Below are 72,089 nucleotides of genomic sequence, written 5' to 3'. Positions count from 1 at the left end.
TTCCACGCACTACGTCCTACCGGGGAAACTCCCCCCCTGTCAGGTGATAAGAATGTCATTTGGCTCTCATGCATTAAAGGAGGCATGAGCTCGGCCCTGGGCTCCCTAGGCTGGCGGGGAGAGTGTAGCGCCCAGGATCACTTAGAAAATTGGCATCGGGTGAAAAAGGGTTACAAAATCGTGGGATAAAAAAAAAAGAAAAAAAAAGAGTGTGACTTTGTTGTCCTGACCTTTGCAGGAACTTGCTGAAGACCCTCCTGAAGGCGTAGCCTGCCCTGCGGACCCTGATGTTCTCCCTCAGGCCCAGGTACTCCACCTGGTGCTTTACCCGGGAGTCCTCCCAGTCGCGGGCGCGCTTGGTCTCGTTGGGCTTGATGCAGCGGATGTAGTGCGGGGTGCAGCGCATCAGGGTCTGCACCAGGTTGTTGGCTTGTTTCTGCACGCACGCGCACACACACACCACACATACAAAATGCACGCACCACACACACACACGACAAGCTTGTTAACCCATTAAAACCCGGGTCTTCAGATGCAGTTAACCTGATTAAGACGTGAGATACGATTCTACAAATGTCTTCTAAATCATAACAGTTTTATGAGACACTTATGTTGCTATAATATCAGTGGTGCTCAAACTTTTTCATGTCAAGGACCACGCAAAATTATATGTATTTTATTTGGCCACGGACCCCCATCTCAATATATTTTGTTCCAGGGACCCCCAGAAGCAAAGATTTGAGTAAAAGAAAATTTCTTAAAAAAATATATACTGTATATATTCAAAGATTTGTACAAATTTTGAGAGATGAGGGTCGGCGGCCAAATACATTTTGGGGGTCCTTGACATGAAAAAGTTTGAGAACCACTGATTATAGCAACATGAGTTTTTCAGAAAACTGTTAGGATTTAGAAGACATTTGTAGAATCCCCCAGAAGCAAAGATTTGAGTTTTTAAAAAATCGCTTTAAAAAATAATGATATATATTCAAAGATTTGCATACATTTTCACGATAAAAAAAAAAATCAGATCTACAAGCTCATAGCGCGGCACTTGTATATCTGCTATTTTTGAATAGCCAAAGTATAAAATAATGGTTTAAGAGGTTACACAGATGCGTTCCCGGTATTAATGGGTTAAAAAAAGTTGTAATGGGAATAACAACGTTTCGGTCTGTTATCAGGTTATCTTTTAGGAATACTTTGGCTATTCAAAAATAGCAGATATACAAGCTCATAGCGCGGCACGAAGTGACGCGCTATGAGCTTGTAGATCTGCTATTTTTTTGTAGAGCTTGTAGATCTGCTATTTTGGAAAAAATCGTTAAAATGTGTGCAAATCTTTGAATATCTAAAAACATTTAAAGCGAACATTTTTTACTCAAATCTTTGCTTTTGGTGGTCCCTGGAACAAAATATTTGAGATGGGGGTCCGAAGCCAAATACATATCATTTTGGGGGTCCTTGACATGAAAAAGTTTGGGAACCACTGACATAGAAACATACATTTTTCAGAAAACTGTTTTGGTTTGGATTTAGAAGACATTTTGTAGAATCGGCCTCAGGTCTTAATGGGTTACCCGCTATTTTGGGCAGGTCATTGTAGGTGACATTTTGATTGCCAAAAAAAGATCACGCTAAAATAGCAGATCTACAAGCTTGTAGACATGAAATGGTATTAATTTCCGCATCATCAAGTATTTCCTAGTGAAACAGGAGCTGTGCGCTTCTCAGCCAATCACAGCCATGTGGTCGCGGGGTTAACTTGGACCACATTTTGCAACCTCCAGAAATAAATATTTGTCAGAAAACGTTTCTGTTACCCAGATATGAGCACTCTTCCTGGGCATGGAAGCTACCATGGCATGTGAGGAAGAATTATACATTACACCATATCGTTATTATGGTTGTTTATATCTAAAAGTTATATTTTACAATCACTTATGTGACATATTTTGGTAGCCTGTAGGAGCCAAAGATGTCTCCGCTAGGCCTGATGGCTATTGTTTTCGTTACAGCCTATCTGTTATGGTTCAGCTTGTCCCTGCAGCAGCTAGCATAACTATGGTCTGAGCCCTGTGCTCCAGGCAGAACTACCATACCACGGAATTGTGTCAGACTACGTGTCTAACGTACTTCTCCCCATGATATCATGTCAATTAAAGCATAACCATCACCACCTAGAATATCGTCTCGACTCCTATTGCCTCATCAATTACCGATTGATCCAGAATTCCACAACACATGCCTGGAGGTCACCTCGCAGTAACAAGTATCAAACAAGGCGGTGCTGGATCCAGGTTTATGTTTCATATTCATATTTCTGGCCTAACATGTTTTCAGAAACATATTTTAGTGAAGCTACTGTTTAGCTTTAAAATGAGATAATTCATAACACTTTAGATTATAGATTACATATTGTAAGATTTAACTTTTCATAAAAATACAGCAATTTTTGGGGGCATTGTTAATGCTCTAGTGTAGAGTCTAAAAGCTTGAAATATATACAGTATCTCTCATTTCAGCTCATCTTTAAGTGGTTAATGCCTTGCTCTACATACATACAGTACAGGGACTGGAACCCCCAACCCTGGCAGCGTTAGTGCCTTGCTTAGTGTGTCCTCTGACCTTGATCTTACTGCTGGCGGTGGAGGGTCTGCCTCTCTTCTCAGCCTCCAGGTTCTCAGGAAACAGGTCTCTGATGAAGGGACTGTCGAAAGGAGACATTAGTTATGAACATAGTAGGGGAGCAACAGTCAAAAACACATAAAATTGCAGATCTATAAGCTCACAAGGCATCATAACACGCCAAATTGTGAGCTTGTAGATGGGTTATTTTCAGAACTTTTGCTTGACAGCGTTGAAACTAAGAAGTATAAAATAATAACAGTAAGTATTTAATCGGTCTAATCAATTTAGTTGATTATAAAAAATCTGTTTGTTTTTTTGCATCGATTCGTTAACACAAAGCCTATCCAACAATTTGATCAATCCAAAAAGTAATCGATAGACTAATCGCTAAGAAGATAGCCGATAGGTGCTGCTCTAGAACTAAGGAGTCCATTCCATGCCTCCATATTCCAGTTCAGTACTTACAACTCACTGCTCTGCATCAGCTCAATGATGTCATTGAAGAGCACGTCTCTGTTTTTTTCACAGAAGCCGCTGACATCATACGACACCTGACAAGACAGAGTTCAATAATGTTCATTAAGACTTTATCCAAATCACTTTGTCTCATGGAGAATTCATTTCTCCAACTCACTCACACACACACACACACACACACACACACTTGTAGATTGGATCATTTTAAAATGGATTAATTGACTACATATTTGAGCACCACCTCGTTTATAATCCTGTGGATCATACTGTACATTTTATTATGGGACATTCTGTCCACCACTCTAGGCACTTTATTAGAGCCACTTGAGGCTAAAATTATGAGCAGGGAGATGTGTTCTGGGGTGGAGTTTAACTCTATAAACGCCATTGACTCGAAAACGCGTCAATTACTACTTAATCCACCCACGCCATTGACGCGTTTGACGCGTTGGATTTGCGTTCATTGTTTAATCTCTGATCGCGCTATGCTGCTTAAAATTCAATGTTATTCTCGAGTTCCACTTACTTCACCCATATCTGCATCCGGTTCCATGACCTGGGTTCCGTTTCCGGTTTTTGATTATTTTCCCCCGGTCATTTTCGTCCAAAATAGGTAAACAAACGGTTTTTCACACGGTATAACGGACAAACGGACAGCTTCTCTTCTATAATCTATGGTCTGGGTGACGATCAGTCATCGCCGTCGTGTATCACATCGTAATTTTGACGATCAAAACAATCTGGGAGGACGTCACATCCGTTTTCATGTTTTTCCCTGTCTAATCGCTCAAGAAGGGTAACAGTGACACAAGGAGCTGATCAAGCTATCATGTGCTGCTCTCTAGTGGCGGATTTGTGCTGCGTCTTTAAAAAACAGTCTGATCAATTATTTTCATGAAAATTTTCAAAATATAAAAATAAAAAAAACACAAATTGCTGGCAATGGGGGAGTACTTTATGAAAATACTCTGGCAGTCAAAGTAAGGATCAACCTAACTCATTTATATTGTGAGGTCCGTAGCTTCTTTTAAAGGATCTTATAGGAACGCTAGTGTACCAGGGTGTGCAGGTGTAATCAAAATGACATGAAGCGCGTGCTCATGTGTGTGCGTGCTCATGTGTGTGCGTGCGTGCGTGCGTGCGTGCGTGCGTGCGTGCGTATACCTTCCCAGCATAGTGGTGGATGATGAATCCTTTGTTCCAGCTGTTGAAGTGTTCATGGGAGCTGATCTGACTCTGCAGCTTCTGTATCAGAGTCTGGTCTGCACCTTCCCCTTTAGCGTGCATGGTCGCACACACATCATCTAGTATACTCATCACACCTATGGGGTTCTGACACACACACACACACACACACACACACACACACACACACACACACACACACGTAATAACACAAGCAATAAAAAAATCACACCCTGTGTGAAGTGGGCGGTGTCTTCCTAGCTAACCACAATACTGAATGGAGTCAACCAATATATATGCTTTGATCTGAAAGAGCCACTTAGTGTCAGCATGTGTCTTGCTAGCTAATCACAATACTGAATGGAGTCGATCAATCATGTACAAAAGATAAATACATTTATCTTTTGTAAAACACACTTTATGATGGACAAAACCATAACTTAAAAAAAACAATATTTTGGTTTTTTTTAAGTTATGGTTGCTTATATAGGGCTATGCACATGTGTCATGTGACACTGGCCAATCACATAGGGCTATGCACATGTGTCATGTGACACTGGCCAATCACAGTCCTGAATAGATTGTGATTGGCCAATCACAGCGCAGGATAATTGTACAAACTTTTAGGGCCGGTTTCACTGCCCAAGATATTTGTACATTTTTCCAAATCTCACTTATAGGGGCGGTTTCACCGCCCAAAAATGGTGTGAGCAAAAAAGATCAGTATTCTATATAGTCCGTGAGCCAGGACCCCAAAAATGGGGTCATCATTACCATCTGGGGGGATTAATTCTCATAGTGATTTTTGGGTAGGTATACACCCCTAGAGCTAGGAAAAATGTGATAGCCTTGCATCGGTGGTAGCTATCTGTGTGTTATCACTCCTTTTATAACCACAAGCCAAAACACAGTTTTCAAAATCCGAATGAAGCATTCTACTTCAAACTGATGGTTCTCTCTTATTATTGACCCTCTCTCTCTCTGAAAAATGGTTGGGATAAAGCTCAGACTATATATTGTCCAGAAAGGTTGTTAAAATTTGCATATCTAGAATATTTTTCTATTACAGGCAGTGACAACATAGTGACTATATGTGACATAAGATGTACTTTGGTTTTAATGAAAGATGGAACACAAAGGGTTCCTTTGTAAATTACCTATAGATTTAAAACCATGTTTACATACATAGATTCTAAGGAAATGTATTATGAAATTCAATAAACAGAATATAGTGCAATGGGTAAGAAAATATCCAAAATGGCCACTAAACACACGCCTGGCAATTTTTTACTTTTAATCCGCTTGTCTTAGAATACCTCTGTTTAATACCTCTTTTATAGGGTTTTCATATGTAGAATCCATTCCTGATGTTATTTTTTTAATATCAGGTCAATCATGTCAAAGGTCAGGTCAAGGTTAAAATTGACCTCTGGGAGAACAACAAATGGAAACAACTTGATGAACATTCATGGTTCACTATTCATGATTTTGTTTTTGAAAAGTGTCATTAACATGTCACAAGAACTGGTATTCATAATAACATGAATGTAAAATGATATAATCTAATGTCAAATATGTATCTTTTGCAACTACATCTGTATTCTCCAACCCACATCCTGTTCTACCTCATCCTTACAAGTATCCTCCTTATTAACATCACTCCTCATGTCATCTGTAGCTTGAACATATCATCAGTAACCATCTTCACCAGAGCAGTTACAGTACATCAGTGATGTACTTCTCACTCTCTGTGCCCTAAATTGATATTGCACCATGTCACATAGCTCTGACGGTGGGGTCACCCTTAGCAATGACAGGAACAAGAATATCCTAGATCTCCTATCCAAATTTTGTGACATCAAACGACTTGTCAGGTGGGGCTTGGTGGTCTGCCACTTTCCACAACATCACTTGTAAATAAATGAGCCCACATGTGGTGCAACAGGTTGGTCGGTGTTGGAGGAAGGGCCATTGACTTGTGGCACCCACCTCACCCAGCACATCAGGGTAGCCTGGGAAGTTCCCTGCCAGCAAAGTGTAGTGTGCTCTGATCTTGCCTTTGTCATACATATAAGACTGTCCCATCCCAATGCTCCATCTATACTTTACACTGTAGGTCCACCTGATACACCCCAATACACAGCATACAACAGGACAAGAACATCAGTGTAATCACTGAGCATGTGTATCACACCCTTTCCAGAGATGGCTGCATCAGGGATATAGGAACTCATGGTGATGTATGCCTCATCATGACTAAATGCAGTATCTATCGTCAGCACTGAAGGTGTACAACATGCTCAACGGCTTCTGCTTAATGTTCTTACTCTTCATGATGACATCTCATGTGGGTAAAGGACATTACTATTCACAACAGCATGGGGGCAAATTAGCCAAGGATGGGATTGAAGAGATGATCTTTCTGTGTGTGAGGAATCCTACAGCCCAATATTTTATGACCAAGACACACCAGTGCTTCAACTCTCCCTCTGTTTCTGCACATTTTGGGGAAGGCTTCAGTCCACTCCACTCACATGCATCATGACAGCATCTTTCCTGATCGTTATGGCAGTCTGCTCCCCAGACTGGTCAGCAGAGACAGTGATCCAGAATCCATCATGGTGCCGACAGACAAGGTCTAGCTTAGCCTCTATGCTATGGCATGGAGCACATGCATCTTCAGCAGGCACTGGGTTAGATATCAAGCACACTGCACATGGCCAGCATGGAAGAAGTGCTTCAGTCATGTGCTTCATGAGAGAAATGGTGAAGTTAATGTCAATGTGTCTTCCTGCGCATTCAAACTGGTGGATGTGAAGTGTAGGAAGAAGTTGTCTACCCACTGTCAGCCAGTAGGATGGAGATGTGCAGTGTCCAGGTAGGCTACTGCTGTATCTGTTCAAATGTCTTTGGCCAAGTTGATAGAAACCACTTCAGAGTGCTGCTGATACACTCAGGACTGACCACTGAACTTGCCTGTCATGTTCTGCAACCACATGCATTTCCACTTCCAGTGCTGAACCTTGCATCAGTTTTGCAATGCAGCTGAAGAATGACTGTATAACATGCATCCCACCGGGATGCACAATTACATTATAGAGCTTATATACCTGCAAGGTGTCAACAAACGGCTCCATGTCAATTGTGAGGTGAATAGGGCCTGCTGTACATGTCAACCAGTGACCATATCTGCTGCCTGCTTGGACACCTGGTTGGACGATAAGGTGCGAGAGAGACCTTGACCTGACCTTTAGCACATAGGCCAAAGACTGACCAGCAAGTCAAAATATAACATTAGAAATAGATTCTACACCTATGAATGCCCCCCCCCCCCAGGTCCCCATATGAATCACGTTCACGAAGTTCAGATTCCCTCACACAACTGCAATATTTTGTTGTTTTTAACATAATTTAGTACAATGGAACATCACCATGGGATGGACACCATCTTTGATTTGGCAATAAAAAATTAACTGATGGTAATTTGACTGATTCAGCCATATTTCTTGAACCTAGTTCAAGAAATATAGACCTAGTTTTAGACACCAAAACCACCTTTCTAGGTTGAACAGTATCATAAAGCCATTTAAGCTCCTGGCAGTCATATTGGACGCCATCTTGAAAATGATGGCTTTACGAGAAATATAATTTCCTAGATTTTTTTGTATGTTCTTAAGCATGCCTAGACGTACCAGAACCAATTGAAAAACCTTTTGTATATTTTTTTGGGGGGGGTTAATAGTATGTTTTCATATATTGACCCATGTAATTTTCGCCTAGTGTTATAACATAAAATGCATGATAGCACCCATAAAGCTACCATTGGTGCAAGGCTATCACATATTTTCTAACTCTAGACATGCATACCTTGACAAAAATCACTATGAGCATTAATCCCCTCAGATGGTAATGACCAACCCCCCTGGCTCACGGACTAATATGAATTCACTTCAAAAGCTCAAGCTCTAGATCATACATGGGCAACTGGCGGCCCGGGGGCCACATGCGGCCCCCACCTTCACTTAATGCGGCCCACAGGTTAATATCAGAATACCAGGCCTGACCTCGACTAATTTTTTTATTTATTTTTTTAAGGGACAAACATTTTTATAGTTGTTTTTTGGCCAAGCCTACACCTGCAACCACACGTAACTTCCACTTTATTCTTCTTATTCCTCGTCTTTGTATTGGTATTGTTTCGCCTCAGTGCGGCTGCAGAGTTCATGTGCAACCTCTTCCAGAGAGAGATAGAGACACTAGAAACTCTGCTGGAGAAACAAAACAAACTGTGTAGACATGGCCCTTTGAAATAAAATTTATTTTGGCATAAAAAAATTAAAATGCATTAGTCGACTGCCAGTCGACTATTGGCAATTAGTCGCCAATTAGATTCGACTAAACAAATCCTTAGTCGGGGACAGGCCTACAGAATACTGATATATTATTGATTTCAGCTGTTACTATTCCGAACATGCAAACATGACCCTTTAATTACATAATAAATAAACATAAGTATAACTAAATACATTTGAAATTAAATAAAAATTTTACTTTTCAGGATTTCAATAAAAAAAATAGGACAACAAAAAAACAGGATTATACTAGCAAAAATAGCGTTTTGAGCTTGTAGATCGGCTATTTTTGCTACTTTTGTGTGATATAATGGCGAAGTACGGCATTAATTACAAAAAAAGTTAAAATACGGAGATAAAAGGTTTCTGCCCGACAGTATATGCAATGTGGCCCTCTGGAGTGAGTGTGGCAATATAGTGGCCCTCTCCATCATCAAAGTTGCATCACCCCTGCTCTAGATCTACCAATGAATCTCTGTTCTTCCTACTCTCACCTATGTCATGAAATGTGGGTCATGACCACATTAAGAACATTACTAATACAAGCAGCTGAAATGAGTTTTCTCAGGAGAGTGGTTGTCATCTCCCTTAGGGATAGTTTTCTCAGGAGAGTGGTTGTCATCTCCCTTAGGGATAGTTTTCTCAGGAGAGTGGTTGTCATCTCCCTTAGGGATCGGGGGAAAAGCTCAGTGATCCATGAGAGACTGAGTACAGCCACTGTTCCTTTGCGTAGAAAAGGAGCCAGTTGAGCTGGTACACGGGCATCCAGTATGGATGCCTCTGATTGCCGCCCTATAGGGAGGTTTTACAGGTATGTCCGGCTGGGAGGAGACCAAGGACCAGATGGGAGATTATATCTCCATGCTGGACTTATCTTATATCCTAAAGCAGTGGTTCTCAACCTTTTCAGGCCACGAACCCCCAAAATAATCATATTTGAACTAGGGGCGGATATCACTAGGTACCTGACAATTCGATTCCGATTCAGAGGGCTACGATTCGATTATATTACGATTATTGCGATTATTGCAATTCGCGATGCATTGCGATTAATTTACTTCCATTATCTTTTATTGATAATAAAAACTACTGGAGGAGATGTGTCACTGTCAACTGGAGGGTTACATTTGCCAACATCAACAATTGCAGTCCTTTTTCGTAAAATAATACTGACTTATAACAAAGGCTTCTCAATATTCTGATAACCAACCAAAATCTGGCTGCTGCTTTGTGCAATTAGCATTATGATGACAAAAATATACATGATGATACTAATAATAAAATTAAAATAATAATATATAAAAACATTTGACATTTGTGAATCGATTCATAATCGTCCATGTTAGAATTGTGATTAATCTAAGAATCGATTTTAATTTCCACCCCTAATTAGAACTGGGGACCCCCAACCCTGATAAGCACAAGAAGGTAGGAGTTGAGGCATTACATTTCGTTTGACTCGGTTCCACAGAAAAATTTTGTGAAAATAGCAGATTTACAACCTCAGAACGCCTCGCAATGCATGGTTGGGATTTGTACTAAATTAGACTAATCAGAGTGTCTTCTCCCCTTCTCTAATTAAAAGCGAGGTGCGCGTGAGCTTACGCTAGGCGCATTGCTATTTAAATAACTCATTGGAGGAGATGCGCACAATTTCCTGCTGTGGGAAAGTTAGTGACCATTAAGCAGCATTAATGTAATATATAATGATTTAAGGGGACGGGGGAAACTGGCATTTTGGGCATGCAAAGAATCACACCTTATCCTCCAGCAATGTTTGCTGGAGGATGTCCAAGACATATGTCAAAGATATAGATATATCAACCTAACAACTTAGCGCTTTTCAATAGCAGGGAAATACACTAGACTTTAGACCAGGTTAGAGTGATTGGTCAAAGCAATAGTCACGTTTTGACTATTATTTAAGAGTGTAAGATAGCATTGAATCTATTCCATGAAGTTTGGTTTGTAATTAGTGACACCTGGTGACCAAAATATGTTACTGCAGCTATGTTGAACGAATGAATGAGCCAGAAGAACTCATCTTGTTGCGATGCGTTCTGAGCTTGTAGATCTGCAAATTTTGGTGAAGAGATCTGGGGCCCTATCTCGCGCCGCCATACCGCTTATGAAGGCTGGAGGAGCCACGAATCAAACCAGGAACCTTCTGATTCCCAGAAGGAAGCTCTACCTGCTGCCCTACTGCCACTGTAATTGGCTGATTTATTCTAACGAGGGACAAGGAACTGACCAACCAGAAGCACTCACCAATTTGGACTCGATGAGGTCACACACCACCTTGTTATTGAAATAGTCGATGGTCGTCCATTTGATTCCTTCACTTACGTACTCCTCCTACTCACACAACACACACACACACACACACACACACACACACACACACACACACACACACACACACACACACACACACACACACACACACACACACACACACACACACACACACACACACACACACACACACACACACACACACACACACACACATTACAACGTACATTCAAACACTTTAACCATACGAACACTAGCATCACTATTCTGGGACGACCATTTGGCAAAAATAAGCTGATCCACAAGGATCAGCTATTTCCGTCAAATACATTTGGTGTAGAGGGAAAATAGGCGCGGGCCTACCACACGTATTGAACTAAGTATAGTGTTCAATAACACATACACACAAAATAAATCACATTAATCCCCACACAGCAGATGATGGTTACCTGTTCTGCTTTCAGCGTCAGTTCAATGAAGATCTGCTGCAGTTTCTCGTTGACAAAGTTGATGCAGAACTGTTCAAAACCGTTTTTCTGCCAGACAGACAGACAGACAGTTAGTCATGCAGTTCTGTTCAGTCCAGGCCTTGCTTGCTGAACAAATGAATTAGAATGAATGTTCTCTAGTTGTGGGTAGAATTCTTCTGAGCTCTGTAGCTTTGTTCGAAAATATATGTATTTCTTTAATATGTGGTTGAGAAAGCTTGGAAGTGTAAAAATATTTTGTATTGTCACACGATTTTTTAATAATAAATAAATGAATCACCTGGAAAATCTCAAAGCCGTAGATGTCCAACACGCCAATGTTAAACTCCTCCTGATCCTTCTGTATGGCCTTGTTGACAGCCTGAGACACACACACACACACAGACACACACACACACACAGACAGACACACAATCTTAATAGTACCGGTAGTCATACTTCATGTAGCACTCTAGATCAGTGATTCTCAAGAACCCCCAGTTTGGCCACGGATCCCCCAAAACTCTTTATTTCTACAATACAACCCGAAGGGGTGACACAGAACAACCCAAACAAATAACCAAATAAAAACAGGTACCTACACAACAACACAGGCAATACAAAAGGAACAAAAGGAAACGAAAAAAATAAAAATTATAATAATAAAGAAAAAGGGTGGGAGGGAGGCTATATCCATAACAATTGTCCATTTGGTTCTTGACTATCAATCATTTAGCTGGGGACCCACTGGGATCCTCCCACCCAGGACACCTGTTGGGGGACCCTGGACCCCACTTTGAGAACCCACTTCATTAGACCACGGAACCCTACACTGTAAAATACTCAGTGATAATTTGACTCTGAGAGTGTACAAAGTGGGTCCATTTGGTTCCATTTGTACACTCTCAGAGTTACAGACTTGTAAGGGTCCATTTGGTTCCTTACTATCAATCATTTAGCTGGGGACTCCCTGGAACCCCTTCAAGGACCCCTGAGGGTCCCCGGAAACCCCCGCGCTGAGAACCTGAGTATACCAGGCGGACGTGAGAACTTACGTCCACCAGGAAGTCGAACAGGCGCGAGTAGAGCGCCTTGGACAGGGCGTCTCTGGTGAAACACGCCTGCTCCGTGTTCAGGGTCACCGAGATGACCTCCGTCTTGCCGCCCCACTTGCTGTCCATCACCCTGCTGGTCAGCTTGGAGCACAGACCCTCCTGACTGATGCCCAGCAGATAGGCTGGAAACGCCAGGACTGAGGAGAGGAGAGGAGAGGAGAGGAGAGGAGAGGAGAGGAGAGGAGAGGAGAGGAGAGGAGAGGAGAGGAGAGGAGAGGAGAGGAGAGGAGAGGAGAGGAGAGGAGAGGAGAGGAGAGGTAAATCCTTTGTGTGCTTGCACAGTACAGTATAGTATACTGCTTTTCAAAGAGCTGGAGAGACATGGACACTCCCTGTTACTGAACAAACATTCTATATTAATGAGTACTATCAGAATAGAGAATATGGAGCTATTTAACACTTATTTTAACCAAAAATATCACTTACTCTACCTTTAACTCTCTCAGTGCCAAGCCCCGAGTTATCCCGAGTTTTTTCTGAATGCCCTCAGTTTTTTTTTTTTTTTTTTTATGTTCAGAACCCAAGATATCATTATCTGAAGATTTGCAGCTCCATCCACTCTTTGTTTAACTTATAACTGAAAAAGGCTGTATCTCGCTTCCTAAGCACTTTATTTTTACTTTGAAAAAAAAAAAAATTGCTGGCAGCTTAGAGAACATATTTTTTTATAACATTGGCACTGAGAGAGTTAATTAAAAATACGAAAGGGTGAGTAAGGGACGTTTTGCCAGTAAACTATAATGCTGCTGCTATTGCTACTTGTGTCATAGTTTGTTATATGTCGTTTTTCATGTTGTGACTGTTCTGTGTTTTTTTTAGAGGACCACCTTTATTGTGTTTTTATCCTCTGTGATATTGTGTATGTCTATGGAAGTGCTCTTTCCTTTTATCACCAAATAAATTCATTCATTCACATGTTATTCATATGGGTGTGTGTGTGTGTGAGTGAGTGTGAGTGTGAGTGTGAGTGTGAGTGTGCGTGTGCGTGTGCGTGTGCGTGTGTGTGTGTGTGTCTCTCTCCTTACAGTCTTCACACTCTACAACAGCGTAGTTGTTCTCCTCTCTGAACGCGATGTTTCCCAGATGAAGAACTGAGGCAACAATCTGTAGAACTGTGTCCTGTTCGTCTCCTGTCAACCCCACTACAGACATGGCCTCCTGTGGACAACAACACACACACAAACATACACACACAATGTATTGTCACTGTCGGGTAAAAACCTTGTACCTCCATATTTCTTTGTGTTGAAACATGTTTTTTTTGTAAATTGATGCCCTCAGCCCTACAAGACTGTCGCACAAAAGTAGTGAAAATAGCAGATCAACAAGCACTATTAATTTTTTAAATAGTAATAAAAAAAAAGAAAGGTTTTTGGAGTTTTCCACCCAACAGCAACGATATACAGTACATGTACAGTATATGTACAGATACTCTAGATACGTATAGTTCTATTAGATTAGAGAGGTCATTTCCACAGTTCATTTTATACACTATTTTTCATCTGAAAAATGTATGATTTCATTTGGGAGGTTTTCGTATAAAATAGAAATGCAATAACTTGATAATTGCTTTGGCTTGTGACAGCCAAAAACTAAAATAAATGAATATGCAAGAGGAATCACTTCTCTGACTCTTTGTCTCCAATGATGTAATTGAATGATATAACAGTGTTTTTTTCTTTATAAATTATTTTTGGAAAAATAGGTTGTTGTGGGTCGAGCTTTCTTTTTATAACAGTAGGGGGCACCACAACATAGAGCAGAAACTGAAACATTACATCCAAAACAAACCATCTGAGACTTGATGTTAAAGAGATAGTTCACCCCCAAAATGATCTATCGATTAGTCACCCCATGTAGACTTGAATTCATGGATATTCTTTAGTTTTTGTCACATTCTCTAAGCCAATAATTTGATGACCGGCAGCGGTTCCAGTAGGAGACACAAAGAGTCTCCTTTTGTGTCTCCTACTGGAACCGCTGCCTACCGGTCCGCTGGTCATCAAATTATTGGCGACAAAAACAAAAAAATATCCATGAATTCAAGTCTCCACGGGGCGACTAATCGATAGAAAAAAAGTCCTTTTGGGGGTGAACTATCCCTTAAATGTTTGAACAGAGCATACATTTGACAGACAGACAGACAGACAGACAGACAGACAGACAGACAGACAGACAGACAGACAGACAGACAGACAGACAGACAGACAGACAGACAGACAGACAGACAGACAGACAGACAGACTGAAAGACAGACCATGGTATCGGCGAACTCCTTCTTGTCGTCCAGGTCCTCTACGGTGTAGGTTCCAGACTGGTTGAGGTACAGGTAGTAATCGGCCGTGGTGATGCCCAGGTTCTCCCTCTGCTCGCCACTCGCTCCCTCCAACAGCTACACACACAACACATAGGACAGACACACTATAGCAGTGGTTCCCGAACCTTTTAGCTCGAGACCCAAAAGATACATTATATGTCTCCCTGGGACCCAATACTAGTGAAAATAGCTGATCTACAAGCTCTGATGCGCTTGTCGATCAGCTATTTTCACTACTTTTTTTTCTTTCTAATCTATGGGATTTCTTAGATTTTTGTATTAATTTATTCATGAAATTTGTTTGAAAAATGTTTCAATTTGTTTTTAATTTATGAAACAAATATGCATTATTTGGGGACATTTTTGAAAATCTTTTGAAATAATAATGAAAAAGAAAATGTGGGAAGTGAAAAATAAAGGGACATTTACTCTGATGGGCCCGCAACCCACAAATGGGTGCCGACCCAGTGTTTGAGAGACACTGCGCTATAGTAGTACTAGTAGTAGTAGTAGTACTTGCAGTAAATGATGAGGTTATGGAACATTAAGGCTGTAGTACTAGAAGTAATAGTAGTAGTACTCAGTTTGTACTGAGTTTTCGTAGGCCTATTTTGAGTGTATTATTTACTTTAAAAGGTAGGGCAACAGATAACAGGACAACTTCAGATATTTACATAGTAGACCATATCCATATCAAAACAATAACGAGTGGAGGATGTAGCTAAATGTGGGGAGCATGCGCTGGAAGCATTCTACTGTTAACTTAACAGTGAAATTAAAAGGTATATTAATGATATAAATATACTTGTATTTGTTTATATGGAGCCTGTGTGAGTTTACCAGGGTGGAATTCTCCCACTCCTGCAGTGTTCATTTAGTTGACTAAGATCCTAAGACTAAAACTACAAATGTTTTGATATTTAGTCGACTAAGGCTAGACTAAGACAATTCAGATGAGAAAATAGGACTAAAACTAAATAGTGTCTTATTCAAAAGGCTAAGACTAAAGGTCTTTACAGACGGGGAGCGGTGGACGCGGACGTTACCGCTCGGATCAGCGGGGATCGCGTCGCAATCATTGTCATTTTGTCCTCCTGCGCGGCGCGGGGAAAAGAAAAGCTCAGCACAATCCAGCTCACAAACAAGCACGAGAGCGAAGATTTCATGGGACCGCGCCCGCTCGCCTCACCGCCCCACAGCTTCTCCTCGTGTCCCAAATAATCGCCCGCCTCTAATTGAAAATGAATTACATAGGCGCGCTTCCCGTCTGAAATGACCTTAAGACTAAATCAGAATTTGCTGTCAAAATGAACACTGCACTCCTGACACCACAACATGATTTCCAAAATGTATACAAGATATTTAATGTTTAAGGTTCTGTGTTCCATATTACAGCAGTAGTAGTAGTAATAGTACCTGGTAGTAGATATGGAAGTTTCTCTCTCCTTGGTTCTGACAAACTACTCTGGTTTTCTCCAGCAGGAAGTTGGAGATCTTTCCTCCGTCTGGTTCTCCTCCTCGGCTGAACTGGATGTCAAAATACTTCCCCTGTGACACACACAGTACATCCGAATCAGCACCACTGCCCTACCACATTGTTTTTGTGTAGTGTTGTTGTTTAGTAGGAATAAACCCAGAAGCACCCGGGACTAAGTGGACTAAGAAAGGGGAGGAGCCAAACCGAGTTCCTGTTTCTACACAAAAAAAGGTATCCTGGGATCAATACCATTTTCGGGTTTCTGATCCGGTCGGAGCGGAAATAACATTACGTCATCAGTTGGCCGGCGCTGTGCACCTTCAAAATGATTCCCCTGGTTTAAAACTGCTTTAGTTTGGTATAATCGTTTCGTTTGGTATAATAATCATTGTATGTCCAATACATTTTCTATTCTAACTCATAGCGCTACTAGCAAGACTAAACTAATTGATTCGCATTATGTGGGGAACAAAAACAATGTGACGCCAACCGGAACCAACCACCGGAACCCCGATTCCTTCTTTCTAAATAACGCGGCTAGTTTTAGAACGAATACCAGGCTTTCCTCCACGGTGGAAAGGCTGGTGACGTGATGGACAGGTGTAAAACAACAGGTGAAATTAGTTTTTTTGTGCAAGCTCCATCGTTTTTGTTATTTCCATAAAAAGATAAAAGAGGGGGGCAGAGAGAGAGATATATAATAAATAATTAAAAAGTTATAATAAAAAACAAACAATTTATCTACAGAATTATTTACACATAGTATATCTCTCCGGTACCTGAGGTGAGACATAAAGTGCGTGAGCATAGCAGAAGGTATACTGAACATGATATGGATGTTAAGGTGCAATAATAATAACAATCAGCACGTGGTACATTTTAAGGTGCAGGATTAAGGTGCAGAGAGTTTGACCACATAGTCCACATAAGGTCACTGTCACTGGTACAATCCACAGGTAGGTCCACGAGGAAGAGCGATCGATCGATTGATTGATCGATCGATCGATCGATCGCTCGCTCGATTAGTCAATCAATCAATCAATCAATCAATCAATCAATCAATCGTGTAGCAGTCAGTAGTGTCCAATGTGAACGCACCTTGAGAACTGCTTTGATAAACAGAACAAACGTGTAGCACTGCTTGTTAAATTCTTTATTTTGTATTTAGATCAATCTGAGCCATTTATTTTAGTTATTTGTCTGTACTATCTATTAGGAATTTGACGTGTTAACTGCGTTCACACCGTCCCATCCCCCAGGTAACACTGGTACTTACAAAACGACTGGAGTTGTTGTTGCGAACCGTCTTGGCGTTTCCAAACGCCTCCAGCAGAGGGTTTGACTGGAGAATGATGTCTTTAACATGCTGGACAGACAGACAGACAGACAGACAGACAGACAGACAGACAGACAGACAGACAGTAAAACGATCAGATCCTAGAAGATCAATTGACAGTAGAAACACAATGTGGAGGACTGAAGAAACCAGAATTGTAAGAAGATGTAGTAATAATAATAATAATGGGCATTAACTCATTCAATGCCAGACTTATTTCTGGTTGTGTTGTCCCAGTGCCAGAGCCAAAAATTCATTGTAAAAAAAAAGTGCTTAGGAGCCGAGATACAGCCTTTTTCAGTAAGAAGTTAAACAAGAAGTGAATGGAGCAGCAAATTTACAAATAATGATATCTTGGGTTCTGAACATTATTATTATTATTTATTTTTTTCATGACGTCTTAGACGTCCCGTGGCGCTCAGGGCTTAACAATGGCGATAAAACGTGACGTCTTAGACGTCATGTGGCACTGAATGAGTTAAGCGCTCAGGTCCTGGACCTGGTGAGACGAAGGAGGAGCCCGGCCAGGAGGCCACCCACAGAGCCTAGTCCCTCCACGTGCCAGAGCCTCTCCTCTCCCCCAGTCCCGGCAAAGTAGTTCCGGAGAAGAGGACTGAGTGGCCCTGTCATTCCCTAAGAGGTCTGACCGTGGGTAGCTACTGGGACATAAGTCGGGGGCTTGATCCACCCCGGCTGGGTCACCTGGGCGAGGGTGTATGTTGTTGCGAGACCCCGAAACACTCGATGACCCCAGGCTACAACACTGATGATACGTCCCAGGTGCATCCATGTGATGTTTTCTTTATAATATAATAATAATACTTTAGTTCCCTTTGGTTGTTTTGCAGCATTTGTCACAGTACATTTGGACATGATATGTGAAATGTGTCCTCTCCATAAGACCTGGAACGCATCTGTGTCACTTTAGATTTCTTTGGCTATTCAAAAATAGCAGATATACAAGCTCATAGCGCGGCACCGAGTGCCGCGCTATGAGCTTGTATATATGCTATTTTCTGCTATTTTTTTGTTAGGATTTAGAAAACATTTTAAAGAATCGCCTCAGGTCTTAATGGGTTAACTCATCCTATTAGGAGCAGTGGGTGTTGTTAATACAGCACCCAGGGAGCAGTCAGGGGGTTAATTGTCTTGCTCAGGGACACTTTGACATAATAGACCAGGGCCAGGGGGGCCAACCGGCGACATTCTGATTACCGGACGGCCTCTCTACCAGTGGTGGAAGAAGTACTCACATATTTTACTTAAGTAAAAGTAGCAATACCACAATATAAAAATAAGCTGTTACAAGTAAAAGGCATGTTCAAAATGTTACTTGAGTAAAAGAAGAAAATTATTGGCATCAGAATATACTTAAAGTACCGAAAGTAAAAGTAATAAAATGATTGAAAATAGCAGATCTACAAGCTCACAACCGTCGCGATGCGATGCGTTGTGAGCTTGTAGATCGGCTATTTTCAAATAGCCTATGTATAAAATAGGGCTGAAGTGGTTAATGTATGCTTCATAGTATAATAATTATACCTGCAAAGTAACTAGTAGCTAAAGTTTTTAAATAATTGTAGTGGAGTAAAAGTACAATATTTGCCTCTGAGATGTAGTGGAGTAGAAGTACAAGTATTGAAAATTGGAAATACTCCAGTAAAGTAAAAATACCTCAAAATTACAGTACAGTACAGTACTTGAGTAAATGTTAGTTACTTTACACCACTGCTCTCTACCCATTCAGCTACAGCCGACACATACTGTAAGAAGAGGAGGAGGAGGACGACGACGGAAGAGATGAGAAATAGAAGAGTAGAGGGAGAATAGGAGTAGCAACAGACTGTTAAAGGTACACATTTCTAGACAGAAACATATAAAGGAGGTGAATACGAGCGTAGAAAGGTTGAGCAGGTGTAAAGGAACAGTTGAGGAGGTTTAGAGGTTGTATTAGAGGAGGTGTACTGTAGACTCACCTGGACTTTGCTTCCTCCTCCAGATACTTTAGAAATGTAACTCATGATGTATTTGGCTGCAACCGTTTTACCTGCACCACTCTCCCCACTACGCGCGTGCACACACACACACACACACACACAGTTTGTTTACAGACTGTCACAACTGGTTACCTGAATTTATAATTGATTAATAATTCATTGGATAAATACAAAATAAAATAAAACAAATCCACGTTCCCACCTGATAATGACACACTGGTTCTCACAGTCGATCATCATGTTACGGTACATGTTGTCAGCCAGGGCGTATATATGAGGAGGATTCTCATACTGGGCCTGAGGAGAGGAGAGGAGAGGAGAGGAGAGGAGAGGAGAGGAGAGGAGAGGAGAGGAGAGGAGAGGAGAGGAGAGGAGAGGAGAGGTGGAAAAAGTACTCACATTTTGTACTTAAGTAAAAGTATCAATACAGTATTGAAAATTGGAAATACTCCACTCAAGTACAGTACAGTACCCAAATGTAACAAAAAAAAGTGTGTATGTGTGTGTGTGTGTGTGCGTGTACAGTACTTACAGCTCCCTGGTACAGCTCTATCTCTCTGTCAGAGAAGTACGGCAGCTGTTTAAACGGGTTTACTGAGATCAGAACCGACCCAATGTATGTCTGAGGTCAGAGGTCAAGGAACACAAAAGGTGCCAACATACAGTACCAACATAATCAGGTAGAAATATAATCACAACTGTCACTGATTACAGGAATTTTCAATCTTCAACTATTTACTAAGGCTGTCACGAGTATGACATTTCTGTTTGGCTTTTAGGCTTCCTAAACAAAACCTTCCACAGGGCAGATATGACAAATAACTTACAAACAAAATGACTGACATGTTTGATCATTTTAGACCTGTTCTAAAAACACCTTCTAAATCCTGACCTAAGTTTTCTGAAAAACTTCAAATATTTATTCAAAGATTACAACAAATGTATGTTGCTATATACTGTACATACATAGCAACAGGAACCCCAAAAGGGGTTCCCGTCCAGAAAGGTATAGTTACAAATAGGGGTTCCCGCCCAAAATGGGTTAATATATACTATCTTATAAATTGTGGAAATAGCAGATCTACAAGCTCACAACGTCTTGCGTTGTAAGCTTGTAGATCAGCTATTTCCACTATTTTTGTATTTAAATGCACGAACATTTTTCAACATGGAAACAATTATGCAAAAATAATTGTGATTATCTCAAATAATTGCGATTAGGCGATTATGTGATAATTGTGACAGGCCTACTAGTTTGTTGACCAGGCTTCATGTCATTTATTCCTATCTTGTGCTTTGTAAGTCGTTCTGAATAAGAGCATCTGCTAAATGTCTACCGTGTCAATAGCTTCAACTACAAGCTAGCGGTGTCATCAGCAGTGTTTTGATTTAGTTTTAGTCATAGTCTTTTGAATACAATTCCATTTAGTTTTAGTCATATTTTAGTCATCTGAAAAGTTTTAGTTTTTGTCTAGTTTTAGACGACTAAATATCATAAGATTATAGTCGACTAAATCTACAGTTGATTTAGTCGACTAAACTGTATTTAGGCAGGCCTTGATGGCGTCGTAATGGCTGATTTTACACTTGGTTGCATGCTGAAAATAGCCGATCTACAAGCTCACAACACGTCGCAGCGCGGCGTGTTGTGAGCTTGTAGATCGGCTATTTTCAGAGCGCAACACCCGAGCGCAACCAAACATAAAATGACTTGTCTTTTAGTTCTACTGGATCTCTTTCTCCACTAACATTTTAGTCTAGTTTTTATTTGTTAACGAAATTGTCAATAATATTTAGTCTTAGTTTTAATCATCGTAGCTTTTTTTAATCTAATGGTCGTCAGTGAAAAAAAGGTAATCGACGAACATTTTTCGTCATAGTTTTAATCGACACAATAGACACTGGTGACTGGTGTCATCAGTAGCTCACATCAAAAGGGTTCAATGTATCATTGCATCAGAATACCACTAAACTGTTGTGGTTCTTTGGTGACCATGGACGACGTTGCACATGCCTTTATGGTCTGTGGTCTGGAATGGCACCGATGCAGTGACCAGAGATGTTTACTAGACATTACAAATCACTGTGGGGAAATGTATGCTCAAATGTTATCTTAGAAAGAAGCACTATACCATAAGAATGGTCTATGCCAGGGGTCTTCAACAGGGGGTCCGGGACCCCTAGGGGGTCCTCAAGAGTTACTACAGGGGGGCCACCAAATCTTTGTGTGATAGGATCATGTTCTTTACATTAACCACTTGAACCCTAGCATCCCTATTCTGAGTGGAACAGCCAAAAATAGCAGATCTACATGCTTGTAGATCGGCTATTTTTGGCCAAGAGGTTTGGTGTAGAGAGGGGAAAAAGAGCAGACTAAGTATTGATGGTTTAAGTGGTTAAATGTCTGAAAATACACATTAATCCAACATACACTGAGGATAGTGCTGTCAAAGTCTATGAAACTCTCTACGGAATCTCTACGAAACATTTTTTATCTGCAACGCAATGTTATACAATACGTAGTGGGGGGGTCCCTGCTTTATCTCTCTCTCGGCTAAGGGGTCCTTGGCCTGAAAACGTTGAAGACCCCTGGTCTATGTATTATGAGAGGGGGGCCTCTGGCTCTGGACATTCCTTTGTATTGGCGGCTGGGGATGTGTTTTATCCCTGATTCTGGTTATAACCAGAAGCAGGGATAAAACAATGCATGTATTTAATTCAGTCTATAGACTTCCACAATTTATAAGATAGTATATATTAACCCATTTTTTTTCTCACTACGGTGAGATGACATGAGCTACTTTAAGGATACAAAGATGTAGTCGTCCATGTATCTCCTCTTCAGGTTGTCTGTGATGGACTCCTCATTGATCTTAGACAGCAGGACCATGTCGTCCACGCCTCCCACCTTGGCATTCTGAGTCTGCCAATGGTATTTCTCCTTACTCCCCTGAGAGAGACACACACACACACACACACACACACACACACACACACACACACACACACACACACACACACACACACACACACACACACACACACACACACACACACACACACACACACACACACACACACACACACACACACACACACACACACACACACACACTAACCATTTATTTATGTCCACATAAAGGAGAATACATACAGGGACACAAATATTATAGGTGCAGTAGGGTTACATTGACAAAATCATGGCATAAGTTTTCCTGATACAATAAACATGTCGCTCAGTACTCTAGGGGTATAAGTAACAGCGTCTCTGCCATATATGGCGGCTGTCAATTATAGCAGAGATAGCACAATACTTTGCCAGCCTTTTTTGCCTCCTTTTTGGGCATCCCAAGTTGTTGAGGCCCTCTAACAACCAGTCTGTGGGTATGTCCCAGGCTGCCAAATATGAAAACAAATGGTCTGCACCTATAGCCCAGCTCTGAGATGGTATGTAGGAGTGGTTGGTATGTAATGACCTTGGTCATAAAGGCCTCCTCTAGGCTAAGGTCAAAGGTGCATGCCATCTCTAAAACAGACACTTCCCTGGACTCTTCATCAACCACAACAACATCTGGTGTATTAGCTGTCAAAGATGTAAATATGTCTGGGTTATCACAGAGATGGAACATGTATGAAATGACACGGGAATGTTTGTACATTCTCACTGTAGATGCATGATATTTTGATATGTCCTTCGCTATGAGTTCCACTATTCTATTGTGACGTGCTATGTAGATCCCTTTGTATGCATAGCAGCCATTCAAGATGTGCGACAGTGTTTCAGTGATCTGTTCTGTGGTGTGGTGCAAGCACACACACACACACACACACATCACAGATGGTGGTCATCGCTGTTTCAAACCACAAATCAAATTAAAAATTGCCACATAAAACCTTACATTGAGATGACCTCTTCCAACTACAAAAGCAGTTTATTAGTCACATGATTTGTATTCAACTGTCAGTGTGTAAGCAGCTCCATTCAGACCACCGATGTGTCAGTATCACATCATGGGGTCCTCCAGCAAGGCATGCTTAATCTATGGAAAAAGGGCGCTTATTCCCTATCGATTCATTATTCTATGTTATGTATGGTCTATAAGTACTCAACCCATTAAGACCTGAGGTCGATTCTACAAATGCCCTCTAAATCACTAGTTCTCAACTTCTCACACTTTCAAGATTTTTCAAAAATGTTGAAAAACAAGCTCTGTGAGCTTGCATGTGTGCTATTTTTGAATAGCCAACGCAAAAATCTTAAAATGACACAAATGCTTTCCCGGTTTCAATGGAAGAGTTAAGTCTAAGTAGGCTAATAGCCTATTAGACACACAGCATTGCAGTCTCTAGACCACTAGCCTCGGAAACCAGACCACTGGTTGTCAACGTGTGGTCAGGGTACAACCATGGGGTCCTTGAAGGAGCTCCCAGGGGTCCCCATATAATATTGATAGTTAGGAACCAAATGGAACCAACCGTACACATCCATTCGGTTACATTTATTCCAGAGTTCTCAAGTTAATTTAACACTGAGGATTTTACATTCAAGATTGGGCTCCCAGAGATTAAAAAAAAAAAAGTATAAAATGGGGGTCCATGGCCTGATGCATATCAAACTGGGGGTCCTTGAAATTAAAAAGGTTGAGCGTCACTGGTGTAGACAATGCCATACATGCTACAATGACTTCTATCACTATCATATACATGATATACTGTTTATAACCTAGTTCAGTGGTTCTCAACCAGTGGTCCGGGGACCACCAGTGGTCCTTGGGGGGGGTACCAGGGGGTCCCCAGAGAAATTAGTTAACATAGCGTCACAATAATTTTTAACCACTTAGCTTTGGCTATTCAAAAATAGCAGATCTACAAGCTCATAGTGCGGCACCGAGTGCCGCGCTATAAGCTTGTAGATCTGCTATTTTTAGAAAAATCTTGTGTGCATATCTTTGAATATATGTGTTTTTTAAAGCGAACATTTGTAACTTAAATTTTGCTTCTGGGGGGTCCCTGGCACAAAACATTTTCAGATGGGGGTCCGTGGCCAAATATAAAGTATATCAATTTAGTGGTCCTTGGCATGAAAAAGGTTGAAAACCACTGACCTAGTTAAATGTCAGGAAGGGAGGCTCGGGCTATGAAGGTACAGTATGACACAATTGACACTGCCCAAGTGCCCAAGCCTAAGCAGTACTGTACTGTACAGTACAGTATAGCCTATAACAGAACTAATTACATTAGAATAAAATAGACAACACCACTCTGAGGGCCATTTTCGACAGTAGTTCAGATGCGGTTTCATGATAACTGTAGTATTCTTGTCCTGAAGGGATCTGAATTCCCAGCATTCCTGTTTCTCCTGGGAGCACAGAGAGGATCAGCTCTGTCCCGACACGTTCACACGTCTACCTACCTCTGGGGATCCTGAGTCCTGACCCTCCCTACCAGCTTAACACTAAACACTGGTCCTCTGGGACCTTCAGCTTAACACTAAACACGGGTCCTCTTTCTTGGACCTTCAGCAGTCCTGATAGGATATGATTCATGAAACCAGCAGCACTAGAGGTTCTGGTAGGATATAAACCAGCAGTACTAGAGGTCCTGGTAGGATATAAACCAGCAGTACTAGAGGTTCTGGTAGGATATAAAACAGCAGTACTAGAGGTCCTGGTAGGATATAAACCAGCAGTACTAGAGGTCCTGGTAGGATAGAAAACCAGCAGTACTAGAGGTCCTGGTAGGATAGAAACCCAGCAGTACTAGAGGTCCTGGTAGGATATAAACCAGCAGTACTAGAGGTCCTGGTAGGATATAAACCAGCTGTACTAGTCTAGAGGTCATGGTGCTATAGAAAACCGGCAGTACTAGAATTCCTGGCAGTCTAATTCTATATAAACAGTGTTAAACAGGGTTATGTTGTAGCCTACAATGTACATACACTACAGAGTAGAGACTCACTGCTAAAGTTTACCAGTGCACTTGTGTTTATAGCAGCTGAACACTTGATAAACAATCAATTTAAAGCAAATGGAGCTAAAACTGTAGTAATCAATAGTCAATCAAACGATTCCCTATTGATGGATGTACTATTAAACTGCATATAAGCAGTTTTCTCTTGATGACAGCTCTCTGGTGGTTATAAAGGAAAAATCTGACAGGAATACAAACTGTCTGTCATACTGCTGACACAAAACACTGACAGGTTCGGGTGAGAACTGAACTTGCAATCAGTGGTGGAAAAAGTACTCAAATGTTTTACTTAAGTAAAAGTATCAATACTGCATATATAGAAATACTATAGTATTAAAAAAAAAGTCCAGAATTCAAAATGTACTTGAGTAAAAGTACGAAAGTATTGGCATCAAAATGTACTTAAAGTACCTAAAGTAAAAGTACTCATGATGCAGAATGTCCCATTTCAAGCAGATCTACAAGCTCACAATGCGTGAGCTTGTAGATCTGCTATTTTCAAATGGCCGAAATGTATATAGGGCTGAAAGGGTTTTGTAATAATAATACAAATCTACAAAGTAACTAACTAGTAACTAAAGTTTTCAAATAATTGTAGTGGAGTAAAAGTACAATATTTGCCTCTGAGATGTAGTGGAGATGTAGAAGTAAAAATACTGAAAATTGGAAATACTCCAGTAAAGTAAAAAATCCTCAAAAGTGTACTTAAGTACAGTGCTTGAGTAAATGTACTTAGTTACTTTACACCACTGCTTGCAATTCATAATAAAGCTATAATTCTAACTTAAGAAATGCGTGCATTGCAGCTTTGTATCCCTCGACAACAGACGCATGTAAAACAGGATTAAAAAGGTGAATTAAACCCAGTGGTGGAAAGTAACTAAGTACATGTACTCTGTATTCATGTGCTATACTTAAGTACCATGTTGATGTATTTTTTTTACTTTACTGGAGTATTTCCAATTTTAAATACTTTTACTTCTACTCCACTACATCTCAGAGGCAAATATTGTACTTTTACTCCACTACAATTATTTGAAAACTTTCGTTACTAGTTACTTTGTAGATTGTGGTCATTATTACAAAACATACAGTAACCACTTCAGCCCTATATACATTTCGGCCATTTGAAAAAAGATTTGGATACATTTTTTAAAACTTGTGAAATAGTACATTTTTAATTCTGCACTTTTACTTGTAACAGAGCATTTCTACATTGCAGTATTGATACTTTTACTCAAACATGCGAGCACTTTTTCCACCACTTATTCTGACAGGAATACAAACTGTCATACAGAGTGCTGACACAAGACATTGACAGGTCTGTGAACTGAAGCCATTCATAATAATAAAGGTATATTTCTAAATTAAGAAAAGTTTGCAGGGCCGAAATGTGAGCATTTGCAGCTTTGTATCCCACCGTGGGATTACAAAGCTGCATCTGTCGTGGGACTCACGACAGATGCAAGTAAAACAGGATCCAAAAAGGTGAATTTAAACAAAGTGTTCAAAGTGTTGATCTCACCATTATGTCTGCTGTGCTGTTACTTCCTGCTCTGTTGTGTTGAGAAACCTTCCTTCAGGTACAGAGAGAATAAAGGAGTGTCCTTATTGTCCTTATACTTCACTTCTGATCTGTCACAACATGGTGAAACTCTCACTATAAAACAACACTATAACCCTGTTTGTGTAGCACAGATCACAGCTGCTGTCCCCAAGATGTCACCGGATCCAGATTATGTGTCAGATTTGTCAATCTTCCAGATGTGGACTGTGTTTTTGTGTGTCTGGAGGTTTGGTTTGGACGGGAATCCCTGTTGTAACATGTGTGGACAGGTAGGGAAACACCTTCCTTCACTCGCAACCCAGCTGGAATCATGGGTAGTGTAGTCCTAGCCATGGTTCACATGACGCTCGTCTGTCACAAGCGTCATGGAACCACTTGTTCTTGGTTTGCGATGTCTTTACATTTACAACTGCTACATCTACATAAACGTTTAGATTTCAAATATAAAGTTCTAAATTCACGGCTACGGATGTAAAAAATCGAAACGCCCGCGTTTAAGTATCCGTATCTTCCGTATTGTTCAATAAAAAGTATTTTTATTCGATTGCCAGCCATTTTCTTCGATTTTTTCCCCGATGCTTTCTACTACGCGATCCTATTGGTTGGGAGGTGTATTCCACTCTGATACATCAAAATATATGAAAAATGGCCGTCAATCGGATTAAAATGCTTTTTATTGAACAATATGGAATATATGGGTACTTAAACCCATGCGCCTCAACGTGTTACATCTGTGGCTTAGGGGTCAGCACTTTATATTTGAAATCTGAACGTTTATGTAGATGTAAGAGTTGTAAATATAAAAGATTCGCAAACCAGGAACAAGTGGTTCATGTCATGTTTCAGGGCTAAGTAGTCCCGGAATCTACATCCCATGGCCTGGAGGGATGACATGGCCGCGCAAAACTATGCTCTTTTTATTCAGATAGATAGACAGTGCATGGTGGAAAAAGTGCTACATTTTTTTTTTACTTAAACATTGAAATAAATAAGTAAAGTAAAAGTCTGGAATTCAAAATTTACTTGAATTAAAAAGTACAAAAATATTAGTATAAAAATGTACTTAAAGTACCAAAAGTAGAAAGTACTCATTATGCAGAATGTCCCATTTCAAATGTTTTCAAATGTATACAAATATTTTGAAAATAGCAGATCTACAATCTATTTTCAAATGGTCGAAATGTAGGGCTTAAGTGGTTAATGTATGTTGTATGTATGTACAAAGTAATGTATGTACAAAGTAACTAATAACTAAAGTTTTCAAATAATTATAGCGGAGTAAAAGTATAATATTTGTCTCTGAGATGTATAGATAGATAGATTAGATAGATAGATGGATAGATAGATAGATAGATAGATAGATAGATAGATAGATAGATAGATAGATAGATAGATAGATAGATAGATAGATAGATAGATAGAGCTGTATTCATTATTATATATATATATATATGTATATATATATATGTATATATATATATGTATATATTATATATACATATATATATATATATATATTGTATTCATTATTTATTTATCCTTTATTTGCATTGTGATGTATATCATTTTGAGAATAATTAAGAATTACGATTATTTAATAGGCCTGACAACCGACTAGCCAATCCACGGCACGACCATCCCTCCAGGCTATGGGGTCTGCACTATGGACAGATACTTTCTGTACATGTCCAGTTTGTACTGTAGGAGACTTTTCTCCTTCACCAGAATCATGTTCTGAATAAGCACAGAGGTCCTTTAAGTTTAATCCACTATTTGTTGAGTGAAAATCTGTTACTCTGCAATTTTATGTTTGCAGTAGATTAAAATAGACATTTATTGAAGTGATTAAACTACAGTATCTGTCATTTGTCGTTTTCTTTAGTTTTACATTGTAGAATAACAACGAAGACATCAAAACTATGACATTATAATGTAGTAAACAAAACAACCGATTTGTTTAACCCTGTTTTATGACAAATAGTAGACCAGACCCACAAGCTCACAATGCATCACATTACATCCTGATGTGTTTGGTAGATCTGCCATCTTTACTATATATATATTTTTTTTAAATCTTGTTATAAGCCTACAATGACATGCCCAAAACTAAATTAATGGCAGATGTTGCACACTCCTCCTGGTAATCTGTCAACCAGCTTCATGAGGTTCAGTTGGAATTATTTTCAGTTGACAGAAAAACATGCAACTCGGTCTGATGAGTCCGACTTTGAGATGGTGGGTTCCATAGTTATAATATATCGGTGGGTTCCAGCCGATGCAGAGAAGTTGAATGGATGATCTCTGCATGTGTGGCTCCAACTGTGGACCCTGGAGGAGGAGGTGTGATGCGGTGCAAGTGAACATTATTCGTGTTTCAACAGGAGGACAATGACCCTAGTCTGTGACTGTAGCTGTGGGTGGGTTTCATTGGTCATTGGTACTTAATATAACTTATAAGAAAGCTAAAGGATTTACTCAGGATAACCGTATAAGGTTAGATCTGTCTCGGTCGCTTTTTCGTTCGACTTTTTTTATTTTCTCCCAAATTAGTCATTATTTCAATAGGCTCTATGCAAAGCAGCCATATTGGAAAGAAATTGGGCCTCTTCTTACTTCCTTCACAGGTGTTACCAATGATACTAATGAAGGCTCTGTTCCATTCTGGTCAGGGTGCTGATATCGTGCATGTTGGCTCACTAGAAACACTCCATTTTGGTCCCCAAATGGCCCCTTATGGTGGGTATGTAACTCTGAGTGTGTACACTCTCAGAGTTATGGGGGTCCTTGAAAATAAGACAACCACTATGCCACACTAAATGGAACAGAGCCTTCATTAGTATCATTGGTAACACCTGTGAAGGAAGTAAGGAAGGGGCCCAATTCATTCCCAATATGGCTGCTGTGCATAGAGCCTATTCCAGTCTCAATATACTACATCAAGGCTGCTCCTTTTCACCTGACAGTGAGGGGTTTCACCATCAGGATGTAAGGCATGCAGAGGTACACACTATCCTTTAGTACATTGGTTCTCAAAGTGGGGTCCGGGGACCCCCAGGGGTCCCCAGCTAAATAGATAGTTAGGAACCAAATGGACCCTAATGGGTCTGTAACTCCGAGTGTACATATCATGATACAGGTGATGGTATTTCTGCTGGGCATTACTGCCTGACGCACCTCCAACAGTGCCTTTTGAGCAGATGTGCTGTGACACCTCACTGAACACCTCTATGGGCCTAAACGGGTCATCAGCTGGGGACCACCAGTGATCAACGATCAAACATTTGTACACTCTAAGAGTTAAATTAACATTGATTTTACAATATAAATTGGTGTCCCAGAGATATAAATGCCATTAAATGGGGGTCCGTAGCCTAATGCATATCAAACTGGGGGTCCTTGAAATTTAAATGGTCGAGAATCACTGCCAGAGCCGAGAATCATTGCTAGAGCCGTAAAAATCTTCTCTTATGGGGTCCCTGGCATATCTTTTCAAATGTGGGTCCGCAGGCTAATAAGTGTCAACTTAGGAGTCCGACATGAAAAAGTTTGAGAACCACTGCTTTAGTAGTTCCGCAACCAACAGGTGGCCTGACCAACATCTAGGAGTACTGGAGTAGCTAGTGTAGTGCAGCTCAGAGAGACCTCACCGCACAGCAACCCACCTATGAACGCACCAATTGTGTTAAAGGGATAGTTCACCCAAAAAAAACATTTTTTTTCTATTGATTAGTCACCCCATGGAGACTTGAATTCATGGATATTTTTTTTTGTTTTTGTCGCATTCCTAAGCCAATAATTTGATGACCAGCAGCGGTTCCGGTGGGAGAGACAAAGGAGACTTTTTGTGAACTAACTTTAATCGGAACCTTTGCCTGGTCAAACTGGATTCCCCGTGGAGGATTCGAAGCCTGTTGCTGCGAGCTGCATTCACACAGACAGGCAGTTGTATCTGCTACAGAAAGTTTGTATATGCTACAAAATCTACAAAGCTACAATCCAAGATGAGCTGGCTTCAACTGCATCTACAAAACGACGAAGCGTTGCTTACCATGTCCACCTTATCTCTCTTGACACAATTATTGCTTTGTAATAGGGGGGAAATAGATTAAAATAAAATATTGTTTTAACCCAAGACTTGTTGGACGCATGCTTGACGTCAACGAATGTGTTGATCAACACTTCAACAGACTTGGCAACAAATATACTTTGTCGCTTTGTATCTTTTGTGTGTGAACGCAGCATCAGTCTCAGTGATGAGTATGGGTGTTTCACACACCTTTTATATAAAACATAAAGGATGGACTTTTTAAATCCAATGTGGGTAAATAATCGTTTCAGACAGCTGATGAAGCACTAGCTAATGTGATAGAAGAACAAGTCAAATTAAGACAAGAACATTTAATTTATTGTATAAAGGAACATTTACAGAGTTAGGGAGGTAAGAATACTGACAACATCACCATGAAATGATGAAACCCAGCCCATCACTTCTGGGTGGCTATAGTAACAGACTAATAGATTAACTCAAACATTTGGTATTTATATAAATTAACAGAAACTAAACTGTTAGTAGTGACAGTATTGCAAAAGCTTACAGACAATCTCTCTCTCTGTCTGTGTGTGTGTGTGTGTGTGTGTGTGTGTGTGTGTGTGTGTGTGTGTGTGTGTGTGTGTGTGTGTGTGTGTGTGTGTGTGTGTGTGTGTGTGTGTGTGTGTGTGTGTGTGTGTGTGTGTGTGGGGTTCAGTCAGGTTTCAGACCATGTTGGCTTTTCCACTGAACTGGAATCAGTTTCCAACTGATGAAATCACTGGGACAAAAAAGTGTGCCTGTTCAATATATCTCTGCAGAACTATGCATTCAGTAGATCTCTATGACCCTGTTCAGTCGATCTCTACACATGACTGTGTAGAGTAGATCTCTGTAGAACAGTGTTCAGTAGATCTCTGTAGAACAGTGTTCAGTAGATCTCTATAGAACAGTGTTCAGTAGATCTCTATAGAACAGTGTTCAGTAGATCTCTATAGAACAGTGTTCAGTAGATCTCTATAGAACAGTGTTCAGTAGATCTCTCTAGAACACTGTTCAGTAGATCTCTGTAGAACAGTGTTCAGTAGATCTCTATAGAACAGTGTTCAGTAGATCTCTGTAGAACAGTGTTCAGTAGATCTCTAGAACAGTGTGTTCAGTAGATCTCTACAGAACATTGTGTTCAGTAGATCTCTATAGAACACAAGTGTTCAATAGCTCTATATAGAGCACAATGTTCAGTAGATCTCTACATGACTGTGTTCAGTAGATCTATATAGAGCACAATGTTCAGTAGATATCTACATGACTGTGTTCAGTAGATCCATATAGAGCACGGTGTTCAGTAGATCTCTACATGACTGTGTTCAGTAGATCTATATAGATCAGTGTTCAGTAGATCTCTACATGACTGTGTTCAGTAGATCTCTACATGACTGTGTTCAGTAGATCTATATAGATCAGTGTTCAGTAGATCTCTACATGACTGTGTTCAGTAGATCTCTACATGACTGTGTTCAGTAGATCTCTACATGACTGTGTTCAGTAGATCTATATAGAGCACTGTGTTCAGTAGATCTCTACATGACTGTGTTCAGTAGATCTCTACAAGACTGTGTTCAGTAGATCTCTACATGACTGTGTTCAGTAGATCTACATAGAGCACTGTGTTCAGTAATGAGTAGAGTTTGTCTTTACAGCAGACTGGTAACCAGTGTGGATGACACTGGTTACCAGTGTAAACCTGGGGGCGTGGCTTCATCACCTCCTGTTTAAACCAGGGCTGAACATTGCAATCATGGCTGTTAATCACATTCATTTATTTATTTCATAATACTGTTTTGGTCATTGTGCTTCTCTGTGTTATATCTTTGGTCAAATGGTATGTCATTTTATTGTAGGGCTGCAACAACCGATTATTCTATCCATTACTTTTACACATTACTTGAAGTGTTTAAATATATATATAAAAAAAATTCATATACGAATCCATTAACAATATAAGCCCTAATTTACACAATGTCGGACAACAATATTGTGCAAAAATAGTCAAAACAGCCCATCTACGAGCTTGTAGATGGGCTGTTTCCATGAATATGAAAATGATTTACATGTTTATTTATCGATTATCGATTTTAATAATCAATGAAGTCGATTAGTTCCATTAACTGTTGCACCCCTTTTTTATTGTTCCTCTGTGAGCATGACGGATGCAGAGATGAGTCGTACAATGTTCTAGTTATTATATAAAGGCCACAATCCATACGTTTCATGACCTCTCCCGATGCGAGAGGTCATTTGCAATTGTTAACACCAGAGATTCCAACCCTCTTTATTCATTTGATTAAAGCCGGCTGCAGATTATTAAACCTGCGCTGTGAGCTTGTAGATCATGTGTTTTTGGCGTAGAGGCAAAAAAAAAAAGGGGGATCAAGTGTTAGACCTCTGGTCAAGCATATCGGGTTTAAGTGGTTACATCATTAAAAAGCGGTTTATCCGCACTCACAAAATAACTTTCACAGCTTCTTTTGACCCATTAAGACCGGGAACGCATTTTTGTGTAATTTTTTGATTTCTTTCGCTATTCAAAAATAGCAGATCTACAAGCTCATAGCGCAGCACCGAGTGCCGCGCTATGAGCTTGTATATCTGCTATTTTTGAAGATTTGTGCAAATCTTTGAATATATATATATATATTTTTTTTAAATTACTCGCTTCTGGGGGTCCCTGGAACAACATATTTTGAAATGGGGGTCCGTGGCCAAATACATATAATTTTGGGGGTCCTTGAAATGGAAACAGTTTGAGAACCACTGATATAGCAACAATAGTTTTTCAGACATTTGTTAAGACATTTGAAATGTTAGCTGTAAAAAACAGATATTCAAAGATTTGCACAAATGTTCACGATAAAAAATAATAATAGCAGATCTACAAGCTCATAGCACGGCACTAAAATGACACAGATTGCGTACCCAGGCTTAATGGGTTAATACGTCACAGCAGCAATCAGAAATAGACGTGTTTGGCGCTGATGTAAGGAGATATACTGTACCATAAAGATTGGTTAAAATTACGTTTTTCATTAAAACATGTTCCAAATGCTAGTGTGATGGAGAAAAGACCAGGGTAATATGCAGCGGCTGACCAAATCAAGATGCTTGAAGCAAACTGCCAAGTTTCATAAAAAAATCACAATTTATTCATTCTGATGAATTGTGCAGCCCCAGTTTAAATGAACTGCTCCGTAACGTGAGAGGGTCATGGGGTCACTGACCCCTGTACCTGCTCACATCAGAAAAAATGAGTGATGGGTCAAAAAGGTCAAATCAGGACATTTCCTGTTCTGGTCTGATCCAACTGGCCCCCTGATTGGTTAAGAAGACAGCCCCTGGGGTCAACGAGCGAGTGTTTGAATCAATGACAACACATATAGAAAAGAAAAAAAAAAATCACACAATTCTAAACAAAAAGACAAAGAGAAAAAGTGGAATCAGTCAACCAATCAGCTGTGAGACTGGCAGAGGGGGCGGGGTTAATGGTCAGTCTGTGCGGGTAGAAGAAGGGGGAGGAGTATGGAGGGGTGGGGCCAAAAGCTCTGGGGGAGTGGTCTTGGTACGGCCAATGCCGACAGGTCTTACAAACAAACAAACGCACGCATACAATCTCACACACACACACACACACACACACACACGCACAAAGGCGCACACGCACACACAAACACACACACACACACACACGCAGACAGTATAGTTTCACATGATTCCGTTGGTGAGGTACTGGAAGCCGTCGTATAGTTTAGTTGTGATGGAGCGCATGGATCCGTCCACCAGCTGGTCCACCAGCAGCTGGAGCTGCTCCTCCGTCAGGCTCATGTGGAAGCGCTCCTTCAGGCCCCGCATGGTGCTGCTGCCGTGGAAACAGGGAAGCTGGGAGCCTGACCAAACACGTTCAAACACAAAGTACACACGTTATTAATGGGGCTACGCAATCAAACAAACCCATGAATCAACATTCATATGATTACATTTATTGTTCCTTTTTTTGTTTCTATGAATTCATGTTTATTTTGTATTCCTGAACCGTATACTTGTATCTTATCATGCATTGTATGCCATTACCTTTTCAATAAAGCCTCGTTTCCAGTGTCTCTACCCAATCCAGTACAATGCGATTCACCATATTCACACGGCGGCCATTTTGCTATTAAGACCTGAGGCGATTCTAGAAATGTCTTCTAAATCCTATTATTATTATTTTCTTTTCACAAATTTTCAAAAATAGCAGATCTACATCTTCTACAAGCTCATAGCGCGGCACTCGGTGCCGCGGTATGAGCTTGTATATCTGCTATTTTTGAATAGCCATAGAAATCTTAAAGTGACACAGATGCGTTCCAGGTCTTAATAGTTAAAGCAGGGGTGGGCCACTTTGATGATGGGGAGAGGGCCACTATATTTCCACACTCACTCCAGAGGGCCACATTGCTTCGTTCATTAATGCCGTACTTCGCCATTGTATGTCACACAACAGTAGCAAAAATAGCCGATCTACGTGCTCAAGACGCGTTTTGAGCTTGTAGATCTGCTATTTTTGCTGTTTTTGAATTGGAATCCAGATTTCTTTTGTGCTATTTTTTAACTCATTGACTGCCAGGGTTTATTCCTAATGTACTCACCCCTGTGCCAGCGATTTGCTTCATTCAAATAAATTGTCTGAGTGCGGTTTTAAACACATACGACAAATCTGCCAGTAGAGAGCAGCAAATAGACACCTTGATCAGCTCGCTGACTCGCTCGCCCCCCCCCCCCCCCCCCCAACAGAGTCAAACAGTCAAATACGTCAAACCGGATGTGACGCGTTCTCAGATTCTCCGATCGGCCAAAAGTACGATGTGATACACGACGGCGATGACTGTTCGTCACCCAGACTATAGATTATAGAAGTGGAGCGCTCGGTTTTTTATACCGTGTGAAAAAACGTGTTTTTCCCTATTCTGGCCGAAAATGACTGGGAAAAAAAAAGAAAACCGGAAACGGAATCTGCGTCATAAAACCGGATGGGTATGTGATAAATACAGTGTATATTTGTAGGTTAACAGTATATACGGTACATACATGTAATTGTTAGTGTTATAACTGGCGATGTGACTATTCTCAGGTTTGAATGGATGCATTGGTAGGCAGGTTTCTGAACTGTCTACTCTACAGCCCACCTCTGAGATAGAGCCAGAGGACAGAAATGGTATCATGAGCATTAGAGAGAAAGTTGGACCAATTATATGAAGATAAGGTTGAACATGCTCCTTTAACCTCTTAAACCCTATACTTCTAGTATAGTTGACGGGAGTCCTCCAGGACTCTATACTAGGCCCCGTTCTGTTTCTCGCATCATATTTGCGGGTTGGGAAGAAGGCATTATTTCATTAACTTAACACATTGAGTTCTGACCACTACGCCATCCAGCTGCTACCTGCCTACAAACAGAGGCTAAAAAGGGAGCCGGTCATTGAGAAGGAAATCCGAATCTGGTCTGAGGACACAGACGCTATGCTACAATCCTGCTTCTACCAGACTGACTGGGGGATGTTTAAGAACGCCGCTGGGAATAACATCAACGAACTCTCAGACTCAGTCACTGGCTTTATCAGTAAGTGCATAGATGACATAGTCCCAAAAAAGACAGTTCGGATCTATCCCAATCAGAAACCATGGATGGACAGCGGAGTACGTGCACATCTGCATGAACGGGATGCTGGTTTCAAATCTGGCGACGTGAAAACGCGCAACACGACGCGCGCGGCCCTAAACAGCGCCATCAGGAAGGCGAAAAAGGCCTACACAAAAAAGATGCAAGACAAACTCAGCAATGGCGACATCAGGAGCACATGGCAGGCGGTACACACCTTGACAGACTGCAAAACAAGAACCAGAAGCGAGGTGAACCCGCCTGCCTCCCTCCCCAACGAACTGAACACTTTCTACGGCCGGTTTGAGATCAGCCCCAACCGCGGCAGCCAAGCGGGGCCATCAGCAGCACCAGCAGAGGAAAACCCTCTAACCATCTCGGAGAGAGAAGTGCGTACAGCCTTCGCACGGGTCAACATCCACAAGGCAGCCGGACCTGATGGGATTCCAGGCCGGGTCCTTAAGGCATGTGCAGACCAGCTGGCGGGTGTCTTCGCTGACATCTTTAACCTCTCCCTCTCCCAGGCTGTGGTCCTGCAGGGTTCAAAATGTCAACCATTGTGCCCATTCCCAAAAAGGCCAAAGTGACATGCCTGAACGACTGGAGACCTGTCGCTCTCACCCCGATCGTCAGCAAGTGCTTCGAGAAACTGGTGAGGGAATACATCAGCTCCACGCTACCTGCCTCGCTGGATCCGTGGCAGTATGCATACCGCAAAAACAGATCCACCGACGACGCTATTGCCATGGCTCTCCACACCGTCCTCTCGCACATGGACAACAAGCTGCTGAAGGACAAATATGTACGTATGCTGTTCGTGGACTACAGCTCAGCATTCAACACCATTGTCCCAGCAATACTTGACAAAAAGCTCAGAGACCTAGGGCTACACCCAAGCATGTGCGACTGGATACAGGACTTCTTGTCCAACCGACATCAGGTGGTGAGAATGGGCAGCATCACATCCGACCCCCTGACCCTCAACACCGGAGCACCCCAGCGATGCGTGCTGAGCCCTCTCCTCTACTCCCTGTACACGTATGACTGCACAGCCACACATGTCTCCAACACCATCATAAAGTACGCGGACGACACGACAGTGATAGGCCGAATCGTCAACAACGACGAGTCTGACTATAGAGAGGAGATCAACTCACTGGCACGCTGGTGCAGGGAGAACAACCTCTCTCTTAACGTCGACAAGACCAAAGAACTGATCGTGGACTTCAGGAGGCCGCGGAGAGACCATGTGAGACCATATCACTGTTTAACGTAAACCGTTCTAACTACAACAATGGAGGTCCGTTTGACACGTGGTTTTCACTGGTAGAAACAGGGAGATCTGGGCGATGTTTACAAACAGTGCAGAGCTCAATCTTAAGGATTTTAACAAGGTCTATGGCGACGTGAAAAAAACAAAAAAACAACAATAAAACGTTGGCACTGGTGAGTACATTATGAGATTAACCTCTGGCATGGAATGTGTTAATGGGTTAAACCATAAATACCCGCTCACCAAGAGAGCACACGCGGTAGTCCTTTTTTTCTCTTTCCAAAAATTGTATGTTCTGGTTTGGATGTAGCTGAAAATTGCTATACTGTAGCGCACCACATAATAATGCTATTTGCCATCTTGTGATATATGTGAATAACGTTTCGGTCGTATAGACCTTCCCTCAGGCATCATCAATGTCACTGTAAGTGCTAATATACAGAGACAAATACCCCCAAAGGAGAGAGGACCAAATGATCATTCATTATTATTACTGTTACCTTGTTGCATAATCTCTACTATCCCAATGACTTTGTCCATGTGTTTTCTAGCTGCTATGAGTCCTTGCAGCATCAACATCTTATAGTAGTTAAACATGTCTCCATCCTGTCCCCCCATCACCTGCAACACAACACAAGAGAATATGGTCTTAAACATGTCCCCCATCACCTGCAACACAACATGGTCTTAAACATGTCCCCATCACCTGCAACACAACACAACACAATATGGTGTCATAGTAGTTAAACATGTCTAAATCCTGTCCCACATTACATGAAAAACACAACACACAACATGGTCTTACAAATAATAATAATAATAATAATATATTATGTCAAGACAGACTCACGTCAACAAACTCGGCTGTCAATTTGAAGGCCGACGTCTCAAACCCGAGGTTCCGAGGAGAACTGGACAGAATGAAGCCAAAGTCTATATGGATGATGTGTCCCTCGGCGTCCAATAGGATGTTCCCATTGTGCCTGACACACAGAGGGGGCGGGGCATAGAGACAGACAGACAGACAGACAGATCAATGTGACATACTTTGAAATGCAGTTCATGACTTTTAAAGGGATAGTTCACCCAAAAACTTACTTGGACTAGGACTAGCACATTCAACCTCGTGTTACAACTAGCAGTATTACCAAACAGACAGATAGATCAGACAGACAGGTACCTGTCTTTGACCTGCAGCAGGTAGCAGATCAGACTGTAACCCGCACAGCTTTGGACAAAGTTCCTCTGAGCACACAGGAAGTTCTCTGTGGTGTGAGTGCCGTGCTCCTGCAGGAAGTAATCTAACATAGACATCTGACTCTGTTTCTTCACCTGCAAGACACAAACCACACCGTTAAGAGTGTGTGTGTGTGTGTGTGTGTGTGTGTGTGTGTGTGTGTGTGTGTGTGTGTGTGTGTGTGTGTGTGTGTGTGTGCGTGCGTGCGTGCGTGCGTGCGTGCGTGCGTGCGTGCGTGCGTGCGTGCGTGCGTGCGTGCGTGCGTGCGTTCAGTCACCTGGTGTATAGAAACAGCGTTGACTACAGGTTCTATCATTCCACTGTCTGATGACAACACCAGGATCTTATAAGGTTTAATCCACAGAGGAAGTCTCTCCTGCTGCCAGATGCTCTGAGAACAAACACACACATTTAGCATTTAGTCATATTCACATGGATTCTGTCGTATAAACACTGTAGTTGATTGTATTCCATATTTTGTGAAACAGCACATGTAAAGACATCAAAACCATCAGTCTAGGAGGACTGGTAAAGCAGGTTAATTATTAGAATAGTATTGTCTCAGAGGAGGACTCTGGACAGTTCAGAAACCTGCCTAGCAGTGACGTCATTGGTAGGAAGGTTTAGTGATTTCAAACAATTTCAAACCTTTGATTTCATTTTTATTGATGCAAGAACAATGGCATCTGTTTCATTGCGCTAACTTTTCTGGAAGAGAAAGGCTGTAGTTTCTATTAACACAAATTCAATCCTACCTACAGTATTGCATACATACATATTATTGTACTGGGTCTAAAAGTGATGTCCGGGTTGCTTGAGGGGGTTCCAAATGGACCCTTACAGGTGTATAACTCTGAGAGTGTACAAATGGAACCATTTGGTTCCATGTGTACACTCTCGGTGTACAAATAGTAGCTATGGTGGCCCTTGAAATGAATAAGAAAACCACTGACAGACAGTGTGGTAAAACCAGTTCCGGAAACGGTTCCAAACGTGATGCAACCGATTCCGGTTCCTCAATGTTGAATCCGGTTCCTCCGATTCCTCCGGTTCTGGATCCCAAACCCTCGTAGTACAGTACGTACTAGTTGTATATTAAGTGTATATCAGTAGTACAGTACGTACTAGTTGTATATTAAGTGTATATCAGTAGTGTGAGGCTAGGGCTGTACCTGTAGCTGTTGTAGGACCTGATAGGCCAGCAGTTCCTGTCTGAGGTCATCTCCACATTTAACAATAACAGAGAGCAGTCTCCAGGTTGGCATGTGACCGTACGGAGAACCTTCTCTGATACGCCTGGAAACACACACAAATACAACTATTACAATGCTGCTCTACCGCACAATACTATACAATACTACACACTTCTACAAACAAGTAAGACACGCGAACATGCAAAAAAAATAATAATAATAATGAAAAAAAGATATAAAAAAAACTCTGCGTTAAAAGGAGCATCTTAGAAAAATACAAATTCACAAAAAAAAAACTTTGAATGTTTTTGAACAATTCAACAAAGTGTTTGAAGTGCCTGTTTCACCCACTTCCGGGGGGCGGAGCCAAAATCCGAGCCCGAAGTATTTGTCCGTAGACCCCCACTTAGGGGGGGTTGAAAAAGTTTCGGAGCGATTCGGGCACTTTTCATTTAACATGGGGTTTCAATGGGGAGTTTTTAGGAGCCTTCTCCGAGGCGTGGCTTCCAGGGGAAGGGGCGGGCTTAAACGCAACCTTGACAGGTGTGTTCAGTTTTGAAAGACCTTTCATTTGATGTATGGTACGTCTAAATTACGTACGAGATTTACTTATCTCAGAGGGGCTGCACACAGGCAGTGCACAGAATACTGCACACAGATACACAGACCCACAACCTGAGCACGGTTTCATAGTAAGCTCCACTTGCGCGGAGGCAAGCTCACAAGCTCATGGCGCGGCACTCGGTGCCACGCCATGAGCTTGTATATCTACTATTTTTGAATAGCCAAAGAAATCTTAAGTGACACAGATGCGTTCCAGGTCTTAATGGGTTAAACCCATTTTTCAGTAATTTTTTTTCATAGTTACTGCACTTTGGCTTTGTACTTTTCATGTGAAGGACCCCCAAAATTATACATATTTGGCTGCGGACCCCCATCTCATATTTTGTGACAGTGACCTCCAGAAGCAAAGATTTGTTGGCTTTAAAACATATCTACAAGCTCATAGTGCGGCACTCGCGCTATGAGCTTGTTGCGAACGCAGCGCAAGGAGGCGCGCCGAAGGCGCGCCGAAGGCGCGCCTCCGCGCAAGTGGAGCTTACTATGAAACCGTGCTCGGGTTGTGTCTCTGTGTGCACTGCCTGTGTGCAGCTCCTCTGAGATAAGTAAATGTCCAATTTAGACGTACCATACATCAAATGAAAGGTCTTTGAAAACTGAACACACCTGTCAAGGTTGCGTTTAAGCCCGCCCCTTCCCCCGGAAGCCACGCCCCGGAGAAGGCTCCTAAAAACTCCCCATTGAAACCCCATGTTAAATGAAAAGTGCCCGAATCGCTCCGAAACTTTTTCTACCCCCCCTAAGTGGGGGTCTACGAACAAATACTTCGGGCTCGGATTTTGGCTCCGCCCCCCGGAAGTGGGTGAAACAGGCACTTCAAACACTTTGTTGAATTGTTCAAAAACATTCAAAGTTTTTTTTTTGTCAATTTGTATTTTTCTAAGATGCTCCTTTTAACGCAGATTTTTATTGTATTTTAAAAAAAAATAATTATTGGTTACTTTTTTTTAAATATTTTTTTTTCATATTTATTTTACTTTTTTTGCGTTCGCTTCCCGCGTTCGCGCGTCTTACTTGTATATCTGATATTTTTTAATAGCCAAAGTATAACATAATGGTTAAAGTGGTAAAAATGATTGTGACGCTAATTTAGTAACCAATTGGCATCCTTAGCCTTGAATTATACTTGGTTGCGTGCCATGTCAGGCACCGAAAATAGCAGAGCTTGTAGATTTACTATTTTAGGTGGGCTTTTAAGTATAAATCACCCTTAACCACATGTTGTCACCTCATTTTCTCCTCCCAGGGCTCTTTGAGGGCCACAGCTGACGGGTCCTCGGGGTCTCTCTTAAAGGACGTAGGGGGATGTGCCAACTGTTCTGATAGACGCCGCCTGAAACACAGACACACACACACACACACACACACACACACACACACACACACACACACACACACACACACACACACACACACACACACACACACACACACACACACACACACACACACACACACACACACACACACACACACACACATACATGGTTAACACACATACAGTACGTGTACCCACACAATTTGATAGTTGAGAGGCTGAATCTGATTCTACTAGTCTTTATATTTGGTTACTGCCAAGATTGACTTCCTTGGTTTGCGAGATTAGCCCCGAACACACACATGGACACCTCTTATAGACGCTCCCTAAGAGCCATGGCGTAAAAAATAAAGGACAAATTGTGAAAAATATTCAGGGACTGACTTCCTTGATCTAATGTCAATGTGCAAAAGCAATGTGGTGCTGATCTGTGTAGTTGTTTCTGAGATAAGCCGTGGACAGACAGACAGACACAAACATTTGGGTTACATTATACTTAATACATTACAGCCAGACCAACACTCTTCTGGATGGCTTGCCAATAGCTCTCTTAATACCAAAAGAAAAACAAAAGGATTATTACTCACAATATTTCTTATTTTTCGGGGGTCCAAAAAAGGACAGCAGATTGAGCTGCCTGTTCATGTTGTCATGATATTTTATAGTTAATATTTAAAAAGGTACGTATCAATATATGGACGTTGTAGGGTGGCAGTGGAGATTAAGGGCTTGTTGTGATGCCACCCACTGACCAGCTGCCGACAGTGGTGGAAAAAGTACTTAAGTAAAAGTATCAATACTGCAATGCAGAAGTACTCTGTTACAAGTAAAAGTCCGGAATAACACATTTACTTGAGTAAAAGTACAAAAGTATTGGTATCAAAATGTACTTAAAGTACCAAAAGTAAAAGTACTAAAATGTTTGAAAATAGCCGATCCACAAGCTCACAACGCGACGCGTTGTGAGCTTGTAGATCTGCTATTTTCAAATAGCCTAGGTATAAAATAGGTCTAAAGTGGTTAATGTATGTTTTATAATGTAATCATTTATCTCTGCAAAGTAACTAGTTACTAAAGTTTTCAAATAATTGTAGTGGAGTAAAAGTACAATATTTGCCTCTGAGATGTAGTGGAGTAGAAGTAAAAGTATAGACAATTGGATATACTCCAGTTAATAAGTAAAAGTACCTCAACATTTTACTTAAGTATAGTACTTGAGTAAATGTACTTAGTTTCCACTGGCTGCCAACCAGTTCAGTTCAACTGATGTTTTTAAGTCGAGGTTTGTGAAGTGAGCTTGTTTAGCCAGTAGATGGTGCTGATGCCCTATTCAACTACCCTAGCCCTTGGCTTAAAGGGATATTTCACTTTCAAAAAAACTTTGGGTCATTTTATTGTCTACTCAGGCTTTTGTGAGCCCCCCAGACTGTTTTTAAGTTGCTTGATTTAGTATTTAGATATTTGATATTCATTTTGTCAGACACGCCCCCTTCCTATAAAAACCCATTATAACATGTTAGATTCATCAAAAATACCCGTCCTTGGTTCTGGTGACTCACCCTGCCCTCCTAATACGCGAGGGGGCCGTGTTTTTCTATTACTTTTTTCTTTTCTTTTTTTTTTTTCTTCTTTTTTTGTATAGATTTTTTTTAAATTTCCCAAATTTTTTTTTAAAATATTGTGTGTGTATATATAGTATATATGTGTATAATATAATATGTATATGTATAATACATATTATACATATACATATATAATACATAATAGTGACCCCCGGGGGGGGGGTGTTAACACATTTGAGAACCAACTTTTAAAAAAAAAGTGGAGGGGACATGTTGTCCGTTCCTTCCGTCCCACCCAGACATTTTGCACCCTAACTTTGCACCTGTACGATAATAACTCAATATTTTATATCATTTATATTATGATAAATAGGGGCGGAAATCGCTAGGTACCTGACGATTCCGATTCAGAGGGCTACGATTCGATTATATTCCGAATATTGCGATTATTTTATTGCGATTTGCGATGCATTGTGAATCTTGCGATTAATTTACTTCCATTATCTTTTATTGATAATAAAAACAAATGGAAGAGATGTGTCACTGTCAACTGGAAGGTTATATTTGCCAACATCAACAATTGCAGAAAACCAACAAGAAAATATTTTGTAAAATAATACAGATAATACAAAGGCTTCTCAATATTCTGATGACCAACCAAAATCTGGCTGCTGCTCTATGCAATTAGCGATATGATGAAAAAATTAATAAATCATTTAAAAATAATAATAGATTTTTTACATTTGTGAATCGATTCATAATTGTCCATTTCAGCATCGCGATTAATCTAATCAATGTTATTTTCTTGTAGCTTGTAGATCTGCTATTTTCAAATAGCCTAGGTATAAAATAGGTCTAAAGTGGTTAATGTATGTTTTATAATGTAATCATTTATCTCTGCAAAGTAACTAGTTACTAAAGTTTTCAAATAATTGTAGTGGAGTAAAAGTACAATATTTGCCTCTGAGATGTAGTGGAGTAGAAGTAAAAGTATAGACAATTGGATATACTCCAGTTAATAAGTAAAAGTACCTCAACATTTTACTTAAGTATAGTACTTGAGTAAATGTACTTAGTTTCCACTGGCTGCCAACCAGTTCAGTTCAACTGATGTTTTTAAGTCGAGGTTTGTGAAGTGAGCTTGTTTAGCCAGTAGATGGTGCTGATGCCCTATTCAACTACCCTAGCCCTTGGCTTAAAGGGATATTTCACTTTCAAAAAAACTTTGGGTCATTTTATTGTCTACTCAGGCTTTTGTGAGCCCCCCAGACTGTTTTTAAGTTGCTTGATTTAGTATTTAGATATTTGATATTCATTTTGTCAGACACGCCCCCTTCCTATAAAAACCCATTATAACATGTTAGATTCATCAAAAATACCCGTCCTTGGTTCTGGTGACTCACCCTGCCCTCCTAATACGCGAGGGGGCCGTGTTTTTCTATTACTTTTTTCTTTTCTTTTTTTTTTTTCTTCTTTTTTTGTATAGATTTTTTTTAAATTTCCCAAATTTTTTTTTTAAATATTGTGTGTGTATATATAGTATATATGTGTATAATATAATATGTATATGTATAATACATATTATACATATACATATATAATACATAATAGTGACCCCCGGGGGGGGGGTGTTAACACATTTGAGAACCAACTTTTAAAAAAAAAGTGGAGGGGACATGTTGTCCGTTCCTTCCGTCCCACCCAGACATTTTGCACCCTAACTTTGCACCTGTACGATAATAACTCAATATTTTATATCATTTATATTATGATAAATAGGGGCGGAAATCGCTAGGTACCTGACGATTCCGATTCAGAGGGCTACGATTCGATTATATTCCGAATATTGCGATTATTTTATTGCGATTTGCGATGCATTGTGAATCTTGCGATTAATTTACTTCCATTATCTTTTATTGATAATAAAAACAAATGGAAGAGATGTGTCACTGTCAACTGGAAGGTTATATTTGCCAACATCAACAATTGCAGAAAACCAACAAGAAAATATTTTGTAAAATAATACAGATAATACAAAGGCTTCTCAATATTCTGATGACCAACCAAAATCTGGCTGCTGCTCTATGCAATTAGCGATATGATGAAAAAATTAATAAATCATTTAAAAATAATAATAGATTTTTTACATTTGTGAATCGATTCATAATTGTCCATTTCAGCATCGCGATTAATCTAATCAATGTTATTTTCCACCCTAATGATAAATGTCTTGTTGAAATGAATGAACGATATAGAAACAAATTGGGCGATTTGAACTGAAGACCTGATGTTAGCCAGTTAACACATTGACTGCCAGAGTTTATTCATAATGTACTCACCCCTGTGCCATTAATTTTTTTGTTTTGTAATTTTTTTGTTTTGTAATTTTTCATTCAAACACATTCTCTGATTGTGTTGTCAAGCACCTACGATTGTTCCACCAGTAGAGAGCAGCACATCCAAACATTGATCACCTCGCTTGCCCCCTCCCAAACAGGCCCACGTCATATCCAGTCATTCAAAGGATGTGACGTTTTCGACAATTCCCGGCCCGCTGATCGGCCTAAAAACGATGTGATACACTACGACGATGACTGTTAGTCACCCGGACCAAAGAAAATAGAAGTTGAGCTGTCCGTTTGTCTTTTATACCGTGTGAAAAACCGTGTTTTTCCTTATTCTGGCCGAAAATCACTGGAGAAAAACAACGTGACCCGGAAATGATTTTTTTTTTTACATCCGGCTCCGGGTGAGTGTGACGTAAGTGGAAAACGAAAGTGTTGATGAGAAATAAACACAGCCGTGCGATCACAGATTAAACAATGAAAATTCAAAAGAACGCATCAATGCGATCCTGGCACTCAAGCGATGGATTTGAAAGAACGCATCGATGCGATCTTGGCACTGTATGTGTTAAGGTGTGTGTGCGCGTGTGTGTGTGTGAGAACAACACGTACCTGATATCTCCTGCTGCGATGAAGATAGGCTCTTTGTTTTCCAGACTGGTGATGCTGTCCACTGAAAACTGGCTGATGTTATCACAGCTATTAGTGTGAAGCTCTGTGAGCTATGGACACACACACACACACACACACACACACACACACACACGGTTAGATAGTAGGATTCGCTTTATGTATGTAGTGGTGCAGCAGTTGATCAAATGAATCTATTTAATCAATCGATAAAAAATTTATAAAAAAAATGATAAAAAATTGATAAAAAATCGATAAAAAATCGATAAAAAATCGATAAAAAATCGATAAGAAATCGATAAGAAATCGATAAATACATGGTTCCCACACATTTTTAACAATGAATTTTCAAAACTTTCCAGGCCTATAGCAGCCAATCATACAGTGCTATAATGAGGCTCTTCCGCATGTGTGCTATCAATGCCCAAAGACTGACTCGAGCAAAGGAATCAAGTGTTAGCTTGTAGTCAGATCTACAAGCTAACACTTGACTCCGCTTTTTTTGGTCCAAATATTTTTTAAATAGCGTAAATAGCGATCAATAAGCTGACAATGCATCAATAAGCTGACAATGCATCACATTGCGACGTGTTGTGAGCTTGTACATCTGCTATTTTCACTATTTTTGGGGGGCAATGTTGTACACAAAGTAAAACAAAATAGGGAATAAGTGTTTAATCATGCTAAGCGTTGATTTGTTGATATATATATCTTTTTTTTACAAATTATTAAAAAAAATGCGCATCTCAATTATTCGTTTAATCGAAAAAGTTATCGTAATCGCTAAGAAAATAAACGATAGTTGCAGCCCTAACTGTACGCTTAGATTTGATTGGCTGACATTGCCGTCCATTTAAACACCAATTGGCTGAAGTCAGGGGCCCGCACCTCCACCTGCAGGTCGGCGATGTCGTCTACGCTCCAGGCCTCGTCGTCGTTGTCGTAGTTTGGGACCGTGGAGAAGCTTCCCGTCCGCTGCTCCGCCGTCAGGAAACAGTCCGGGAGGTTCTCCACCGAACGGGTGGAGCGGATCCTGTTCTCTGGGATCCGTACCGGAACGTTGGACGACTCAAAGCTGTCGCACTCCAGAACCTCCACGTAGATTAGATACGGAGCCTAGACACACAGACAGACAGACAGACAGACAGACAGACAGACAGACACACAGAGACAGAAAGAGGGAGAGAGCTAAACTGTGAATAGGTTGCTAGAATCTGTTTAACTCCACGAAGCATGTATTTTGCACAAACTACAACTGAACCTTGACTTCTGACCTTGACCCTGAGCCCAATTATTTCCAACCCTGTTTTTTCCCAATTTAGTTATGCCAATTGCCCCATAGGCTCTATGCACAGCAGCCATATTGTAAAGAAATTGGGCCTCTTCCTTAGTTCCTTCGTTCACAGGTGTTAGCAATGATACTAATGAAGGCTCTGTTCCATTCTGGTCAAACAGAGTCAGGGTGCTGATATTGTGCCTGTTGGCTCACTGGAAACACTCTGCTACACCAGTGGGTCTCAAAGTGTGGTCCAGGGACCCTCATGGTTCCTTGAGGGTGTTCCAAATGGGCCCTTACGGGTGTGTACAAATGGAACCAAATGTTTGAGAACCACTGTTACACTAAATGGAACGCAGCCTCCATTAGCATCTGTGACGCCCTCCCACTCTGTCTATCAGTGCTAGTCTGTTGAATGCCTGGTAGGTGGAGCTGGGAGGCCATCAGCTCTGATCTGGAGCACCTGAGCCTATTGCTCTGAGGGCTTTAAAAGCAGTCCTCTTTCTGTCAGATTCTCTCTTCTCCTCTCTCCCCAGTTTGTTTGTTAACATACCTTGGTTTATACCTTACAACATTCACACTGCACATACACTCGCACCCATACACTGCCTTCACACTGATGCTCATTCATATTTACTGACGTGTTATGTTTGTTGTTTAGTTAGTTTATCTTTAAATAAAGACCTTTTATACACTTTTAACTGTGCCTGTGTCTCCCTTTTGTTGCAACCTTGAGTCAGGTCGTAACAAATGGGGGCTCGTCCAACTTGGTAGGACAAAGTGTATCTCTATCCCTAGAACGCTTTAGAACTGGTTGTTAGCACTGTGGTCATCTGGACAAAGTGTATCTCTATCCCTAGAACGCTTTAGAACTGGTTGTTAGCACTGTGGTCATCTTCATTTAATGGACTTTGGGTCCTTCAGGGGCAGTGTTCTCCAGTGGTGAGTACTAGTGCTACCTGTAAGTGCTAAATTGATGGGAGATACAGGTGCAGGTTAGACATTTTCAGTATGTAACTTTGGTAAAGTTAAACATTGTCTGGTTTGACTATTGGTTGAGTTTGTTCTATTTTTGAGAAAATTCGTTTTTCTTGTTTGGTGAGGAGAGAGGAGCTTTGTGATTGGTGCTTGTCTCCCTGGTGGTACAAGGAAGTGTGGAGCTATTCCCCTGATAGGTTTAAGAAATGTGTCCTTGATAGGGGGACTCATTTGTTTATTATTTTGGTAAACTGTTTTTTATTTTTGTGTGTCTTCCGTGCGGCCCTGGGGGCACATCCATGGCTTTGAGAGGGTCGCCATTTTATGGTTGCCCAATCAACCCATCGGGCTCAAGTGCGTAAATACCTCCCGCCAGTAGGACACATGAAGACTAGGGTGAGTTAGCCAGGTGGGGGAAAGCTCTGTCTCTGTCATTGAGTCTGTATCCTTGTATGTACCGGGGAGGGAGCAAGGGTGGTACTCCTAGTAACCTTGATCGTGGTTGCTACAGTAGCAGTATGGGGGGAAGGTTTGCTTATGGTGAAATAAAAAGCGGAACTTCCCTTGTTTTTATTGGTTTTGGTGCATTAGCTCAAGTAGTTATGTTGCGTTGGACAGTTAAATCATTTTTTTCTGAAATTATTGTTGGTGTGGAGGACATGCAGGGCTCTCAGGAGTTGAGGGTTGTGTGAGGGAGTATATCATAGATGTCAATTGGAAAAATACTTGATACATTGTACCGAGGTGCAGTACATTTGGACTCACATTTGGATTTCAGTTTCGTCTGAAGTCATTTGGATTGGGTGCTTAGGTGTGGTGTCTGTCTCCTTAGTCTTGAGAGCAAGGAGGACACCGGTAATGCCTGAGGTCCGGTCTAGCGTCATAGTTGACGTTTCGGTGAGGTCCTTGTTCTGATTGTGTGGTCATTGTGTTGGTTTCCCTGAAGTTTGCATGGGATTTGGCCTGTGCACTCTCAGAGATAAATTGTCAGTTCTCCCTCACCTTGTCCTTAGATTGTCCTTTCACAGTACATTTCAGATCTAAACTACCTGTTAAATCTGTTGTTCTTCCCATGCTAGCTGGGTCAATCCTCTTCTCTTAAAGCGCTTCTCGATTCTGTCAGTTGCTGAGATTGTGGTTGAGCTGGATAGGGAGTCTGCAGCATTTTCTTAATTGAGCTAATGGTATATTTTGGTTTGATCAAGATGGTTTCAGTGACTCTTGGGTCCCTGTTTTATGGAGAGCTAGTGGCACACTGGGTTATGTGCACTGCTATGTTCTCTTGGTTATGTGTAAAATGAATCATGGTGTCAATAATTGTCTGTATATACGTCAGAGGCAGTTTGATCAGTGTATAAAATTTCATCTGTGTTAAAGCTGGCCCGGTGAGCCTAAGTGCGGAATTCAGGTTTGGGAACGTGACAAATAGTCCAAACGGTGCTTTTCTGTTTGCATGCGTTGTGGGTTATGTCACTTGTCCGTTGTGTGTTGCCTTGGTTTAAAAGGAGCTCACTCGTTGGTAATGTGCCTCCTTTGGTTTTGTCCTGTTGAGGCCAAGGAGGACTTGTGCGTCCCCTGACTAAAAGTCTAAAATAATGGCTTGGATGAGGGGATAAGTTCATTTGGTTGTTCCATAGTTTGTTAAAGTCATGTTTATTCTGAAATTCATTTGGGTTCCTGTAGACCGGTCGTAATTCCGCACAAATAATGGCTTGTATATTTGAAAAAAAATCTTTGAATTTGGGTTTGCCTACAACTGTCTCTACAACTGAGACAGTCTGTAGTGCTTGGCTTGTATGGTCCCTAGTTGGCATGGGAGTTGGCCTGTGTGGGGATCATTGGTGAAATTGTACACCGACTGCCTGGACATTTGACACTTGAGATGGACAATGTGGTAGCAGACATTGTTGAATACACTATTCCATGATTAACAATAATTTATTGTCTTCTGCCCTGTGTTGCCCTGGTTCTTTAGCTCCTCCTCTTAATTTGCTTCCAGGTACCAGTTGCTGAGGTGTGGAGGGAAAGTGGCAGGTTATAACAGGCCATAGATGAATGAAAGTTATTGGTTTTTAAGAGTTTTGTTTGTTTGGGTTAAATTGAGTTTTGAAGTTTGTTTGTGAGTTGGTCACTTGTTTCGGTGTTCCTGTTGGGACACCGTTTTTATGGAGGGGGGTGTGACGCCCTCCCACTCTGTCTATCAGTGCTAGTCTGTTGAATGCCTGGTAGGTGGAGCTGGGAGGCCATCAGCTCTGATCTGGAGCACCTGAGCCTATTGCTCTGAGGGCTTTAAAAGCAGTCCTCTTTCTGTCAGATTCTCTCTTCTCCTCTCTCCCCAGTTTGTTTGTTAACATACCTTGGTTTATACCTTACAACATTCACACTGCACATACACTCGCACCCATACACTGCCTTCACACTGATGCTCATTCATATTTACTGACGTGTTATGTTTGTTGTTTAGTTAGTTTATCTTTAAATAAAGACCTTTTATACACTTTTAACTGTGCCTGTGTCTCCCTTTTGTTGCAACCTTGAGTCAGGTCGTAACACATCATTGAAGGAATTATGAAGGAAGTAAGGAAGAGGCCCAATTTCTTTCCAATATGGCTGCTGTGCATAGAGCCTATTGCCATAGTGTAGTGCTAAACCTTTGCTGTATGGACAACTTTGATGATGGAGAGGGCCACTATATTTCCACACTCACTCCAGAGGGCCACATTGCATATACTGTACAGAAACCTCTTATCGCCGTATTTTTTTTTTTTTTCTGTAAATTAATGCCGTACTTCGCCATTCTATGTCACACAAAAGTAGAAAGAATAGCCGATCTACAAGATCAAAACGCGTCGCACTGCGGCACGTTTTGAGCTTGTAGATCTGCTATTATTTGCTATTTTGGAATTGAAATCCCGTTTATTTTTTAATTGGAATCCAGATTACAATCCTGAAAATAAAATGTATTTAATTTCAAATGCATTTAGTTAAACTTATGTTGACTTTATGAACTTAAATACAAATACAAGACAATAGAATTGTAATTCTAGTCATTAAAGGGATTGTAGGCGATTCAGAGATAAACAAAGAAAAAAAATCCAGCAGTTCGTTTCCCCAACCACCAGGGGGTGTCGCACGGAGGACTTCCATAGAGTTAAGGAGACTTCTAAACCGTCCATGCCGAATATAGGTTACTTTATTCGGATACAATTCGCGGAACTGCCCGCCCCTGCCGGTTCTCTGAATTTTTATTTTTAAATAGGCTCTTTCATGACAAATTGACCACATATATGAAGTTAAACAACTAAATTCTATCCAAACGCTGTCTGAAAAGTAAATTATGTGCATCAAAAACGTTTGAGAGCATTTTAAAACCGAAAGTAAAAAGTCCACACGGACGCGCACGGATGCGCACATGCGTGCGTTAATTTACGGACCGGATACCCGGATGTGTAACCTAAATAGTAGGGAAAATACGGATTTCAGAAAGAGGAGTGTTTTTCAATGCAGGAAAACACCCCAGCATCATTATATAGTGGCTGATAGAGGGGAAAAAATGCAAAATATATATATAGAGGTATTTTTCAAATATAGGCTTAATGTTGCCAACAATACCTTTAAGCTACTAATATAGACTCAAGTAATTAAAGCGGGTCATGTTTGCATGTTTGGAATTGTAACAGCTGAAATCAATAATATAGTATAGTATTCCGATATCAACCTGCAGGCCGCATTAAGTGAAGGTGGGGGGCAGCCAGTTGCCCATGTATGATGTAAACGTCACCTTGTCTTTGGAGTTGAGGACCACCGCCTGGGTGTGAGGAACTCGTACGATGTGGTGTTGGAAGGCGGCGGTCGGCAGCCACACGCGACCCGGCAGTTTGTGGTTGAGCAGCGACAGCTCCGAGACCAGTCTCTGGGTCTTCTGCTCTTTGGTGGGGAGGACGGCCAGGCGCTTCCCGATGCCCATCAGGGACTTGATGAACTCTCTCTGAGGAGCGAGACGCACAGGCTGACAGACAGAGAGAGATGGAGAGTCAGACAGTAAGACGGGAGGAAGAGCGGTGATGCCTAATAAGTGCTCCGTCATACGATGGGGTCCTGTGCCCGGAATTAGCCTCTCTAGAAGCTCGCGACGCGTCGCATCCGCGTCACGTCATCAGTGGTGGAAAAAGTACTCAAATGTTTTACTTAAGTATAAGTATCAATACTGCTATATAGAAATACACAAGAAAAAGTCCGGAATTCAACGTTTACTTGAGTAAAAGTACAAAAGTATTGGTATCAAAATGTACTTAAAGTACCAAAAGTAGAAAGCACTCATGATGCAGAATGTCCCATTTCACAAGTTTTCAAATGTATAACAATCTTTTGAAAATAGCCGATCTACAAGCTCACAATGCGTCGCATCGCGACGCATTGTGAGCTTGTAGATCTTAGATATTTTCAAATGGCTGAAATGTATATAGGGCTGAAGTGGTTAATATATGTTTTGTAATGATATTCTAAATCTACAAAGTAACTAAAGTTGTCAAATAATTGTAGTGGAGTAAAAGTATAATATTTGTCTACGAGTAGTGGAGTAGAAGAAAAAGAACCGAAAATTGGAAATACTCCAGTAAAGTAAAAAATACCTCAAAATTGTACTTAAGTACAGTACTTGAGTTAAATGTACTTAGTTACTTTACACCACTGCAATCGGCTATTTTCTGGCACACAAAGCCATCGTATGACGAAGAAGTAATCAGGCTTTAGACGGAGCAGAGAGGCGTTTCATCTGGATGCAAACGCGTCCCGTTTGTTGAACCACAGTAAAGCAACAAAGTGGAGACATGAGAACCCGTTTTGGACACAAATCATCATCACATCAACAAAGCAGACTTTTTTCCTCCTTCCTGAAACAGGTCAGGAGGAAGTTCAACCTCGTAACGTCCCAAAACCTACAACAACTGATTGGTACAAACATAAAGAAACAACAGGACATTTTACACAAGAACTTCTAAATTAAAACGTATTCAGTCCGTGAACATGTACCACAGTATGACTTGTTTACCGCCGATCAGAAGTTAAAGCTACACCATGCAATTTGTTTTAATAAAAGGTTGTGTACGTGTGATATTTTTGTTAATCCATTGAGACCAAGGTCATTTTAGATTTCTTTGGTTATTCAAAAATAGCAGATCTACAAGCTCATAGCGCGGCACCGAGTGCCGCGCTATGAGCTTGTAGATCTGCTATTTTTGAAAAATCGTGAAAATTTGTGCAAATCTTTGAATATATATTGTTTAAAGCAAACATTTTTAACTCAAATCTTTGCTTCTGGGGGTCCCTGGAACAAAACATTTTGAGATGGGGGTCCGTGGCCAAATACATTCATTTCATTTTGGGGGTTGACATGAAAAATTGAGGACCACTGACATGGAAACATACGTTTTTCAGAAAACTGTTAGGATTTAGAAAGACATATTTTGTAGAATCGGCCTCAGGTCTTAATGGGTTAAAAGATGTTTGTTCAGTAACAGGGCTCTCCCCTGTCTCTCCAGCTCTTCAGTAAACAACAGAGGTCAGTGGTAGAGGTCGGGATGCCAATTCTATTCAATCACGAGAGAGAACTCATACAGGATAAACAAATTCAAAGTGACGACACAAAGAAATGAGCAGACAGCCAGACACACTTGAGACTGGAACACAAATATAATTGAAAGCTGATAAAAGGGTTCTCTCTTCTGACTGGATGAAATGTGTGTTCCACCTCAAAATATGTTTTCTGTTTATTAAAGAGTTGGAGAGATGGTGGACCCCTGTTACTGAACAAACACACTCTGGCAATGATTACTATCTTTGAGACATAATCCAATGGTTGTAGTTTCACTGTTCCAATCATCAGAGAGGTGGATCAGGTCAGTTAAGGGACTTTATTGCCTTGAATTTAAGCTCTCATCTCATGGTAGCACTTATTCCAGGATGTATGGCTTACAAACGGATTAAAAGCACAGAGGCAACGCCGCTCATGGCCGTCAGGAGCCACTATTGTGCCAAACGTGCATAGCACGGCTTTAACTACTGATTATTTGATCTGAGTTTTGGTATTATAAGGTATTATTGTAGCATTATTTTTATGGGATGTCCGTTACTGTCTGGTACATGTTCAGGGGCTACACCCCTCCGATGACAAACACTGTCCCACTGTAGCCAACGACGACGGCCAACCATATCCCAGGATGCATCAGGACAGAGGAGGTGGTGAACTTACGGGACCTGTCTCACTCTCTGACTGACCTGTCTCACTCTCCGACCCCAGACTGTCAGAGCCAGAGTCCTGAAAGGTCGGAGGTCAAGAACATGACATCATCATCTGCGATGAAGACTTTCCAGACTGCATGCTGTTGTACTGCATATTTGTGTGTGTGTGTGTGTGTGTGTGTGTGTGTGTGTGTGTGTGTGTGTGTGTGTGTGTGTGTGTGTGTGTGTGTGTGTGTGTGTGTGTGGTTTAACCCTGTAGGAATTGTAAAATGAATGTGATCTGACTGAGAACCTTTTGTGTATCAATAATAATTTTTATCAGTTTTGTGTAGTTTGTGTAGTAGTTTTAATAGTTTAGATTACATGAATAGTTTAAATGATATTTATCACGTTTCCCAGAATGAACTTACTCAATGACACATAGCGTGCTGCACTGCATTCTGGACTATTGCAGTCTGCTGTGGGTGTAAAACATTTGTATCTCTGACTCTTCAATGCTGGATTCTATTTCTAAAGCTTAATTCATATTCCATCACAGTTTGCCTAAAAGAACTGATCTTCATGCTAACAACGCATCACCGTGCCACTCGTGTAGCTTGAAGATCAGTGCTTGTGGTTGGGTGTAGATGTGTCTTGTTGTATGTTGGGTGTAGTTGTGTATAACTAGAGCAGAGGTTCTCAAAGTGGGGTCCGGGAACCCCCAGGGGTCCTTGAGGGGGTTCCAGGAGGTCCCAAGCTAAAATATTGATAGTTTAGGAACAGGAACCAAATGGACCCTTACAGGTCTGTAACTCAGAGGGTGTACGAATGGAACCAAATGGACCCTTACGGGTCCATTTGGTTCCATTCGTAAACTCTCAGTTATGGGGTTCTGTAATGCATGCATACCAAACTGGAGGTCCTTGAAATGAAAACGCTTGAGAACAGCGGAGCAGCCAGAATGCTAGTATAGGCTGGGCCTAGGCAGGAGCGGGTGGGCACGCATGCACGCTCGCACAGCGCGCGTGCATGTGTCCCGACCCTTGCGTGTGCACGAAAATGTGCGGTTATTGGGCCCTTTTGGGCCCCATTGTGGACATATATGTATTCAATTCACCAACATAGCGTAGAAAATTAAAACAGTAATGCATGTCATCAACAAATACAAAAACTAGAGTACAGAAGTCCTGACGTCACTCGTTCATCCCCTGGGTCGTAAAGTAATTTCTCTATGGAGAATAACATTGGGTCATCTTAGAATCGTGTCATATAAGAATTGTGGCCCAAAAATAAACAAACTGTCTCGACGATACTGTCAGGGAGATGGCTCTGTATCGTTTATGATAGTCAGTCACTTATATTTGATAGTCTGTTTCTGGCGAAAATGTAACTAATTCGGCGGAAGTAACATTAGCGTTTTCACACCGTCAGTTGATGCGTCATATCCATAAGAGTCAAACCGCCGGGGTCATTTGTTTATTTTTGGAACACAGTTCTTATTTGACGCGATATTAAACACGTCTATGGGAATTCAGAACGGGGGGGAAAAACCTCGACCCAGGTAGGATGTGTAAATTACGTCAAAAGAGATGGAACATTACATTCACCTCCCCTTGTGGTGTCCTGATAGAAGTTTTTTTTTCAGGCCAATTTTGAAAGAAACCAGTGATACACATCATTTAATGGATGGTGTATATGGGAATTGTGTGTATATGTGTGTAGAGGTGTGTATCGTTGCTGTCGGGCAGAAACCTCTTATCTCCATATTCAAACTGTTCGTCATTTAATGCCCTACTTGATCACCATACCACAGCGTCACACAAAAGCATCAAAGGTAGCAGATCTACAAGCTCGAGCTTGCAGATCTGCTACCTTTGATTCTGAATCCTGAAAAGTAACCGTTTTTGGACACGTGAGGTTTCCCGCCCGACAGACACGGATATTATAACGGGCGTAGCCGCGGTCGGCCTCTCTCACCTCGTCCGGGCTCTCCACCTTGGGGTTGCTGGCGGTCCTCTTCAGGTTGCTGCTGAGGCTGATGGAGACGGTGGCGTCCGACTTGGAGCGCTGGTGGGTGCGTTTGGTCGGAGACAGGCTGTGCTCCGCGGCGGCGGCGGCGAGGGGGCAGAAGGGGGTGAGGGTGGTGAGGAGCTCCCTCCGGGCGCGGCTCGCCGACGGCTTCAGCTCGTCGGACAGGATGATCTTGCGGAGCTTGGTGCCCCTGGAATGTCTCTGGGTGGAGATGTGCATGTCGGAGCTGTACGCTCCCAGCAGCCAGGCGCACCGCAGCGAGAAGGAGATGCTCTGTCTGCAACGGTGGACCTGGAAAAAAACACAGAACATCATCATCATTATGCGTCATATTAACCCATTAACCCATTAAGACCTGAGGCGATTCTTAAAAATGTTTTCTAAATCCTAACAGTTTTTTTAAACAGATCTACAAAGATTTTTCAAAAATAGCAGATATACAAGCTCATAGCGCGGCACTCGGTGCCGCGCTATGAGCTTGTATATCTGCTATTTTTTAATAGCCAAAGAAATCTAAATCTAAAATGGTTAAAGTGTAACCACTTTAACCATTTATATTTTATTCTTTGGCTATTCAAAAATAGCAGATATACAAGCTCATGCCGTGCAATGAGCTTGTAGATCTGCCATTCTTTTGAAAAATCGTGAAAATCTGTGCAAATCTTTGAATATATATATTTTTTTAAAGGGAAACATTTTGACTCAAATCTTTGCTTCTGAGGGTCCCTATTACAAAATATTTTGAGATGGGGGTCCGCGGCCACATACATATCATTGTGGGGGTCCTTGACATGAAAAAGATTGAGACCCACCGATATAAAAACATGTTTTTCAAAAGACAGTTAGGATTTAGAAGACATTTGTAGAATCCCCAGAAGCAAAGATTTGAGTTAATTTAAAAAATATATATATTCAAAGATTTGCACAAATTTAACAATTTTTCAAAAATAGCAGATCTACAAGCTCGTAGCGCGGCACTCGGTGCAGCGCTTTGAGCTTGTAGATCTGCTATTTTTGAATAGCCCAAAGAAATCTAAAAATGACACAAATGCTTTCCCGATCTAAATGGATTAATACTTTGGTTCTAGATGTCGAGCTTAGGGACCTCACCAGGGGTCAAAATGGACGCTTATGGAAACAAATGGACCCTTACCCTTAGATCTGATCAAATCGGGGTCCAAAGTTTAACCCATTAAGACCTGAGGCCTATTCTACAACTGCCTTCTAAATCAGTAGTTCTCACACTCTTTTGTAATTCAAAATACACTTTTTCAAAAGTGTTAAAAAATAGATGTACAAGCTCATAGCACGGCACGAAGTGATGCCCTGTGAGCTTGTATATCTGTTATTTTTGAATTGCCAACGTATAAAATCTAAAATGCTTTCCCGTTTCAATGGGTTAATGCATATCAAACTGGGGGTCTTGAAATTAAAAAGGTTGAGAAATATACAGTAACTGAACCATATTAACCCTGGCATCCCTGTCATTATAGGCAAAACATCCTCAAAATTTGTCAAAACATTGTCAAAAGATGTCAAACTTTCCCAAAATAGCCAATCTACAAGCGCACAATGTGTCACACTCATTGTAAGACAAAGCATATGCTTATAGTGGTTACACTCTGTTGTACTTGACCGCAAATGTTAAGAATGATATTTAGATAGCATGTTGTTGTTGTAGACAGATGCTAAGGTTGATGTTTGCCTGGTATCCTTGTTACTTGGAAGAACTGAATTATTTTCTGTGCACTCTATTTACTATGTTGTTTATTCACTAGGGTTCATGACATTTACTCTGATCTTACACTTTTTAAGTCACTTTGAAGAAAAGTGTCCCTTGCCAAAAAGAACACAACATATCACAACACATCATTAGGTTGTTAGCCTGATAAATCTTGTTCAACTTGTTCTTTTTGGAAAGCGACACGGCCGTTCTACTGGGGTGTTCATTATTCTCGGATAACACACACCTTTGAGCGGTATTCACCATTCTAAATTAACATAATAAAGCAGCATAATAAAAACTGTGCAGTTAACAGTTACTTGTGTTAACATTAACTAAAAGCTTATTTTTCTTGTTTGCTGGGGGGCCTATAAGGCTGTGACCTGACAATACTGAACTTGAGTGAACAGTTTAATTCTAATTAATGGAGAGTCAAAGCTTCCAAATGGTGCATGTAACAAAAATAGCACAGTATCAAATAAGCAGTTAAATGGGTTTTCAGTTCTACAACACAGATTAATAAAAGATAGCACAAAGTACAACAGTTTCAGACAAAAATTATCAAAGGAGTGAGGGAATTCAGGGGCGTCCGGGTGGCGCAGGGGTTAAGCTCCTGCCCACCACCGCGAGACTAGTAGAGGTTTGAATCCGGCCTGACCCGGGCGCTCAATCAAATACAACTGTTTGAGTGTGGGAAGCAGGGCAGCAGGGGGCCATCTTTGTCAATGCACTAGTGACTCCTACAGGTTGGTCAGGGTAAGGAACCAGGCGGTGACATCGTGTCCCGTCCTTCCAATTAAGCCCCTCACTCTCAGGTTGAAAAGAAGTGGCTGGCACGTGTATCGGAGGGGACACGTGTGTGGTTGTCTACACCCTCCCTACTGAACCACCCAGTGAATTCTTTAGTGTTCAGTTCCAACAGAAATAATGCATTGCAGGTTTTCCACGATTACAAAGAGGGGAAGCAATCTGTAGCTATGGAAATGGAGGGTTGAAATTAGGGTGACCCCGAGATTGGAGGATTCACTACCTCATAAGGAACTCAAAAGACATCCATCCCTACATTGGGGAGACCACTCCGTTCCTTTCCTTTTTAGTGTGTTGGGGTGGTTCAGCGTTTTGTGAAACATTTGTCACAAAATATTGGTATCACCCGACCGAAACCACTGGAGAGCAGTGTTGCCAGATTCTGTGAGAGAAACAAGCAACCAGGTCTAGGAAAAAACAGCCCAAAAGAAGCGACTATGGGCCACATGACTACTTTAACATGTACATCAGCTATTTGAAAATAGCAGATCTACAAGCTCACAGATGCGACGCGTTGTGAGCTTGTAGATCGGCTATTTCAAACAAAATCCTGCGGGAAATTATAATAAGCAGATCTGGCAACCCTGCTGGAGAGCTTTACGAACGGTGGGCAGTATGGACTCTCGGACTGCCTCTGCCTCTTTCCTTTCATGCGACGCGACGCGTTGTGAGCTTGTAGATCTGCTATTTTCAAATAGCTGATGTATATGTTAAAGTGCTTATGTGGGCCAGAGTCGCTTCTTTTGGGCTGGTTTTCCTAGACCTGGTTGCTTGTTTCTCTCACAGAATCTGGCAACACTGGTCATCAGCGGTGGAGACGGAAGCGAACGAGGAGGGGCAGGTGGTCAGAGGAGTGATACTGATTGGGCAGGTGGCTCACCGCCCTCAGCTCAGACTTGCCCACCAATGAGAGCCGGCCCAGCAGCTCCAGGCCCCGCTGCTCGGGAAGGTGCGACGAGCGCGCGCCTCGGTCCGGCGTGTACAGCACATAGTCCACCGTCACGGCGGCGTGGGAGTTGTAGGAGGTGACTTCGGGCGTCCCATCGCGCACCAGGAGGTGCTGGTATGAGGAGCGCAGATTCACACTGTGATCTATTCTAGGTCTGTCTAATATCATGGGTGTAGTGGTAGAGGTGTCGTACTGACAGGGCGTAGTGGTAGAGGAGACGCACTGACAGGGTAGTGTGGTAGTGGTGTGGTTTTGAAACCGTCGCGGTCTGCCGTCATACTGACAGTGTGCGTCGACGCCCAGCCTCTGAGACCAGAGAGGAGCCGCGAGGAGACGCTGACCTCTGGGAGCGCCGTTCTCCTGACCCGACACCCTGTCTCCGGGCATCCCCTGGTACTCCAGGAACCCCGTCGTTAGGAAGCTGTACAGCGGACTCCAAGGGGTGGAGTTCAAATCGCCGCACATCACCACCGGATTGGCCGAGCCGCCGGGGAGGCGGGACAGGCGGCCTATCTCGGCCAACAGGACGGCGAGTTGAGCCAGCTTGATGTCGCCGCGCCTGGGGTTGTAGAGCAAGTGGGTGTTGGCCACGCAGAGGAAGTCCAAGGGATCCGATTGGCCGCCGTCGGGGGGGACGGGTTGCAGCAGGAGGATCAACCCGACGTTGTCTCGGTCCAGGAGGGGAACGCCGGGGCGGAAGTACTCGACAGGGTGGGCGGAGAGGAGGGCGAGGCGAGACGCCTTGAAGACGACTGCGCAGCCATCGGGCTTTCGACCCGTACGCTTCTTATATTCACACTGGTATCCTATCTCCTGTAGAGCAGGTTTAATCTGCTTCTCGTAATGGTCCGCTTGCACCTCCTGAAGACACAGAATATCTGCATCGTAGTGCCGGATCTCGGCCAGGAGGTTGGGCAGCCTGTACTCCCAGGGCAGCACCCTGGGGTGACAATGTTTATAAAGAGAGGCGTTGCGATGCAGCAGCTCTTGAGACAAGATGTTGTAGGAGAGCACTGAGAATTCAAACGGAGCGACGCCTGGACGTCGGAGGCCAGGGCAGACTTCCCAATTTCTCTGCAGAGGCCTTGTTGGCGTCCTGGCCAGTGGAGGCTGTGGGCGCCTATGCCTTCCCTGCCCCCAGGCACCCTTCACCGGGCGGGGGGTTCCGTCTCGGTTGGCGCTGTTGCCCGGGCGAGGGGCTCCGTCTCGGTTGGTGCTGTTCGGGGTTCCTTGCCCCCAAGCACCCTTCACCGGGCGGGGGGCTCGGTCTTGGTTGCCGCGGTTCGGAGTTCCTTGCCCCCAAGCACCCTTCACCGGGCGGGGGGCTCGGTCTCGGTTGGTGCTGTTCGGAGTTCCCTGCCCCCAAGCACCCTTCACCGGGCGGGGGGTACCGTCTCGGTTGGTGCTGTTCGGAGTTCCTTGCCCCCAAGCACCCTTCACCGGGCGGGGGGCTCGGTCTCGGTTGGTGCTGTTCGGAGTTCCCTGCCCCCAAGCACCCTTCACCGGGCGGGGGGTACCGTCTCGGTTGGCGCTGTTGCCCGGGCGGGGGGTTCTGTCTCGGTTGGTGCTGTTCGGAGTTAAACACGTAGTTCTGTCTTTCGGCTCTGAGTGGCTCCTTGCATTTTTGTCACCGTCTCCAGACCCGTCTCTCTCTTTATCTCTGCACTTTCTTCTAGCGCTATTCTCTCTGCTTCTCGCCCTCTCCCAGTGGGAGAGGACCATCAGAGCTGGTTATAGGGGCACCGATAACCAGCTCTGATGAGAACGGGCTGTCCCCGGTGGAGGAGAAAGGAGGAGCCCACGGAAACACAGCTGGCGCAGGGACATGGGTTGGCTCACGGCATCTTTGGAAGAGACATGGCTTAGACCGCACGACTCATACATAGGATGTTAGCATGCTGGTTATAACGACGACGGCAAAGCTTTAAAGCCCCCCACAGAGTGACGTCATGATGTCAACAGGACGATGACAGGCAACGATTAAGACCTTTCTCCACGCTGTGCTTCCTTATTTGGGCAATACAGGAATTTGAGTTCTAGAAAATAACGCACATCCATTCTCATAAAATGTCTTTGTTCTTACCAGAAACCTGAAGTATGCGTACAAGTGTGTACGCAAACATTTTCTAAAATAGCAGATCTACAAGCTCACAACACGTCTCATTGTGACATGTTCAGAGCTTGTAGATCGTCTATTTTTGTATTTATTATTTAGGTTAGGTGGTTAAATAAAATGTTTAGTTTATGTGTATTTTGTTAGCATTTTCATATATATATATTATATTGTATAATAAAAAGATAAATGTTCTTTTCATCTATTGAAATTTTGTATACAGAACATTTTGCATTTTATCTGTGAAACCTTATGCTTATTTGTATTTATGCGTTTTCTAAATAAGTTAAATGTTTAAAAATATTGCAAGATTCTGCACTTTTTTGTACAAAATATTGGTCAATCATCGGTAATCTGTGCTCGACGACTCTCCGAAATCGGGATCGCCATCGGAGCCAAAAACCCTGGCATCGGTCGGCCTGTAATAATACCCACCACGTAAGGTTTGATGGCGTCCCCCACGTCTTCGTCCATGTGGATGTACATGTTGAGCAGTTGCGGGAGGTAGAAGTCCACCTCCTCGTGTTTGAAGCTGAACAGGCGGTTTCCGATGTAGGCCTGTACGCCCGGCTCCTTGGAGTTGTGGAGGTAGGAGATGGCCATGGAGACGTCGAACAGCTTGGACTCGAACAGGCGGAGCAGCCACGACTGCTTAGACGGGTTGTGCCGCTGGCGCCGGCGCGCGCTCTGCGCCGAACCCTCCTCCGGGCTACAACTTCCCGTCCCGTTAGCCAGGCCCGGGGCAGGGGCAGGGGCAGGGCCGGGGGCAGGGTTGGAGTTGGAGTGGGGGTTAGCGTTAGAGTTGGGGTTGGAGATAGAGTTAGGGTCGGGGTTAGAAGTCGGGTCAGAGACGGAGCGGGGGTTAGAGTTAGGGTCACGGTTATCTGTGGTGTCAGAAGTGGGATCGGGTTCGGGGTTCGAGTTGGGGTCGGGGTCAGAGACGGGGTCCGGTTCGGGGTTAGAATTGGGGTCTTCGTCCCCCTGCAGTCTCTTGACGTTCTGCAGGACCTCCTGGCAGGCCATGTCGGCCACCTCGGCGTCGATGCACAGGCCGAGCTCCCCTACGCCCTCCCGGATGACCCCCAGCGGAGGGCTGGGGTGGGGGAGCGGGTGGGGGGAGCACGAGGAGGAGGGGGTGGAGGGAAGGGACAGCGAGGACGAGGAGGGGCTGTGGTCGTCGTCGCCGGAGAGAGAGGGAGACGTGTCCTGCTCTACATCTCCCATGGTGCACCTCACCTCCACTGTAACACAGAGAGAAGAGAGACAGTCTATGTCACAACATGTCAAGGAACATGTCAAGGGTGCAACACTAGGGCTGTCACGTTGACGATTCATTGTCACTCAAATAATTGCGATTAACGATTTAATTGTGTGTTTGGCCATTGAACATTGGAACATATGAATAAAATAAAAATCTGTTTGCCTTTTATGCCTTGTAATCAAAAATTGCACAGGGCAGATGACAAATAACTAAAAAAATATTTGACATTTACATTTTTTATAGTATTTATACATGTAAAAAAAAAAAAAAAAGCTGAAATTGCTGACAACGCATCACGAAGTGGCGCGTTGTAAGCTTGTAAGATCTGCTATTTCTACTTTTTTAAATATTTGAAAATGTGTGAACATTTTTCAACATGGAAACGATTATGACGATTATGCAAAAATAATTGCGATTAGACGATTTAATGCAATAATTGTGACAGGCCTATGCAACAGTTAATCAAACTAATTTAGTTGATTATTAAAAGAATATTGATTTGAATAAAATAACCGATTTTCCAAATTAGCGAGTATAGGCGATCTATAAGCTCACAATGTGTTGCAACCTGCGGTGCGACGTGTTGTGAGCTTGAAGATCGGCTAATTTAGCTATTTATTAGCGACACAATTGCATGACAAAGTATAAAATATGGTTCAAGTGGTTATAAGACTAATCGATTTAGTCAATTGTAAAAAATAATGTTTTTTGCATCAATTCATTGATATATTTTATTTTAAAAAACGTTTCTTGATGAATTAAAAAGTGATTAGAATCTTAAGGAAATGATCAATAGCTGCAGGCAGCTCTAATATCACATCTGCTCAAGTCAACTAAAAAAACAGAGATGAAAATTTAAGGACATGAAGTCCCTCCCTGCCAGAAGGCCTGTCCTGTCCATCACAAAACATATCGTCTCTAATCTCGTCCCTTCAACAGATTAACACAGATTAACACTGACCAAACACACCACCGGTCAGACACACACACCAAGAGAGGGCGGGGCAGAGATGTGTGTCTTTCCAGGTCCTTAATGTAAAGAACTAGACCGGCCTACTCGGGAACCATGCAAATGCATGCCCCACCCAGTTATGTGATACCCGTCGTACCCATTTTTCCCATTGATAGTGTACCCGTTGAACCCATCTGTCTGTCTGTGTCTCTTTTATGCCCATATATGGATCCCTGATATCCCTGATTTATGGGGCATATACTTGTGCCGATGACATCAGTGTACTGATGACATCAGGGATGAACCGTCCGACCGACATCAACCTGCTGCTGTACAACCAGTGTTGCCAGGTCTACTTATTATAAGCGACTTTGGGCTTATCTTTCTGTAAAGTTGCTTGTAAATATTGGTAGTTGTGGTTTTTTGGGGCTTGTTTCTAAAGTGTAGTTGCTTATTTGGCCTTGCTTCCAATTTTTGTAATTATTGTATATATTATATATAAAAAAAAAATATATTCCACATTTTGCACTTTTTTTCACCTCAAGATTAAAATAGCAGATCTACAAGCTTCCATCACGACACGTTGTGAGCTTGTAGATAGGTTATATATAGGTTTGCTCATGTGGCCTGGCTTCGCTTCTTTTGGGCTTGTTTTCATAGACCTGGTTGCTTATTATGTTCACACGTTGGCATTGATCTACAGAGACCTCATTCAAGGCTGTGAGTGTGTCATATTCAAGTCCAGCGGCCTAGCCAATGTGGCTGAAACTTTCTCTCCCTCTAACTGCCTGTCACTCTTCCTCAAATCTTTCGCTGATTTTCTTTTCTTTGTAATCCGTTTAAATTAAAGAGTAATAATAAAAAAATAAAGCTTAGCTCCGGAGTGCGGACAAACTGTGTGTCACACACAAACACACCTTATGCCATGCCATAAAAGCACCGCACAGACCACTGTTGAAAAGACAGGTATTCTACTGAAATGAAGGAGGATGTTTAGTGTTCATTTAACTCAGAAGAGTGTATAAATGGAGCCTAATAATGAGGATTTTACGGTGTATTAGTGTCTCTTCTCTACGCTGAATCCTGTCACATGTAGTGGATTAATAAGCCTGCTTTCACTTCCCCTCATAATCAAACCGTTTGTTCGGAATCTGAACGACTTCAGAGCCGCTCGTTGCGTGTGGGGAGGACATTATTCCACTTTCATAATCCACTAACATACGTCCATGCATGTGACCCCACACACACACACACTCACACACAAAAATAAGCCTTCAGGGCTTTTTGTGTTATCCTTTTAGCACCATTTGTATAATCGTACCACTGTACCTTTTTTGCAAACTGTTAATAATATTCAATCAATCAATCCATGCTGCAAGTACATAAAACTAAATACCATAGACTGAGCAAATAGGAGGAAGGACTATGTGTAGGAGGTCATTTGCATTCAGATGGGAGGGAACTTTAATGAATTGACTACATCAAAAAATGTATGTATTATTGTAAAAGTAAAATCCTCTCTCACGCTCACAGCTATGCCAGTGACTTATGCCAGTGACCCTCCCCCGTGCCAATGGTGGCCTACCCCGAGGCCTACACCCTGAACAGATCAATTACTACACCCTAAACCACTGGTTCTCAAACTTTTTCATGTCAAGGAAAGGACCCCCAAATTGATATGTATTTGGCTGCGGACCCCCATTTGATTGATTGAATACTTTATTAACTGTTTGCCAAAAAGGAAAAGCACAGAAAGTACAGTTCTATACAAGGTCTGCTAAAAACATCTGAACATGTTTTGTGCCAGGGACCCCCAGAACAGAACATTTGTGTTCAATGTGTTTATGTTATTCATCATTTTCGATATGTTTCAATTTTGTTCAAAAAATTGCAGAAGCAGAAAAAATAGCAGAAGCAGAAAAAAATAACAAGTTCACAGCTCTGCACGAATTTGCACTGTGAGCTTGTAGATCTGTTATTTTTAACATATAAATGGATAAGTGGTTAAAATAATTGTGATGCTATATTAACTACCCCACACCCCACCCAAGGACCCCTGGGGGTCCCCGGACCCCACTTTGAAAACCACTGAACCAGACATCAACTAAGTTGACAACTGCACACAATAGACAGATCATCAACTACACAATAACAATCACACACTAGTTTAGTTGACAACTACATACACTACACAGATCTGCCACATACTCAACAGATCTGCTACACACTATATTAGACAGAGCCCTTACATCCCAGACCCACACAGTAGAACATTGTGTGTCTTTTCTTGTTGTTGTTCCATTTAAAGAACTCTTGTTAGCACTAGTCGGCTAACTTTAGCCCCGTTAGCATCATCATCATCATTATTATCATTATTAACACCGTTTAAACGTCTAAAAGCAGAAACTCTCAGACGATTGCTTTTCAGATGTGACAACCATAACCAAGTGGAACTTGTATCGTTTAGATGTGATCAGTGATAGAAAACAATATTAGTACCTTTAAAAAAGTGCTACTGGATTTAAACGTTAGATGATCCAGCTTCTCTCCTCCTGTTGTTTGTATGGCTGTCCCGTTACCGCCTGCCTAGAATATTACAAGTACCCCACATGCTATAAACGAGGACAAACTCTGCGCCGTTCACGTCTTAGCCAACAGTAACGGTGTGTATTTATTTATAAATTATATGATGACTTAAATGGCAATATGAACCCGATGTTATGTTATTCACAGACAGGCTAGCCAGCAGACAGCTTGTCAGACGGCAGGGTTGCCAGTAGCCCTGACACATGGATGAACTTCAACCTGGTGTTTGCTCTTTCTCTATTTTGGTCCGTACATCTACATAAACATTCAGATTCCAAATAAAAAGTGCTTAACCCATGGCCACGGATGTTAAAATGATGTACGGTTTATCAAAAGTACCCGTATCTTCCGTATTGTTTAATAAAAAGCATTTTAATCTGATTGGTGGCCATTCTCTCCGTATTTTCGCCACATGCTTTCCACGATGCGTCCCTATCGGTTGGGAGGTGTATTACACTCTGATACATTATAACTATGATCAAATGGCCACCAAGTGGACTAAAATGCTTTGTATTGAACAATACGGTACATACGGGTACATCTGAGTGCCCGTAAATAATGGTAACATCCGTGGCCATGAGATAAGCACTTTATATTTGAACGTTTATTAGATGTACGGACCAAAAAGTGAGAACGTGTAAACACCAAGTTGAAGTTCATACATAACGGTCGTGACAGACGACCGTCGTGTATCCACCTAGGTTGCCAGATGTCAGGACAGAAACAAGCAAAAACAACTATCAAAAGAAACCAAAACAAGCAACTTTGCTGTTTGGCCAAAGCCCCCCCAAAACAACAACTTTTTTTCATCTTCAACCCCACAATGAAATAAGAACAAAATATAGGCCTATAAAAATGTTCAATGTTCAAAGTTCACCTGGCATACTGAGCTTGGGGTGATATATTGATTTACAGTGGTGTAAAGTAACTAAGTACATTTACTCAAGTACTGTTAAGTACAATTTTGAGGTATTTTTTTTACTTTACTGGAGAATTTCCAATTTTAAGTAGCCTACTTTTACTTCTACCCCACTACATCTCAAATATTGTACTGTTACTCCAGTACAATTATTTGAAAAATTTTGTCACTAGTTACTTTGTAGATTTTTATTATTATTACAAAACATACATTAACCACAGTCCTATATACATTTCAGCCATTTGAAAATAGCCGATCTACAAGCTTGCAATGCACAATGCAACACATTGTGAGCTTGTAGATCTGCTATTTTTTAAGGTTTTTATACAGGACATTCTGCATAATTCTGCATTTACTCAAGTAAACAATTATATCGTTGCAATTATATCGTTGTATTATTATTATTATTATTATTATTATTATTATTACTAGAGGTGTGGGCCGCTTCGCGGCCCTCACATCTAGGCCCGATCAGCTACATCACAGCTACGTTGCACCAGTGATCCAACTGATATGGCCATATATGGAGATGCACAGTAGAGATGCGCACCATCTACAAAGCATGGCTTTGTAGATGGTGGTGGAAGTAGTTGTGGTAGAATGGTGGTGGAAGTTGTGGTGGAAGTGTTGTTTATTGCAAACAACACGTGAAACGTGTGTCCTCCACTATGGCAATATATGACGACTGATTGAGTAACCCCGGACAAACTTTTGGAGGTCATTTCAATTATAATAGTAAGATTATTATTATTATTATTATTACCCTTATTATTATTATTATTATTATTATTATTATATTATCATTATCATTATCATTATCATTATTATTATTATTATTATTATTATTATTATTATTATTATTGTACATATGATATGTACATATATGTATGTGTGTATACGTACAGGTATGTGCATGTACTTTTTTATCTATCTATTTATCAATTTATTTATTTATTTCAAAACACCTTTTGTCATCATTTCCTGATTCACTTGTTTATCCTGTATCTATGGTAACCTGTATTGAGGTCTCTCTTCTGATTGGATACAATTGGTGTCCCAACCTGACAATGTACTTTGCTGGAGAAGAGGAGACCCCTGTTACTGAACAAACACTATAGCCAAGAGTAGTATTGAGCTATTGAGTATTGAGGTGGTGGAAGTAGTTGTGGTAGAATGGTGGTGGAAGTTGTGGTGGAAGTGTTGTTTATTGCAAACAACACGTGAAACGTGTGTCCTCCACTATGGCAATATATGACGACTGATTGAGTAACCCCGGACAAACTTTTGGAGGTCATTTCAATTATAATAGTAAGATTATTATTATTATTATTATTACCCTTATTATTATTATTATTATTATTATATTATCATTATCATTATCATTATTATTATTATTATTATTATTATTATTATTATTATTGTACATATGATATGTACATATATGTATGTGTGTATACGTACAGGTATGTGCATGTACTTTTTTATCTATCTATTTATCAATTTATTTATTTATTTCAAAACACCTTTTGTCATCATTTCCTGATTCACTTGTTTATCCTGTATCTATGGTAACCTGTATTGAGGTCTCTCTTCTGATTGGATACAATTGGTGTCCCAACCTGACAATGTACTTTGCTGGAGAAGAGGAGACCCCTGTTACTGAACAAACACTATAGCCAAGAGTAGTATTGAGCTATCTAACACTTAATAAAACAAGGGAACCAGGAGAACTGGTACTGCCAGACCCCTAGTGGTTGAAATCTGAATGGCCGGACTTCGCGTGACGTGTGTGTAGAGGAAAAGAGGGACAGGACAGGAAAAGAGGGACAGACCGACCGACCGACCGACAAAGCCTCATGTAGGCCGACCCCTTGGGTCTGGCAAAAATACTAATCATTTACGCCACCTTTAATGTTATATCCAGATAGCAGACATATAGTCCCATTGCTTTGTTGGTTCATTGCAGGTGTTCGTTTAGGCCACTGCTTCTCAATGTGGTTACCCCTTCCCCATGGGGTCCTTGAAGGTGTTCTAGGGGGTCCCCGGCAAGACCCTACGGGTCTATTGGCTCCATTTGTACACTCTCAGAGTTAAATTAACACTGAGGACTTTTATCAAACTGGGGGTCCTTGAGTCCTTAAAATAAAAAAAGAATGTTGAGAATCACTTGTTTAGGCGTTGAGGTACTTGGCGTGATGCTTAATGTGGTCGTTGATGAACGAGTAGATGAAGAAGTAGCTGTGGTCATAACCTGACTGCATTCTATAGACCACGGGAAGTTTCTCGGAGCAGGCGGCGATCAGGTTGTCAGGGAGGAGCTGATTGGCTGACAGGAACTGATCGTCACTGCCCTGGTCGATCAGGATGTGGAGTGTGGGGCCAGAGTAGGAAGTCGCCAACACAGTGGCATCATAAGCCTCCCAGGTAGACTTGTCCGACCCCAGGTACCCTGAAAAGGCCTTGTGTCCCCAGGCACACTGCATCGGGTTACAGATGGGAGCAAAGGCAGACACCGCCTTGTATCTCCCGGGGTTCTTTAGGGCACAGACGAGCGCCCCGTGGCCGCCCATGGAGTGACCGCTAATGGACGTCCTGTGTGGGTCGGCGGGGAAGTTAGCGTTGATCAGCTCGGGGAGCTCCCCCGTGACGTAGGCGTACATGCGGTAGTTGGTCTTCCAGGGGTCCTGGGTGGCGTCGACGTAGAAACCGGCCCCCGTGCCGAAGTCCCAGCTCTCGTCTTCGCCCTCGACGTTACAGCCGCGCGGGCTGGTGTCCGGGGCGACGACGATGATGCCGTGGTCGGCGGCGGCCTGCTGACCGCCCGCTTTGGTGATGAAGTTCTGCTCTGTGCAGGTCAGTCCAGAGAGCCAGTACATCACGGGACACCTCACGCCGCTCTCCTCCTCCGCCCTGGGGGGAAGATAAACCGCAAACCTCATCGTGCACTTGAGCTCAGCGCTGTCATGTTCAAACACCTTCTGGGAGCCACCCGCACACCTGCTGGAGGACACTTCAACGAGGGCCATCTTTGGTTAATCGCACTGTATAGTGTGATACGTTTCCGTTTCCCGCTAATCTCCCTCCTCTCTTCTTAATGATGTTAAGATGGTCTGTAGGTGTGTTGTGGTTGTGTCTTGTCTGCCTGTATATAAATGGACATGCCTAACGTCACAGATTATGCCCAAATATGT

The 72,089-nt window shown here is 41.8% G+C and overlaps 3 protein-coding genes across 3 annotated transcripts in view; all 3 read right to left on the bottom strand.

The window, feature by feature from the left end:
* myo1eb (myosin IEb) overlaps positions 1–27,422 on the bottom strand; it is a 43,961-nt gene extending 16,539 nt beyond the window's left edge. The window contains exons 1-17 of the mRNA XM_080425317.1: positions 27,145–27,422; positions 22,462–22,599; positions 20,182–20,271; positions 19,852–19,946; positions 19,629–19,716; positions 17,593–17,682; positions 16,256–16,387; positions 14,780–14,914; positions 13,548–13,680; positions 12,463–12,659; positions 11,709–11,789; positions 11,390–11,476; positions 10,914–11,000; positions 4,273–4,440; positions 3,097–3,182; positions 2,629–2,710; positions 231–436 (exon numbers count right to left, since the gene is read on the bottom strand). Coding sequence (XP_080281443.1) covers positions 231–436; positions 2,629–2,710; positions 3,097–3,182; positions 4,273–4,440; positions 10,914–11,000; positions 11,390–11,476; positions 11,709–11,789; positions 12,463–12,659; positions 13,548–13,680; positions 14,780–14,914; positions 16,256–16,387; positions 17,593–17,682; positions 19,629–19,716; positions 19,852–19,946; positions 20,182–20,271; positions 22,462–22,599; positions 27,145–27,147 — 1,898 coding nt within the window. The 5' untranslated portion in view covers positions 27,148–27,422. The remainder of the gene's footprint in view (positions 1–230; positions 437–2,628; positions 2,711–3,096; positions 3,183–4,272; positions 4,441–10,913; positions 11,001–11,389; positions 11,477–11,708; positions 11,790–12,462; positions 12,660–13,547; positions 13,681–14,779; positions 14,915–16,255; positions 16,388–17,592; positions 17,683–19,628; positions 19,717–19,851; positions 19,947–20,181; positions 20,272–22,461; positions 22,600–27,144) is intronic.
* Positions 27,423–32,560: 5,138 nt separating this feature from the next.
* pi4kb (phosphatidylinositol 4-kinase, catalytic, beta) lies at positions 32,561–67,950 on the bottom strand. The gene is made up of 13 exons (XM_080425642.1): positions 67,893–67,950; positions 63,616–64,421; positions 57,535–57,879; positions 53,120–53,347; positions 47,973–48,200; positions 47,067–47,176; positions 42,458–42,562; positions 40,588–40,711; positions 39,693–39,806; positions 39,359–39,510; positions 39,029–39,161; positions 38,679–38,799; positions 32,561–35,154 (listed from the first exon to the last, which is right to left on the bottom strand). Exons 2-13 carry the CDS (start codon positions 64,402–64,404, stop codon positions 34,973–34,975), a joined length of 2,631 nt encoding a protein of 876 aa, XP_080281768.1. The 5' UTR covers positions 64,405–64,421; positions 67,893–67,950; the 3' UTR covers positions 32,561–34,972.
* A 3,119-nt stretch (positions 67,951–71,069) lies between these two features.
* LOC308083350 (S-formylglutathione hydrolase-like) lies at positions 71,070–71,924 on the bottom strand (the record flags this gene model as incomplete). The annotated part of the gene is made up of 1 exon (XM_080425644.1): positions 71,070–71,924. The coding sequence occupies one exon, from the start codon at positions 71,922–71,924 to the stop codon at positions 71,070–71,072; it is 855 nt and encodes a 284-aa protein (XP_080281770.1).
* Positions 71,925–72,089: the final 165 nt, after the last annotated feature.

This window comes from Gymnoscopelus braueri (genome assembly GCF_963280865.1).
Source record: "Gymnoscopelus braueri genome assembly, chromosome: 4".
Taxonomy (NCBI): Eukaryota; Metazoa; Chordata; class Actinopteri; order Myctophiformes; family Myctophidae; genus Gymnoscopelus; species Gymnoscopelus braueri.
The sequence above is the reverse complement of the archived record's forward strand: the minus strand, read 5'-3'. Positions and strand labels throughout refer to the sequence as shown.

Coding starts and splice junctions, on each gene's coding strand:
- pi4kb (XM_080425642.1), bottom strand. CDS start 64,404: ATGGGAGATGTAGAGCAGGACACGTCTCCCTCTCTCTCCGGCGACGAC. Junction 53,348..57,534: donor AGGTGGAGAGCCCGGACGAG/GTGAGAGAGGCC, acceptor TCTGTCTGTCAG/CCTGTGCGTCTCGCTCCTCA. Junction 48,201..53,119: donor TCCTCAACTCCAAAGACAAG/GTGACGTTTACA, acceptor CTGTGTGTCTAG/GCTCCGTATCTAATCTACGT.